General features: G+C 41.3%; 4 protein-coding genes across 6 annotated transcripts; 2 read left to right on the top strand and 2 right to left on the bottom strand.

Annotated features, from left to right (window-relative positions):
- Positions 1 to 12,414: 12,414 nt before the first annotated feature.
- Positions 12,415 to 18,188, bottom strand: LOC131236782 (uncharacterized). Its single transcript, XM_058234219.1, has 2 exons — positions 17,569 to 18,188; positions 12,415 to 12,996 (listed from the first exon to the last, which is right to left on the bottom strand). The coding sequence occupies exons 1-2, from the start codon at positions 18,028 to 18,030 to the stop codon at positions 12,637 to 12,639; spliced, it is 822 nt and encodes a 273-aa protein (XP_058090202.1). The 5' UTR covers positions 18,031 to 18,188; the 3' UTR covers positions 12,415 to 12,636.
- Positions 18,189 to 24,071: 5,883 nt separating this feature from the next.
- LOC131236765 (protein FLUORESCENT IN BLUE LIGHT, chloroplastic) lies at positions 24,072 to 34,736 on the top strand. Of its 3 annotated transcripts, XM_058234192.1 has the most exons (5): positions 24,072 to 24,230; positions 27,175 to 27,460; positions 28,325 to 28,487; positions 32,193 to 32,510; positions 34,324 to 34,736. In XM_058234192.1, the coding sequence occupies exons 1-5, from the start codon at positions 24,181 to 24,183 to the stop codon at positions 34,524 to 34,526; spliced, it is 1,020 nt and encodes a 339-aa protein (XP_058090175.1). In that variant the 5' UTR covers positions 24,072 to 24,180; the 3' UTR covers positions 34,527 to 34,736. The 3 variants fall into 3 exon arrangements, with proteins under 3 accessions (XP_058090175.1, XP_058090184.1, XP_058090191.1); XM_058234201.1 differs by lacking the exon at positions 27,175 to 27,460 and having other exon boundaries at positions 24,090 to 24,230; XM_058234208.1 differs by lacking the exon at positions 24,072 to 24,230 and having other exon boundaries at positions 27,183 to 27,468.
- A 6,028-nt stretch (positions 34,737 to 40,764) lies between these two features.
- LOC131221037 (probable disease resistance protein At4g27220) lies at positions 40,765 to 50,648 on the top strand. Its single transcript, XM_058216154.1, has 3 exons — positions 40,765 to 41,451; positions 45,174 to 47,656; positions 50,203 to 50,648. The coding sequence occupies exons 2-3, from the start codon at positions 45,196 to 45,198 to the stop codon at positions 50,646 to 50,648; spliced, it is 2,907 nt and encodes a 968-aa protein (XP_058072137.1). The 5' UTR covers positions 40,765 to 41,451; positions 45,174 to 45,195.
- A 15,387-nt stretch (positions 50,649 to 66,035) lies between these two features.
- On the bottom strand, positions 66,036 to 70,722 carry LOC131236759 (sugar transport protein MST3-like). Its single transcript, XM_058234178.1, has 4 exons — positions 70,493 to 70,722; positions 70,082 to 70,404; positions 67,163 to 67,798; positions 66,036 to 66,845 (listed from the first exon to the last, which is right to left on the bottom strand). The coding sequence occupies exons 1-4, from the start codon at positions 70,623 to 70,625 to the stop codon at positions 66,372 to 66,374; spliced, it is 1,566 nt and encodes a 521-aa protein (XP_058090161.1). The 5' UTR covers positions 70,626 to 70,722; the 3' UTR covers positions 66,036 to 66,371.
- Between the last annotated feature and the right edge of the window lie 1,367 nt (positions 70,723 to 72,089).

Raw genomic sequence — 72,089 nt, 5'->3', positions numbered from 1 at the left:
GTGATTTGCCATTATTTTAAACTTTAGGGTCCACTTGTTGGTGGGACCCCTTTTGGATGTATGTGATTTAATCAAGAGGGCCCATAGTGGCGGGGTTCCTCTATCTCACCGTATATCTCTCTCTATCTCTCTCTTTCTCTCTTTCTTTGTAATGGTGTGGATCGCACCAATATGTGTTACATCTACCCCGTCCATCTACATCAGACGGTGTGGCCCACTCTATTGCAGGTGATGATCCACACCATCCATTGCTTGGATGAACCAATGCTTTATATATATATATATATATATATGTATGTATATACATATATGTTATATTTTATATAATATATATATAATATAATATGTATCATATATATTATATGCATATATGATGGTGGGCCACTTCTACGTGGGACCCACCATAGCAATGTGTTTGGGTGTGTCGTCCAGCATCCAGGGGACGCTGGACGTTAGCAAGAGAAGTGTGTGATGGGTGTGCATTTAAAAAAAAAAAAAAAAGGAGAGTAGGGAGAGGTGGGCCACTCATGCAGGCCCCACCTTGATGCTTTCATGCAATCCAAGCCGACCACCCTATTTCTCAGATCATTTTAGGCGTTGAGCCAAAAAATGATCTCAATCTGAACTTATGGTGGGTCATAGCATAGCAAACGAGTTTCCTACCTTTGATTTACTCCCTAATGCTCCTGTATATCTGAAACAGCCCAATATTGGACTCTATGGGTTTGTATCGAGCCACAGGGACTAATGGCTGGTGTGGATCGTACTGAAGCGGGCCCCACCTAGGAAAAACCGTAGAAAAACCGATTTTCAAAAAAAAAAAAAAAAGAAAGCAAGCAGCAGCAGCTGCCGCTGCCACTGACAACAGACGCAGGGACGGACGGGGGACCGGGCTGGGGTTCACGGCCCCAGCTGTGGGCCTCACCTTGATGCTTTCAACCATCAACACCGTGCATTTTCTGGGTCCCCACGGACCGGCCGTCCACTCCAAAAATCAGCCGCAGACGGAACTCAGGCGGGCCACACCATCTAAAATCATGTAAAGACATGTCTAATCATACAAAAACCCTTGGTGGGGCCTACCTGAAATTTGGATGCGACTGAAACTTGGTCTGTACCCTCAGCCAAGTGGGACACACAAAATGAGTGGGCTGGATTGTGGACCACATCACGGTGGGCTCCCTATCCATGTGTAAAATAAAATAAAATAAAATAAAAATAAAAATAAAAATAACGGTGGGCTCCCTGACCGTGTACTGGGGATGCAAGAATAACGGTGGGCCCCACCCACGGTCCGTGTGACCTTATGAACAGTTTGGGTGGAAAATAAACATTCCAGTGGGCCCAGTCCAGTGGGCCCTACCTTGGTTCAAGTAGCTTTATGAACAATTTGGTGGAAAATAAACATTATGTTGGGCCTTAAGTTGGGTGGAAAATAAACATTATATTGGGCCTTAGGCTGGGTGAAAAATAAGCATCATGGTGGGCCCCACTTATGTAAGTATTGTAAACCACACCCTCCATTGGTGTGGGCTCCATCAGGATGCATGTGTTTCATTCGACTATCCAACCATTTTTGAAATATTTTAAGGCCCATTGTGGAGGCCCATCTTCATGCACTGGTGATCCTTGTTGAGGCCCACCTTGACTTGTATAAGGCCCATATTATGAGGCCCATTGTAATGTACGCAAGGCCCATGTGACTAGGCCCATGTTGATGCATGTGTAGCCCGTCATTGAGGCCCACCTTGATATGTATATATGAGACCTATGTATGGGGCCCATTTGATGTGCTGGAGGCCCATAGGTCAAGGCCCAATAGGACATACATAAGGCCCACTGATAGGCCCATGCTTGCAGTGCAATTCCGCCATGGTATATGTGTTGATTTTGTAATGGGCCACGCCTAAGGAGCAATGCTGGTTTGACGTCCACATTGAATGGATAATGTTGGTTAAATGTCAGCATTATAACTCTCCCTAAGGCCCACTGATAGGCCCAAACTTGTGGTAAGTAGGCCGTCTAGGCCCATCTCCATTATACCTAGAACTCATCTCTTATTACATGTTTAGTATAGATGCATGATTCATGATCATTCGCACCATATGTATGACTGATGTGAGGAATGACCGATCATAGCATATACCTTTGGATAGACTGTTTATGGGCTCCCTGATAGGCGGAGTTGCCTCATATAAGTGCATGGTATATACAGGGCTGTTGCATGACTGATAGTATGATTCATGCACTTGCATTTGTGCGATTGTAGTTACTGTATGCCCTAGCGACATCAGGGTCATAGCCTCCACAGATACATCGTGGATGGCAGGATTGGAGACCGAAAATATTTGATTCTAGCATACGGGCACCATAGATGTCCCTGGGTGAAAATCCCTAAACCCGATGGTACCAGAGGATGACTCCAACGTCGAGACCGAGTGGATATACGAGCGCATGAGGGCCGAATACCAGGGGGCCGCGTCTCCCACTGTGTCGTGGTCGGTTGGAAAAGAGTGTGGCCTTACTCGCCCGAGGGTAGGGGGCAATACTAGGCTGAGTTTGACCAGCTCGCGAATGGGTCCGCTATCGACGTGCCGGATAGGTATTGGCAGACTATTGGTCAGGCGGATAGTGAGGTTTCTTACGCTCACTTGGACTGTGCGGCTAGGAGAGCGACAGTGCCATTTGGAGTGTATTGAACCCCGGTGATTATCCAGAATGAGAACTGTACTGATACATGATGAGGATTGGCATGCTTGAGTTGCATCTCGCATCGCATGGCTTTGTTATGGCCGATAGCATTCATATCTTGCACCGCATAGCCTTGGTACGGCTGATTGCATTCATGTGCTCATCACCATGATTCCGCATCACTCTGACCTTGCATTTTGAGCACGTTTATATTGCGCACACACTTACACTACCCTCTAAGCTTTCCATAAGCTTATGCACGATTGATGCGTGCAGGTGACGCCATGACGCAGTCGCAGCCATAGTCTCACTGTAGTTGGAGCGTGCAGCCGAGCTTCTGGAGTTTTGTTTCTTTTATTACATTGTATTTTCCCCTTTCAGCCGCATTGTACTAAAAAGTTTTTGATCATAGTGGATTTTGTGGTGGTGTTCTTGTGCTTATTGTTTGTGGGTTATGCTTTTGTTATGCTCATTATGAATCAGACTAATGATTTGAAACCCTCCTTGTAGTATCCCAGGATCGGAACCTGGTGAATGGGTGCCGGGATCCGAGAATGGGGTTCTACGGAGGCTGTCGGCGCCGGATTTGGCGATCGGGAATTTTATGAGCCCGGTTTCCGAGTTCGGGGCGTGACAGTGATGTATGACTAATTGCATCCAATTCATTTAATAGGTTCGCCTTGTCATGATGATGGCCTCCAATAAAATTCAACCACATCCACTATATATACAAATGAGCTACGCTTGTAATTTTCTATTTATCATTGGTTAAAAATTATTTCCTATGTTGTGATCCACTCTAATAAGCAGATGGGGTTGATATTTGAACTAGGCAATCCTTATGGATGGGCCAACGTATTAGACGGGTTGGATGTCACTTGATCATAACTGGTTCGAAGCTATCCACTGGGTGGACCATAACCTATGGTCCAATCGGTTGGACTTGAGAGTTACTTTGTTTATTTTATCCTCGGTGGCATGAAAATGTAACGATTATAATTTTTTTTTTGTTTTTTTAGTGTGTTAAAGTTTTATTTACTAGCATTAATTTCTAGTAAAATAAACACCTGAAATGATAATTATAACTTATTTAGCATTTCATAATATATTAGAAAACCAAACAATCATCAAAGAGAAGGCGTGGGACGAAAATAGTTAATGACCAAACTTTCGTGAAACTAAAATGAACAAAAATAATGGACAAGATGTTCTAATTATGTGATTTTTGAAACATAAGCCATCCATGATAATCCTCTAGATGGACGGTCTTGATGAATACATCCACGAACTCTACTATGGAGAGATGGTTCTACCATATTCGAGCTCCTTAGCTCTGGTGTATCATCGCCCACATTTTACATGCCCTGGTATGGCCAGTCGATCGTCTTGCACCACACCGACCCACTGTGCTACTTCAGCATGCCAAAAACGTAACCTCGTCTCTCTGTTATAAGAACCGTTGAGTTGGTGGGGTCAGGGATGGATGGACCAAAGTTCAAAAATAAAAAATGTCATGGATGCCTATTAAGGTTGCTTATTTGCCCTTGAGATTCCATTGTACACGTGGAGTGGGGCTACCCGTCCAATGGGCTTTGGCATGGATGGCTCCTAGTTCAAAAATCACGTCAATGGGTAATGGAGGGAAACGGATTGGCTACTCCCCCTGCCACCAGCCAATGGCTGATGGTCGGTGCTCTGTGGGCCCCACAATGACGTATGTGTTTCATCCGTTCCGTCCATATAGTTTTCTAGATCATTTTATGGTATGAGACCAAAAATGAGGTATATCACAATCCCAAGTAGACCACATTACAGGAAACAGTGTTGAATGAACCTCGACCATTAAAAACATTTTGAGGACTATAAAAGTTTTGGATCAAGCTGATCTTTGTTTTATTCCCTTCATCTGAGTCTGTATGACCTAATCAACAGATTGGATGTCAAATAAAAAGTACACTGGGCCTTAGGAGGATTTTAATGGTGGATATCCAATCACTATTGTTTTCATGTGGTGTGGTCCACCTAAGATTTATATACCTCTATTTTTTTGGTATAAAGCCTTAAAATTATCTGAAAAATGGATGAAACACATACATCGTGGAGGGGCCACGGAGCACCGACCATCAGCCACGGGGCTGGTGGCAGAGGGAGTAGCCAATCCATTTCCGTAATGGAGACAGGGTTGAATGTTAGCCGTTGAACAGTTTTGTTCTTTACTGTCCATTTGAAAGCCAGAAATTGGAAGTGTAAGATCACTCAACCCATGTGATTTTCTACGTATCGTCTGTCCATATAGGATTACTAGGCTGACAATCCCGATCCAGCATATCCGGCGATCCAACCATTCAAATGCTTCCAACCTATCAATCCTGATACGGACGGTTGAGAAGCACTCCCAAATGCCAATAGATAAAAAAAGACCTCGATATATTATTCGATAAAATGAGCTTTTTATCTCCCATCGATGTCATACCTATCCCGATAAAATGCTGATAACGACGTTCTCGGCTATTTCTCCTATCCTGATAAAATGCGGACAACGACGTTCTCGACTATTTTCGATCCGGACAAAACCGCATGATCCTCGACAAACGCGCTCGCACGAAAACCGGAAACCACGAGAATCAAACAGGCGGTTTTCTAAAACCGCTCTCTTTCTCTCACTCCTATTTCCTATAAGAACCGCACATCCCTCCTATACCAAAAACCTCCATCCACTCCCAAGCTGAAATCTGACGACATCTAAGCAAAATCGGAGAATTTCGCCGGAAAACAAGAAAATGAGTTACCTGGGCAGGATTTGGATGGCTACAAGCGTAGCCGTCGTACAGGGCCACACAGACCAGGGATTCAAATGGAATTCCGGCCTGAAATCGCTGCAACTGGGCCAAAAGCGCCTCTCAGCTGCCGGATTCCGGCCGTTCTCGAACGTCTCGGGCTCGGATTTCGGGGCCTTCGTCGGTGGCGGGAGCGGCGACGAGAAGCGGAAACAGACTGACGACTCGCTGCAAAAAGCCATGTACTTGAGCTGCTGGGGTCAGAGCTGAGGTCGCCGGAAGGTGGGAAGATTTGAGAATCTGTTGGGGAAATGTCAATTTCCGGCGATCGGAAGCAGTCGTTTGAGGAGCTGGATACTGTTTTCGAGGAGGATGAGAATTCCCGCAAAATCAGATGCTGGAATCTTACACGTGGGAGGGAGACGATCGTAATCGAATTATTTGGAAGGAGGTTGTAAATTGTAAATAATAGATGTTTTCTTTTTTTGGGTATAACCCTTGTTAATATTTTTTCTGCAATATAAAGATAAAAAGATCAGTGATGAGAATCTCCGGCTTGTTTCTTCGAATTGCTTTTATTTATTTTATCAATATTGAGAATCCCAAAATATACTGGTTTGGCCATCTTAACCATACGATCACAACCGTAGAATTCGAGACAGTGGTCAATTGTTGGTTAGGATTGTCGGATCAGTTCGATTGCCAGTTTCAACCCCTAGTGAGGAATTGAATTGGTGATGAATATTTAATGGCTCATATTCAAATCAAAGATGCGAAGGTGGAATCATCAGTGAAGTATAATGATTATAGAGACCTAGCGTCTAGTTGGTAGCAATAAACGGGTGGAAACTGGCCGCTGTTGCTAATTGCAGTAAGAGGAGGGTAACATCGGCTCCCTGGACATGAGCCTCACATATACAAAACTAGTGGGCCCTTTGGACAAGAAGCAATCAAGCCCCACCGGAGAGTTGGGTCAGGTACATATTTTCGTGTTTTCGGTTATCTTAGTAGGAATGACACGTACGGTGGCTCCGTTTGGATACCCCCAACAGAGGCAGTATTGAGTAAATTAACGCTTTACATGAACCGTAATCCAGGCGTTTGTCTATGTAGGCTCCCGGCAGGAGCCTGGGGGTTCCAATCACAGGGCCTGCAACACCACTTCACGTGAATTTGAGGGATGGGCTAGCGGACTTGAATTGCAAGCTAATACTGTCCCTAGCAATTCGCTATTGAATGGTGCTCACTATCTTGTATGTTTTTTATCCACTAAGTCAATTTTTGCGAACTTATTTTTAAGTATGAATATAGATACTTGGGAAAAGGTACTATGCGCTCGAGCTCATGATAACCTCCCATGAGGTCGTGCTGTGTGGGCCCCACCGTGATGCGTGTCGAAAATCTACCCCATCATTCAGACGCACCATTCCATCGTGGGCCCAGGTCTCAACAATCAAGTCATTTCGTGACTTCTGTGGACCACACCACATACAGAAGTTGAGATGGACCGTATACCATTAAAACATTCATAATCATCTTTTGGGCCCACCGAGATGTGGTTTGCAAATCCAGCCCATCCATTATGTTTGTCCCACTTGGATGAGGGTTCAGACCAAGTTTCAGCAGCATTCAAAACTCAGGTGGGCCCCACCAAGTGCTTTTATATGTTTTTGGCATGTCTTCACATGATTTTAGATGGTATGGCCCACCTGAGTTCCATATATGGCTGATTTTTGGGATATCCCATAATTTAAAGGGGAACCATCAAATGCATGGTGTTGATGGTCGACACGCATCATGGTGGGGCCCACACAGCTCGACCTCATAGGACGTTATCATGAGCTCGAGCGCATAGTACCTTTTCCCTAGATACTTAAATCTCAAGTTGGACCAAAGTACAATAAGTAATAATAATTGAATGCCACATCATTGGAAACTTTGAAGTTGGTGTGACCAAATTAACATGTTAGATAGCAAATAAATATTACAGTCGATTTTAAGAAGGTTTTAATAGCTTCTTTTTTTTTTTTGGTGGTATGGTCCACTTCAGATTTGGATTTGCTTCGTGCCCTTAAAATGAGTTTGGCAAAACAGATATTGGTATGGTACACATGAATTACAGCGGGCTACATAGTCTCAGTGGTTCCCGAATCCACAGAACTCGCAACGTGAACGCTGTCTTTGCCATTTGTATGAGATATCAGTACGTTTGGATCTCCAAGCGGAGGCAAACGAGTACATTAATGCTCCGTAGACCGTAATCCACGCGGCTGTCTACGTAGGCTCATTCATAGCAAATGCCTCGGGTGTTTCACGCACATGGCCTTCACCACCCCTTCACGTGAATGTGAGCGATGGGCGAGTAGAGGCGACAGAGGCCACACTTAGTTTAATGTGCAGAGGCAATAGTGGTTCACGTGCTTGTGGTCGCGCACCAACCGACTTTCATTTGATACTCCTGCAGGCATGCCGCTTGAGACGCAGGCAGTCAGAACTTGTCCACGAGGTATACATTTATTCAAACCGACTTCATATTGGAAAACATTGTCTGTTTTACAATCCCAAAATCAGCTTGGTTGAATATGTGAGGACACCCACACTCATTGGTCTCGAAAATAAGGATAATCTATTCATTAGGTGGACCGCACCTTTGCAAAGTCAAATCGTGGGTCGTCCATGGATTTCAATGGTGTAGCCCACCCGATGAACAGACAAGACTGATTTTCGTGTTAAGGGGTCTTCATGGTAGGACACCATTTGTATGGCTCAGATGTTCTACACAAGTGAGATGATCATGCGGCATATGTTCTACGGCTGAAAGTTGGGCAGGACGGTTCGGGTCTAGTCGGATTGGTGCTCAACACTAACCCAACGCAAGGTTCCTATACCTCAACCCAACCCAACCCAACCCAACCCAACCACGGGTTAGAAATTCTCAACCCAAGTGGGCTCGGTGGGGTTGGCAAGGTTGGTCGGGTAGATATATGCTAATATTTTCATTATTATATTAGTCTATTATATTTTCAATGCACATTTTATTTTTTATACTTATAAGTTTATTAATTATGTATGTAGTTATTTATTGTAAAGAAGTTCATTTTTCTAAACAAATAAGCTAAAATATAAGACAACTACTCCTTTAACAGTCATACAGCATATCAAGCAATCTATTTGGGAGAGAGAAATCTGGTGTATCTTGTTAGCTTGAGTAATCAAAAATGACGTGGACTAATGAAACCTACGACATTGGGATTTCTTGTATCTTCAACACAAACAATCTGCACTCATAATTATAATTAATTTATAAGAAACTTATATATTGATCGGGGCTGGGTTGGGTCGGCCAACCCGAGATATCAACCCAAGCCCAACCCAAGTTTTATTGGGTTGGTGTTTGTATGGCCCAAGCCCGAGACCAAACCCAATACATCCTGCCCAATCCCAGCCCAATCCCAACCCAATGTCGGGTCAGTTGGGTTGAACCCGCCCAACTTTCAGCCCTAACATGTTCCCTTTACTGTTGGGTTATGCGTCTTTCGGCAGGAAATATCAGCCTACATGTTTCAAGGGTAGACCCAGCCCAAGCCAACATAATGGGCTGAGCCCAATTTTGCCCATCTCCACTCCTACATTGAATCACTAGATTCTCATCATGTGATTAAACATCGATGACAGCAAGAATCAGCTGTAAACCCTCTTACTTCAAAGGTGCATGCCTTTAGCAAAATCTGGCTAACTTACACTGAGTGGGCCATGGTTAGATCTGGTGCATGGCCCACTCTTATGATTGCTCCACAGCATATTCAGTCGCTGGATGTTTTGCACCACCTATCATGCTGCTGTAGTTGACCACCAACAACCCATCCAAATGGGCCCTTGTCTGGTGAAACTAGGGCTGGATAACAGAAAAGGTTTGTGCCTGGAGATATTTTGAGGGCTATGATTGGCCCAATGGATAAACAGATCAGGCTAAGTCATGGGCAAGCTTGGGCTTTAAATGGGAGGCTGATGACTCGATGGGCCACCCAAATCCTGTTTTAGGCCCAAATAAACCCCGTCCATTTCTATCTGCTCCACCAAATATTTATATATTTATACTACATTGAAAGAGAGAGTTTCACATTTTGATAAAATTCCATCTGCGTCCTGTTAGCATATTTTGCCTTGGCTACTGTCATGCATGTCATGAGAGGCTATGTGCAAGTCATCTAATCCATTCATTGAATTTTCAGCAGTTTAATAACATCTTGCCAAAGAAAGAAAGAAAGTTTTAGGAACAAGTATAATAACCCTTTAGGGGTTGTTTGTTACTCCCATTCCAACTGTAAATGACTTGTTGTGTTTGAACGAGAGTAACGACACTCATTTAAATCCAAATATCCTATTTGGATGGGATTAGAGGTGAGAAATTAGAATCCATTGGAATTTTTCAATACATTCATAAGAAGGTATATGAGATTACCATGTGATATTTGGTAGAAGATTATAATAAGCCCACTGACATATATACTCTAGCTAAAAATGCAAAAATTTTAACTCTCACATGGGTTACAAACGTGAGGATTGCCAACAAGCAACTTGCCAATTTTTTTTAACCCTCCATTTAGATGGCTAACGTTTTGATAGTCTGAATCATTTAATTGGTATAATTTTAGTGATGTAGCCAATAATTAAATTGTTTTATAGTATAATAAATATGCCATGTGTAGGGCAGACATGTGCACAATGACACCTTTATGCACTCACGTGATTCTCAATGGGAGACCAAAAAAACATTTCACTCCATTTACTCTCATCTTAAAGCTTTTAAACTAGCTCCATATACTCACTATTCATTTACTCCCGTCCATAAGGCTCTTACCCCATTTACTCACATCCAATATATCCCTACACATAAAGTTGTACACAGCCGAGTTAGCTCAGTCAACTTGCTCGACTCACTTCGGCTCAAAATTGAATTTAGAATGAGTCAAGCTCGTTTTTAGAGCTTTAAAAAAATTTCAAGACAAGTTCGAGCTTGACTCCGCTCAAGTCAAACCTCAACTCGGATTCACTTGAAGCGAATCAGCTTGGCAACTTGGTTTTCTTGAGAGCTGGCCGAGTGTTTGATGAAATGACTCAATGAAGTGTTGTTTCGGATGCATACATTCCCTGTCGGATCGACTAGGGACAAAGAAGGAATGAATATGAAACAAATAGCTACAAAATAAAAATAAAAATTCACATTATAAAATTGTCCTCAAATCATGATTTTAATGTTGCCCGCCGAGTGTTCGATGAAATAACTGTAAATTGTTATTACTATTTTGCATTCTGTGAAAAATTGAAGATGCACTTTATGTGTTTGAGAAAATGTAGCATGAGCTCGAATTAGCTCAAGCTATTGACCGAACCGAACCGAGTTGGCTAGTCAAGCTCAAGGACCGAACCAAGCTGAGTTCAAGTTGGGGTTAGCTACTCATCAAATGGAGCCAAGCTGTGCCAAGCTCGATTCGGTTCCACGCATGTACAACTCTATCTACACATGGCTGAGCTGCATGACCCATGTGGTAAGAGACTTGTGTACATATGATCATCCACTAAATGGGCCCCGCTTTGTGGATGCCATAGGTCACGAAGGTGGGAATGCACATGTGACAAACAATAGAATCTAAGCAAACTCATGTTATAATCCATCCATTTGTCACAAGAAAGAGTGGACCATCTGAGGAGTTGATCTGACTAATTTATTTTGATGCCTAGGAAGACAATGGTACCTGTGGGACAAACGGTTTGGATCTCTTGCTTGCGCCTAGTGCTGTGCTGGCATTGGACATTTACATGTGTTGCTCTAGGTACACATGCGGACCGGAATCCTCCCTACACCTGTTTCACGCCACGCCAAGTTGGGCCCATTATGTTGTCCGTGTAACATCACTCCATCCATCGGGTGTGTTCATCAATGCTATGCTATGGGACCAAAAATCAGCCTTCACCAATGCTATATTATGAGATAAAAAAAATCATTTGCATAGAGAACTCTAACCATAGATTTGCATGTGAGTTCACTCCTGCATCAACATACTCCCACACTCGAGCCCGGTGTGAAATTGCCCTCGCATTAATCACCCCCCAGTATTAATTACCCCCTATGAGGAGTGACAATTAACAACTTGCTCTAAAAGTTCGAATTGATAAAGCATGGAGAATTAATCCCTTTATCTCATAACTCAGGTTTCAAATCTATAGGTTGGGTCCTCGGCTGAACCCTCCTTGTGAGCCCTAAGTTTATGGGTTGCACTCCCTCATGGGTCCCAATTCTATGGGCTCTGCCTCACACGAGTCACCCGCCTCACACAGGCTCAAATACACAGGTTATATGTGTCACCCACTTCATGTGTGCCTCTGCATCCCACAGGCCACCTCACTCGAGCCCGATGTGAAAATGCTCCCTAATTAGGTTCTCATCTGATGGAAACTTTTGTCACACTTCAAACTTGGAAACCGGGCTCACAAAATTTTCAATCGCCAAATCCGGTACTGACAGCTTCCGTAATACCCCATTCTCGGCTCTCAGCGCCCATACACCAGATTCCTATACTGGGATCCTAAAAAGAGGATTTTCAGTGTGAATTTTTTTTTTTTTTGTAAAGGAAGATAACCACAAGTGTACCCAAAAAAAAGTTTCAATGGTGGACGTTCAATCCCCCGCTGCTTCTTGTAGTGTGGACCACCTGAGTTCCGTGTACGGCTGATTTTTGGGGCAACCCATTCTTTAAAGGGGACCCATCAAATGAACGGTGTAGATGTTCGAAATATATCAAGGTGGGGCTCACCTTCCTACCAGGAAGGTGAGGATTTTGCATATATATAGAAGATCACAGGTACCAGAGAGCTTGGGTGTTTCAGTGGACTCAACATCCACACACATGCTTCCCATGAACTGTGGTAGATGTTCTTCCTAGTATAAAGAAAAGTACAATGTTCTCTGTCCCTTGCATATTGAAACCATCAAATTACAAGCCATAATCAGAATCCCAAATGATGAAAAAGAGACGCAAGAACACAAAATCCCAATCTTGCCCTCACTCCCTATTAATAAAGAAGAAAAAGAAAAATCTCAAAAACTCGAAAATAAAGAAACATAAATCGCCACAACCCAATCACATCTCTGTACAATCACACGACTTCAGAGATTATCCGGCAACGGGAACTGTTGCGATCCGAACGTGTGAAGCGATTTGTTCTGAACAAAGACGACTACCCCACACTTGCTGCTGTTGAAGCCTTCCCACAGAGAGAATTTAGCAGTACCCGTTACGTTCTTTTTCGCAGACAAGTCCTTGACGGTACAGATCTTCTCGAGCCTACGGACCACGTAGTCATTTGCCAGTACACGGCCTTTGTTCTCGCCCTTGGTGCAGTCGGTGACAAGCCCATTCTCGTAGAGTGCGACCATAACGTTGGCGCCATTGCTATCGATCTTTGTACGCAGGGATCCTGTTATAGAGACTTGGAGAGTGTCTGGTGCAGGCAGTTGGAATGTCGCCTGTTCGGGGAAGTGAAGGGTAGAATCGTCAAATTGGTTAATTAACTGCTTTAACGGCCAATGCTTAATTGACGGATATAGCCTTCTGACGAGAAGGCTTCTCAAGGTTTCGGTTGTTTGGGAGAATTTTACAATGGGCAAATGTTACCAATGTCCTTGATTAGCTAGAGATGGGGAGTGGGCCCACATGATTCTACTAATTTAAGCCAGTTAATATGCTGAGGTGGCTAATGCCCAAAAAATTCAGAGTGCTGGGTAATCCTAACTACAGTTGCACATCAAGTTGAGTCAAGTTGAGTCGGATAGAGTGCTGGGTAATCCTAACTAGAGTTGGGCATTGAGCTGACTCGACTCGATCCGGTTTTGAAATAGGCATGACCCAAACTTGATCTGGTTTGATACTGAGTCCAGCATGCCGAACTCAATCCAAGTCCAGTCTGGCCTCTTCCGAACCGAGTCCGATCCGGTTAGAAGTACCGAGTTGGGTCGAGTTGGCACCGAGTCAGATTGAAAGATGAGGGAGGGAGAGATTGAGAGTGTGGAGAGGAGAGAGAGGAAGAGGAGGAGGAGGGTGAAGGTGGTGGGTGGTTGCCGGGCTTGGAAGATGAGAAGGATGAGGGAGGGAGATAGAGAGGTCGGTCTTGGAAGATGAGGAGGATGAGGGAGGGAGGAAGAGATTTTGGGATTGGGTCGGGATAGGGAGCGGCGGGTAGGGTTAGAGAGTCGGGTTTTGGATCGAGTCATGTCTAACTAGATCGAGTTTCAGGTTGAGTCGGGGGTAACTTGAACTTGACTCGATTTGAGTTCGGATTAAGCGAAGCTTACTTCGTTTAGACCGACTCACCCATTCGATTTGGGTCGAGTCGGATAGGAACGAGTCGGATGAGTCAAGTTAGCCTGATCGAGTGCCCACCTCTAATCCTAACCCTTTGAAAGAATGACCCACATTAAGTGAAAAATGGTCCATTTATAGATGGTTATGAGAGACCAATCAATGAGAGCTTCTTTCGCACCGGTCAATCAATAGATGTGCAGACAGATCCCTGGTTCGGGTCACCATACATGTGTCACGTGTATGGTTACAACATGGAGGTGCAAAAATACCGTTCTTCCTGCCCCTCCATAACCTATTTAGAAATGCAATGATCACATGTGCTTCCATGGGTCCCACCGTAGCATTTGTGTGAAATCCAAACCAACCATGAGTCAGATGAGATGCCTTTCCTCCAGTAATAAGAACAACTCGGAATAATCCAAAACTCAGGTGGGCCACGATACAGAAAACAATGTCAAATCACCAATAAAAACTATATTTTTGCATAGTGTGGCCCACCAGAGTTATGGAATGACATGAGATTTCCGCTGTCACTTCGTTCTGTTACGGTAAGCCTGATGAATGGATTGGATGGAAGACGTTGGGCTCTGCAAACAATCTATGGTACGCGTCCCCCTCATAGCTCCCCATTGTAATACGTGGTGTGCCTCTCCAAAAACTTTTATTACGCTGGTTCCAGTGTTCTGGGTCTAATATCAAGGTGCACGTGTCATGGACAGGTTGGATGGAACATACACACAACGTTGGGATCCACACAGCTTGACCGTACGATATATATTCTCACGTATGTGACCATTCTCCGCTAACAAAGATTCTTCTATATTCAAATAATGCGACAATGACAAACACTCGTTATCTATATTATAAAGTAAAGCTTTAAAAATAACAATGCTAACTGCAGCATTATAGTAGAAGAATATGATTCGGTGCATGATCTATCTATATAAAAAAATGCACGTTCCTTGCATTATAGTAGAAGAATATGATTCGGTGCATGATCTGCAAACTATCTTCAGATCGAGGCCCCACCATGAGAATTTACCAAAAGCAAAGTCAGACCCATCTACTCGTCAGTTAGACCACACCACAGATGGTAATATCTAGCCATTGAAAAATAGGAAAATATAAGTGTTGTCCATTCAATGAGTGGATGTGGTTGATTTTTGCATAAGGTGATCTTCACGATGGGCCAACTTATTAGATAGATTGGATGTCGATGCACATGAAAGGTTGGAAGTTATTCACTTTATGAAGTCCCAATGGTCCAGATGCACATCTCAAAGAATAGGCAGATGCGATCATTAAGTGGGCCACAAGTGTTATATGACATGGACCATTGGATGATTTCTCTCAACCGCTATTATTTTTTCCATTGATTTTTTTGTCGTGTATGTGCAATCCATCAGTGATCATAACAGCCTATTACTACCAAATGACAGCTCGGGAGTTTGGTCACATGATGACAGCTAGATCTCATACGTGTTCTTCGCTGCCACCGGTGAGCAACGCAAAAGATTATTAACACATCGTCTCTAGCATCGCCACCGTACATGTGGAGATTTCCTAGGATGATCCGAACCATTCACTTGGTACGCTACTATTGCACTACATACATGGCCACAGCCCAAAAGAGTCACCACAGAAATGGCCGTCGCACTAACGGCATGAAAATGGATGGCCAATATTCAATGGGCACGATGCGCTTTGGACTCTGTCCACGGTGCGTGGCGCGCCAGATCAAAGGTTAAGATTTGTCACGTTCCATTCGGCCTAGCATGATGAGTTCACCTCATTGGGTCGGAAGAGGTACCCAATGTGGCCCATGGTACCCAATGTGGCCCATGTGATGTAACGTTCGGGTCTTACACGTGTGGATGGGTGGGACTATACACGCGTGTGCATCTTGTTAAGGTAGACGGTGAACGTCCAATTGAATAGTTAGGTAAAGGTTAGGTAAGGTACAGACAAGCAACACAAACTTGCCACCGACTTACACCTTATTCGTGACAGCTTTCAAGTTCCGACTCCCCTGCCCCACCCTAAATATAATATTAGTCCGGATCCTCTCCTTCTCATAAGGAGCGTCACGGGGACCAATCAGATTGCAACATGTAAAAAAAACTGTCATTGTGATGTAGAACATAAAACAAATACGTTACTAGCATGGTTGGGCCAAAAGAAGTGGATCATAGATTAATCGTAACTTTTGATCCAGTGGGTGCATAACCTATTAATCTTTGTTGAAACGGTCTATCCGAGGTGAAATCTGTCTGTTTCATTAAAAAAAAAAAACATGTACTCAAAAGTGAATTTTAGAATAAAATATTATTTTTAGTAATTTTGATTTTTTAATATTTTTTTATTTTTAGAGTTTTAAATTTTCTTGCTTTTTAAAAATAACTTCTAATTATATCATGATTTTACTATTTTTGATAATTACGAATTTTGATTTATTTTTTCTTTATTAATGGAATAAGGAGTCATTAGATAATTACCAATCAATTAAAATTTAAATTTATTAGAATTTATTTCTATTTTCTTAATCTTCTCGGTGAAGAGTCGAGATAAGCTCCATGAATTTAGAGTAGTTATTATTGGGGGAGATGGTGATCCAAGTCATCAGCATCATCTTGGCAAGCAAAGTATCGGATTCAAAATACTATAGTTTTGTTAACCGTCATCGCATTCACACGGTTGCAACGGCTCCAATCCTTTTAAGTAGCATATGATGTTACCGATTGTTAATATGACATGAATCATTCATTCATTCATACTGTAACAGAATTATGTTAACTGTATGATCATAACTCTAGTTATGTTAACTGCATGATCATAACTTTTTGAGTTGGGCTAATTTCTTATAAACATATATTTATTACTAGCCATATTTCACATGGTTAGAATGCGCAAATCAAATTGTTATTTTGGAATAAGGTGAAATTTAAAATGAGATTTATTTAATAAATGTTTCAAGATTATAATTAGACACATTTTGTTCCTTTCGTCAATCTTGACCGGCCATTTTTATAGTTTGGATCCACATCACCTATCTGGTAGGCAGCTTGGAAAAATTATGCTGATTGGATGATCCAAACCGTCCACTGAGTGGTTTGCAGAAATTGATGGACAAGACTATTTCATCAAACATAAGTCCAGTCATGGATGTTCGGGACCATCTGATTGCTGTAGTTTCTGTATAGAAATGAATGAAGATTAGATTAGATCTAATGTATGGACGAGATAGGTGATGTGACTGATGCCTAGTCCAAATGCAACTACGTGCATGGCAAGTTTTCCATAACACATGGCCCACCAGATCATTTCTCCACAATGAAAATTCATATGTAAAGTCAGATCTAGACCAACCATTTTGTTAGCCAATGTTTTGATGGTGAGGATCCAACCGATGTGATTCTTGGCATAATCCAGAGCAGCTCGATCTTGAAATTGTTAGAACACAATCTGGCTGGACCATCCTAACCATCCCGTTATCAGCCTTTCATTACACCATCTGGCTACCGATGGTTAGGATTATCTAATCTAGTTTATTATTGAGAAATGTATATACTCCAAGGTGGGCCACATAGGATGGTCATTCGAGATTGATTATTCCACCGTTCTTTTTCGCTGTGGCCTAGCGACTATAGAGACCGTTTAATGGAATACTACCTTACGTGAAATGTCCAAACCAGAACACATGCAACGAAGACGAGGGTATTTTGATGATATCGACGTACCTGCAGGGACGGCGCGGGGAGCCGATTAGCAGATCCAACGGCTGAGAGTAGCGTATCCTCGTCCGTGCCGACGCACTGGTGCTGACCCTGGACCACCACCTGGGGCGTGTACAGAGTATCGAGCATCAGGGTCTCCACATAGGCCTTCTGACGGACGGTCCAGATGCTGGATCCGAACGGGTCCTTCCAGCCAAGATGGTCCCAATAGTCCACGTGAAAGGCCAAGACAATGACGGGGAAGTCCAGCTGGAAGTCGCCCCTCCCGATCCGCGACAGCAGCAGCTCCGCCTCCGGTGACGTGGCGCATCCCTGCGACGAGAAGAGCTCCACCAGCACGGCTCCGGCCCTCCTCTGCTCCTCCGCTGCCTGGTCGGCTGTCGCGTTTTCAGCGAACGGATTGTCGCCGGAGGTGGATGAGGAGAAGCAGCCATGGCCGAAGCAGGCGAAGAGACGCGCGGCCATTGCCGGAGGGACGGTGAGGTGGGTCAGATGCGTCAGATGATGTGAAGGGAAGAGGAGGGAGAGGGAGCGAGAAAGGAATGATTTTGCGTAGAGGGAGGAAAAGAGGGCAGCTTTTAGAGGTTGGGTGGTGGAGAGGGAAACGTGGCGAGGTGGACGGGTTAGCGGCAGAGAATGCTTCTCTTTCGCCGTTGGTTTTGTATTTTACCCGTACACGTGGCGGGATCGGGAGAAAAGGGCGGTAGAGGATTCCAAATACGAGAGAGAGAACAATGTTCTGGTCCACTACGGACGCGGATTGCGTCCTACCCCCGCCCGTCTCTTCCCACGAACGGGCAGTTATGTTGGCTGGCCCACTGTGATGTATCGGTTTATCCACGCCGTCAATCCCTCCTCTCGGATCATTTTATGTTATTTTTACAAAAATAAGGCAAATCTAACGTTCATGTGGACCACACCATAGATGACTATTGCATTTAAATGCGACGGCATTTAATACTTTGTGCATTTAAGGCAACCAAGCTTATTATTTGGTGTGGTCCACTTGAACGTTGGATCTGCTCTATTTTTGTTCACATACCATAAAATAATCCTAGAGGATGGATGGACGGCGTGGATAAACCCATACATCAAAGCAGGCCCTCCCACAGAACTGCCCGATCGGGGCTAGAGACGGGCGCGGGTAGGACGCAATCCGCGTCCGTACACTACGAGTATCAGTACTAGTGCGCATAATTGGCTTACACGTGGAGGAGAACACGTCAATCCAACCGTATAAACAGTGTTTTCCAATGTAGATGGGTTGTATTCTGAAACCCTTTCAATTTCATCATACAAAAATAGAATTTTATTTTTATTGAATTTTGACCATTAGATGTGATTCATTGGAAAATATGTGGTGTAGATAATTTGCTGTGTATATGTTTTGGACTTATCAAAGTTGCCGACACCATTTGGACGGTTTAGATTAAGATTTCGCATTGTTATGGATCCTAGATCTCCCGGCGTATCAAATAACTTGTGGACAGCAGTAAAATCTGTATCTGAGAAAACGATATATACACTGGCGGAGAATGGCAATATACGCGCATGTACAGAGGCCGTGCATTCTCTAATCCTGACTGTTCAAATACTATCCCATATCTGAGTAGGTCATAAATTGAAAAGGTTAAACTGAATGGATTATTATTATTGCTCTTATAATTAAAAGATAAACGGTTAAAATGAAAAGCAAGTCCATGGACGAAATTCGAGAAATTAATGTCTGGTAATTAGACTTCGGATTCATCCAATTAATCTGATCTATATATATTTCCATTCTATTGTGATTTCCGAAATTTAACGGTTTGGATTGACACATATGCATCGCACGTAGGCATCGATGGTATTCATGGTTACCAACGCTCGTGATCTGTCTCTCAGTGGATACACAAAGAGTCCCATCTGTAGTTTCGTTACTGGCACGGACCGGTGGACGACACGTTGCGTGGTGGGAGGGGCTTGGTTGCCTGTCAAAAACGGACAACAGGCGTAGGTTTGTAGGTTCGAAATCTATTGGCGCGCGTGCATTTTTTTCCACCGCCACTCGCTGGTCACACGTGGAAACTTATTGCACGTGGGTAACATCAAACCAGTTCTAAGAAGGATCTTTCCTTATAAATATGCATTTATCCAGGATTGTTTGTTCATCAGCTGAACCGTATTTGGAAGATAAATAGTGGATATTCAAGTGATATCAATGGATGATCCGTATGCAACTCACTTCTGGTCTCCACATGAAAACATTGGCCTACTTTTGCATTTAAACAGGTGTGGACACCTTGATGAGCGGCTTGGATCTAGTTTACCTGCTCTGAACTGGTACTTATATGCGAGGAGTACAAAGAATGTTTAGTCGCTCGAGTGGCGTGTTTTTTCTACGAAGGACGGGCATAAACCGACGTAAATAAAAAACAGCTTCGGACGCAAAACCATTAGGGTAACAGGAATTCTCTGTTGACCTGATAACAGAGGATCCCGACTCATTATAAAATGATCTAAACCAATAAATGAACAACATGACTAAATTTGTGATGTGGCCATTGCTTGGACCAGTACAAAAGGTCCCGTCAAGCACAAGTCTAAGGTCCCTGATTGTAGCTTTTTATCAGTTTTGCATCCCTTGTTTTTGCTATGTCACTAATGTTTTCCTTTCATTTGTCTTTTTTTTTTTTTTTTTGTTGCATTTTTTAAAGTAGAGGAGTCACGTATATACCATATGACCCGTTAGGCTACCAATTTGCTTATGCTATTATCAATTGCATCTCCAAAATTATTTTGATAAAACACTTCAAACCTTGGTCATGTAAATCAACTATTAAAAGCTATTAATTAGCCGCTCAATTGTAACCCTATGCTTGTGGCTCATTCAAGACTTGGAATTTAATGATTTTTTTGTCAAAGAATATATTTCAACTAGCTTATTATAATTAATGTGTTAAACATCATATTTATATACTAATTAGGGATATTAAATTTGATTTAATAATTAAATTCAAATCCCTATAAACACACTATATAATTTAAGTTCATGGTTATTTTTAGCCTAAAGAGACTTCTATCTTAGGATGCCAAACAGGGTAGGAGAAATCCAAGGTATTTCAAAATGAGAGGATTTTCATCCAGGTATTTTGAAATCAGGATGCCAAGTGAGGCCTGATTATCCAACCAAGTCATCATCAACCTCATGCTGATCTTTTGTACGGATAGAATATTTTGCATGTGTTGCAAGCATTGTATATTTTCTTTTCTCTTTCCAGGCAAGCATATAATCTTGCAACTCACAGCAATTTTTGTTAAATCTAATTACCTCCACAAGTATGTGGGGGCAAAACTGTTGATACGGTGGGGCACTGCACGGATGAACCATAGGCCAAAAGTTTCATTTATTTGAATTCAATCACCAGTGACTATTTAATTGTATATCCACTTCATCCATTTGTTTTTCTAGCTTATTTTAGAATTCGGTCTCAAACATGAATTAGATAGAAAATTCAGGTGAGCCACATCACAAGAAACGGTGATCATTGGATGCTCTCATTAAAAACTTTCTAATGCCCATGGTAATGTTTACTGAACATCCAACCTATTAAAAAAGTCACAAAGAAATGAAAAATGTCAAATCAATCCAAAAAACTTTTGTGATTCACATAGGGTTTTTAATAGTCGACTTGAAATTTTTATGTGGCTCAGTTTTGAAACCATGGCCTAAAATAAGTCAGAAAAATTGATGAACGGCGTGCATATATAATGCGGACATTGAGGTGAGCTCACACTGCCAAGGTCTCACTCACATGGCTTGGCCCCATTTGCACCCAAGTCACGATCCACACACCTCGCACAAAATGGGTCACTGCCACCTGCAAGTGCTTCTAGCTTGCACATCTATATCGCTGAAGGGGGAAGCGGATTGCCAGTGACCCAGTTCTTTGGGCTGCGTGGGGCCAATAGGGATGTCTTTGATGAATCTACTTTGTTCTTATATTTTGAAAGACCATGATAGAATATGTTTGTAAAAATCAGGCAGATCCAAAAGTCATGTGTGCCATGCCACACAAAATGGTGGGATCGAATGCCTGTTTTGCATCCGGATTATACTTGCTCCTATAGTTTACCTTAGGGCCTTTTTGGATTCGTGTTTGCAGGTGTATTGTATAGTATTAAAGTGTGTGATGTGACATGTATGGTGTTTGATTCCAAGTAGGCAACCGAGGAATTCTATGCACACGAATACAACGTATTGCAAAAAATTCAATCGATTGTAACGTACTGTCGGACGGCTACGCTGTCATCTGTATAGTTTCTTCAATGTCTTATATTCGTGTGGGAGGGACTTTCAGAACGTTTCTACACCATCTCCTCCATAGTTCATCTCCGAGAGTTTGCAAGTTGCCATCCAACTGAGAAGGGGCATGTTGTGATTAATCCTAGCCATTTATCACGTTCTGATCTTTTTTGCCATTCCAATAGCAACTAAACCCAAAAAACAAAAAACAAAGCTAGGGCAATGTAGGCCCATTTCAGCCAGCTAAAAGAGGAAGACTCGGATTGTTTCCAATGGCCCAAAAACCCAGCCTTAACCAGCTCTGTCTCAAAGCAAACAACCCCAAAAAGTGTCTTTGCACGGCAGGAGCCAGCCGCAAGAATCTTCTTCGACAGGGGACAATCCTAGCTCACCTGTCCTTTCTTCTCTTGGCTTCGACACCATCGCCAACTACGCATCCACTGCAAATCCTCCATTCGTAAATCCCACCACTGCCATGATTCTAACAGCCCTCTTCTTAAAACCTGGTGACCACCACTCCTGTATTCAATGGCTGTCAGCTGAATCGACTTCGAAAAACCCATCAGATTGCCATGGAGACCATCGCTGTCAGTAATAATGGTAGCCCATATATCTGCCGCCAGACCGGAACTGAGAAGAAAGAGAGGAGAGTTGTAGGTTTATTCCTCACCATCCATGTCAGCCATGGCTGTAGCTAATTCCAGCATTGGTTATTTATTTACTAATTTATTTTTTTAATTCAATAACGGTTATCATTATTCAATCAGAACGTGATGGACGGCTAGAATTAATCACAACAACAACACTTGAAATAGAATGTATGAGAGCTTACAAATCGCGATACTACTACACATACTACCAATATTTATATGTATATATAATATGTGACCCTTATTCAAGAATCCGTATACATGCTAAGACAATACATCTTATCCCAACATTGGTTATTGACATATTTTTATGGATGTATTTTGAAAACCAACCAACGTATATATGAAAAGTATATGAATAATATGCAAATACAATACAATACACCCTAAACGCAAATCCAAACAAGCCCGTGGGGGCAGTGATTCTATGAACCATTTGAAGGGCATATAAACATATAATAATCCTATGAACGGTTTGAATGGCATATAAGCATCATGGCCAGCTCTAGGAAAGTTTTAAACAAGGATGTTGTTGATACCGTTTTGTTGGTTTGGCCCACCCGAATTTTGGATATCCTTAATTTTTAGATCTGTCCTGTCATGGTCTTTTAAAACAGATGGACCGATTGGATTTGTCACGGGCATCCGTGTGGACCTCACACAGCCTGGGCATTGAGATATCTCCCTGCCCGGGGTCAAAGGCGATCTGCTCCCACCGAAGGGTGCTGCCCATCCGTCATTTCCTGGCCGTCCTTCCTGGGCTCCACGTCGTGGGGAAGTCGACTCATCAGGATGGCCATATCTACGTGTGCGTTAAACATGTCCATTCTTATTTTCTTGAAGCCGTCCATTGATTTCGTACCCGCGTGGCCCACCTGATAAATGGACTATCCTGAATTCAGGTGCGCACCATCCCTACGGCCCGGAGCTCACTTATGCACCGGTCCGTTGTCCCACACACATACCAGACTGCGTGTAGAGGTGCATGAAGCCCTGCCAAAACTCACACTCTATAGGACGCGGATTGCTTACTGTCGCAGTAGCCACGGTGCTCTGTGGGCCCCAGGATGATGTATGTGTTTTATCTATGCCGTCCATCTATTTTTTCCAGAGAATTTTAGGACATGAGACCAAAAATGAGGCAAATTCAAATCTCAAGTGGACCACACTACAAACAAAAAGTGGTGATTGAACGCCTAACATTAAAAACTTACTAGGGCCGGATGTAATGTTTATTTTCCATCCAACCTGTTGATTAGATGACACATAGCTGGATGAAGGGAAAAAAGAAATATCAGATCCATCCAAAACTTTCGTGGCTCCCATGAAGTTTTTAATCGCGAGCATTCAATTACCACTCTTTCCTGTAGTGTGGTCCACATGAGAGTTTTATATTCTCGTTTTTTGGGCTTGTACAATAAAATGATCCGGCGAATTGGTTGGACGGAGTGGATAAAATACATACTTCATGGTGGGGACGAAAGAAAACCGTCCAGTCGCTACTGGCTACTGACAGCGTCAGTAGGCAATCCGCGTCCGACGCTATATCCATACCATACGTGCCAACCGTCCATTGGCCGTCTTTCGAAGCAGACGCATCTTCCTTCCCATCCAGTGCCTGGATAACCCATCTTCAGAACCAAAACACCACCGCCAAGTTTAGCTGATCATCTGCCATCCATGGCATGTGCTATCGCTTCCTCCGCTATTTCCAACCTTCCTCTAAAAAGGTTAGAAGAGTTTTCTACTACTCTGGAAAGTCATTCACCATATTATTCCACTTGAATTTCTTGCCATTGTTTTGCATTTCATTTTCATAATCTCCATCCCCTCTTTACTGTTTTGGATTTAACATTCATAATCTAGACCCCCTTTCAAAAAAAAAAAAAAAGAGGAAAAAAAAAGAAGAGAGAGAGAGAGAGAGAGAGAGAGAGAGAGAGAGAGAGAGAGAGAGAGCACTAGCACTAACCCCCTTTGAGTTCCATGTCTGGAAATTAAAATAGTAGAGCTTCTACACTACTTTGATCTCCATAATCGAGATATGGTGTGGGCATAGCAATCGAAGGGGGTGTAGATATCATTTCCCATTTCGTGTTCCAATTTCATTCATGCCATAATGCAAAATGGGAAGCGATATCCACACCCCCTCCATTGATTTGCGCACACCCATATATCTGCATCCATTCCTTCAGGAAATTTTCCACAAAAATGATTGGAAATTCCCAGAGATGTTCATTTCCCCTACTTCTATGGTGTGTAGGAGTGTGTAGCATTTTAATTTCCAAAAATGAAACAAATCGAAATGGGTGGGTTGGGTTAGATAGTGGTGGCTCCTTATCAAAGTGCTTGATTGTTTAACAATGTCTTGAAACCAGGACCTGATTGAACGGCTGGGATAGGTTTGTACAGTAACCGGTTACCTTTCAAGGCCTGATCTCTATAGTATCCATTTATGGATTCTGCCTGGGTTACAAGGATCTTTGGTCCAACCATAGAACCATTCTATTTCTACCAGGATGGTTTGGACCCGAACTGTCAACCTTTATCTGTTTTTTTTTTTTTTTTTTTTTTCCATTCTGATTTTAAAAATATTTTAGTCAGTCAATTATGGCATCATGATGACATCATGGTTGATCTGGTTGGACCGTTGGAATGGCTTGGACAGGCCTCCACATGGATGGTTTTGCATCAGGTCTGGGTCTTAGAAAGTATAATTCAATTAGATATAAATGATTTTACCCATTTTCTTGTTCTCGGGTATTTCTCCATTTTTATTGTAATAACGTGCAAAAAAAAAAAAAAAAAAAAAAAAAAATCCCAAATTTTAGTATAAGCATGAAATGTGAAGCTTGGTTGGGTGAATCCAATTCACAGGCACATGTTTCTGAGATCTAGTACTAAGGCTTTCAATGGATACCTGGTGGCCCCGGCCATGTTGGAATGGGTTTGGAGCTATTTTTAGACTAGGTCGTAGAAACATTGGGTTAGTTTGGGTCAGGTCTCGGGTGCCCGGCTATCTATATGCATGTGATAAGACTCTGGCCATGTACTCGGCTCCATCCATATACTGTGATAAGAAGATGTACTAATCAGTCCAACCTTTTAATAAGCTCCATCCAGATTTTATCATGATCGTCATCTACCATTGCTTGTTGGCTGGGTAGCCAATGTGATAAGATGAAACTTAAGATGGGACGATGGTAATGTGTGGGTATCCACACTTGCCAGGTGGGAGCCCCCAAACTTGACAGGTTTTTAAGGTGGTGTTAACATTATTACGCATTATCTGTATGTGTCGTTTAAGGCGGGTTTTAAGGCGATGGTCATGTGGAGTTTTTTTAAAAGGTGGTTTGAGATGAGGGAGATTGGTTTTGATAGGATACGGTGCTTCGTACCACAGAACTGTATGGGGTTGGTTTTCACTCTTGATTTCATCTTTTATGATGATCAGAACTGTTCATATTCTCATTACTCATAGAAGTTTTAACCTTGTAATCATGCTTTGTTGATAATCCTAACCTTCGACTCTTGGATTTTAATGTCAGCAATTCAAACCTTACATTTCAATGTTCCAAATTCATCTTTATACACAATCATCCATTCAACAAATGTTTTGTAGGATGGTCTCTGTGGCATAGAATCCACAGTATGAATGGTTCAGATCATCTTGTAATCTTGGGGTGAAAATTCACCCCCGTTTGGTAGCTGTGGTAATGTGGGAACCATATCCTATAAAAACCCCAAGGGAGATGGGTTTGGCCATGCTTGTCAGTGCAGTTCATGGAATCCCAAGATTGCTCCAAGCCATTTACGTTGCAGAGATGATGATCATGTATGGTGATTGTGACCGTTTATTCACTGGTTGCCACATGAGTAAGCACCATCATTTAAAAAAAATGATGATTTTCCTATAATAGACGTCAAATGTACGGTCCGCTAAATCAACATTACAGAACACACTATACACTTGCACAATGTGGATTTCTTATTTTCTCTCACATTCAATAACAGTTGGCCATCCACGTCTCTTCGGCCTCCTGTCAACACTCAACTCATACCTGAGTTCCAAAGACCTGATGGGTATTTGAAACCTGGCAGGTTCTGGGTCCAGAATTCAAAATATACCCAGACCTGGTGGGACCCAACCCAACAGGACCTGGAGCCCGAACTGACCTGTTTGGGTACACTTGGATGGGACCTGAACCAGACCTGCTTATAGCCCTATCCGGTGCACTCATCAGGTAGGACCTGTCATGTACATGCCCTTGCAGGTCTAAGATGATCCACTTTCCAGATGGGCTAGAAGTGTGCATTGAGTGTGGATACTGGTCATTTTTTTTTTCAAGCTGTCCATTTCTTATTGTACATGACCAGCTCAAGATAGACCTGACTTTTGGCCAGGAAACATACAAGTAAGACATGCCTGAAGAACGGTTTGGATCTCACACAAGCGTGTCATGTTGGCGTGTTGCTCCAATGGCATTCTAGAAACCAGCAAAACGTGCAAAATATAACAAAATTTGGGATGGGGTCCCACATCTAACACTTAAGTTTGTGTACATCAAAATTTTGTGCAACTAGCATTGAATGACATTCATAGATGAATCATCAAATATTTCTTTATCTTTTTTTCCATGGTAATTTCCATAATTTAGTATTATTGTGAAATCGCAGAGAAATAGCTAGAAAATCCTTGCCAATGATCATCATGAGTGGGCTGCAACTTAAATCAGAAATGAAATTTCTCCCATTCAGAGGGGAAATGGTTGCTATGTTCTTTGCCAATGCATCCATACGAACCCAAGTTCCATTTGAGACCGATAAAAACCATTTGATTAGCCACTCCAGGCATTCAGTGCCTGATGATTTCCACATGGCTAATTGGGCTGAAGCATGTGCGACCGATCAAAGGCCACCAGATCATGACGATTTCATCATGGAATGCTTTTTGGCTCATCAGGTATGATGGTGAGTCTCCTCATATGTTCATTCTTTTTGCATTAATCATACATTTAAATGATTAGATTCTTTCACCATTTAATTGCATAGTTGTTTTTTAAAACTGAAAAGCATCTGAGGATCCCGAAAATTAATCCGTTTAGCCACTGAGATCTGATTGTAGGATTCCCTACTAATTTTCAAACTTCACATCATATATCTAGAAGCAATGTTGGTCTTGGAAAGCATCCACTTCACAATATCAATGTTAGGCAGGTAATACCACATTATCAGGTGTAAATGTGATGCTGATGAAACGGAAGTTGCATGGAAAATAAGTGCCATTTTACTCTGCTTGTACTACTCCCTTCTAATTTTGAAACTCTATATAATGATCCAGAAACAACGTTGGGTCTTGGAAAACAAACAATTCACAATATCAATATTAGCATAAACACACACTTGTGGTCACTGTAATGGGCAGGTAATACCACATTGTCAGGTGTAAAATGTGATGTTGATGAAATGGAAGTTGCATGGAAAACAAGTGCCATTTTACCCTTGAAATGCATGCATTTATTCAGATTCACATTTTTTAAAATTTTAATCTAGGGCCTTTTTGGTAGACAACTAAAATGAGTTAATATCATTTTAGTTATAGTGATGTTTTAGAGACCAGATCATGATTATTGGTTATCAAAGTTACTGTTAATCCTTACCAAAAAGAAACATGATCTCTAATGCATATTTATGATTAACTAAAATGTTATGAACTCATTTTTTAGGCATCTACCACACAGGCCCATAAGTTTTTGATTACTTAAACAATGTTGTCGTCAGCGGTCATCAACTTTTTGCTGTTTGATTGAGATTATGACTTGTGCAGAAAGTGGCTTCAATTGGCTTCCCAGTGGCAGTTCTCGTGACAAATGCATTGATGTTCTCCTTGCCTTTTGAAGCTTTGGCAGAAACATGTGAGGCTGATAGTATCTCCACTTTCAACATGCCTTTGTTACTCGGAATTGCCCTTATAGGGGCAGCAGTTGGAGGTAAGATAATGTTACAACATTCCCTACTAATATATGTTTTATGTCAAAGTTTGAACTTCACCTGGCTTTTTTTGACCCTACCTGACTGAATCTTCCCTTTGCCTCTGTGGCATGTGACTCCGTAAAACCAAATCTTGGTGGTTTTTTGGACCCATGGGTCAAAACCCGTGATGATTCTATGATGGGCCATTTTTCACCACGAGTGTCACAAAAATGAATAACTGAATTTTGGGATGAATGGGTTTGATGCACCTAAGTCTTAATGGTTGCCCACTGCCATAATATGTGAACTAGAACTCTTGGGCAAAGGCTAGATTTATGGGGGCCTACGCATTGCACAAAGGATCATAAAAATGGAGAGACGCCCAACCATGTGTTGATAAAATCCTAGCTGTAAATAAAGTGTGAATACTCTGGCATTCAAGGGACTCCCTCAGCTAGGCAAAGGTCTTCACCCTTCTATTTATTGTCTGATCTACTTTTATTTATTTATTTATTTATTATTTATTATTTTTACACACGCGCACACACACACACACCCCACACACTCACGCCTTAGTGGGATTTCACCGCTTTTGGATACTCGAACCCTTGACCGGGTGTTGAAACTCCTGAGAGTCTACCACTGGGTATTGTCTGATCTACTATTGGGACCCCAAATATTTTATTTATTTATTGGGACCCCCAGCTGTTTGAAGGGATGAGATGAAGCTACCTTCATTCATAAAACATTTATTTGGAGAATATCATGTTCTTTTTAGTTTTTAGGCATGGGGGCTGCAGGTAATTTTAAATTTATAACCTTTTTTTTTTGAAAGATAATAGTTTATTTAGCCAAAGGCAGCAGTAAAGAAAACAAACACAGAACAATGCAAAAGAAAAGAAACCACAAAAAGAAAACCTAAAAACTAAAGATACAACACCCCAACCCCACGGCTGAGAACCCAAACATAGTTAAGGAGCCCAATCCTTGAACAAACACAAGACATGATTGAATGCCTCAGCTGAGAAAGCTGTTGAATTGTAGAAGTAGCAATTGTTCCTTTCAGAGGAAATGGCCCAAAGGACAACTAAAGGATGATAGGCCGACTTTCCCTACCTAGAGAGCCCTCATCTCCCCTATCCCAAGAGAGGATCAAATCTTCGATAGAGGTTCGCATAACCCATGAGACATTAGCCAATTTGAACACCTTGTACCAAATGGCTGTAGAAAAGGAACAATGGAGGAAAAGATGGTGAACACTCTCGGCATCTTGGAAGTTGAGAAGGCACGCATTGGGCAAGATCATTCCCCTTTTCCTCAAATTATCGACGGCAATCATAACCTACGCGCATATTTTTCTCATCATTGCACAAATGCAGTTTTAATGAAAAAATAATACTTGTCTTTAAAAGCATGGTACTTATCTTTTAGAGAATTTTAAATATTGGCAATATTGTTGACATTTTCGGTATCACTAAGTCAACAATATCGAATTCTTGAGTAATGAAAGTTCTAAATATCATCAATAATTTTGATATCATTAGTGATATTTGGCGATACCAATGATACTAGTGATATTTTGCTCTCTGGACAATATAGAAGTTCCTTTATATTGTCCACAATCATCAATACCCAGGATACATCTATAAAACTCTAGAAATTCATGAGCAAATAAAAAAAAATCCCGAAAATTGAAAATTTATTTTATTTTATTTTATTTATTATTATTATTTTTTTTGTGTGTGTGTGTGGGAATTTTTTCCCTTAGGTGATTGTAGACAGCCCACCTAGGCTAACAACTTGACGGGGCATGGATGACTCTTAAGAGCTCACTACCAAGCTTAGCCATTACCTTAGCCTTACATAAGCCTTTGCCCCTCCTACTTCTCTAGGCTCCCATTGAGTGTATGCTCTGTGATTTGTCGGAATCCTGGATTCTATTATATTAGAAACTTGTGGTAGCCTAGTCCTTTGACACTTTATAATCGCATCCTCACACCTCCTCTTACCCCCTTGCTTTTCTAGGTACTCTCTGGATGTATGCTCTGTGATTTACCAGAATCTTGGATCCTGTCACGTCAGAAATCTGAGTTTACCTAATTGTATTTTTAGTACTTGGCATTTTAGTGTAAATTCATCAAAATCCCTAAAATCAGCTAATCATACGAAGTAGAGAACGCACAGACATTGCACGTCTGTGCGGGCAGAGAAGGTTCTTAACACCTACCCTCTTTGTAACTGAGGTCCCTTATTCAGAATCTCAGGCCGTAGATCAAGAGTCATTTCAAAGCAAGAAAGTCTTCAGATTCTCTAGCTTTCATAGATTTTGCAGGGTTTAGCTGACTGCCGGGTTTTAAGCTAATTGGCTACTGGCGACTCCAAGTCAACTACATCATCAGTACAAGTCAGCCCACATGCGCAAAATAAAGGCAAAAATGCGTGGGCACTATTTCTAGTGTTCATAGTGGTATGGACCACTCCTTTTGGTTTTTGTTGAATTAAAGCTTGGATTTGAGGCAGAAATCTTGACTCAAAGCAGAGATGGGTTGGAACTCAAAGGCAATTACAAAATCCATAGAAACTTCAAATACACACGCACATACATGTACAAAAATACACACACACACCTCACAATTCATGCCGTGCGTGTGTGTGTGTGTGTGTGTGTGTGTGTGTGTGTGTGTGTGTGTGTGTTTTCAAATGTTAGCATGAATTGCAATGTCTATGCATGATCTTCATGCATTGACATGGATTTGTGGCGAATAAATTAACATTTGATAGAGAGCATAGGGGAAATCCTAATTTCCTCCACTTTTACCACTTAAATTAGAATGAATGTTTTATTACTTGCATTGGATGGTTTTTGAATGATATGAGCTCATTTTGGGATATAATTGCAGTACATTGCTTTTTTTTTTTTCCCGGCAACACATGGTTTAGGCCCCTATAAAATGGGAACTTATTATGTAGTATGTACAGTTGTTTTTTGCAATCTAACTATTTGATTTATGGCTCATAAGCAACGAAAGGTTGTAACCAATTAGCCCCATTCAAAGGGTTAGGATCATCTAATTGGCGTGATTCTTGCACCATGGCTTGGTCCTAGTTGTATGAATGAATGAAGGGTTCAGATTGACAACAGGTCACCTAATGTGCCATTGAACAGTTTTGGGGACTTTGCTAGTGTTTCCATGAAGGTTGGTGCGTGTGTGCGTGTGTGGCAAATGCGATGTGTGTGCTTGCACATCAGACATTTAAGCGGAGGTTAAAGACTTAAAGTGAGGCTCTTGAAGAATGACACAAATTGCCTTTCCCCAATAAAGAACAACACATTTGCCTGCCATACTTGTTAAGGCATGTGGTTCTATCAAAAAGGGAGATGCCAACAAGCCAGGTCAGTCCATTTATTTTCTGGGCTTGAAATTATTGCAGGCCTGAAATTTAGTCCCAAGACTGGCCCCAGCAAAAGGAACCATGTTGGGTATTAAACCATAGCCTGAGTGTGGTCCATTTATCATCCTTATATTCAGAGCTAGAGTCTGTTCCAACAGGCAGTGTAAGCCCGGTTTGATCTGACCAAGCCTGTAAGTCTTTGGGCCTCTCCAGTGCATCGACAGTTTCACCAGAAAATCATGGATGCTTGCAAATTGTTGGCCTTTTATCTTCATTCAAATGTCAATTTTGTTAGGCTGTGCTTAAATTCAAGTTGCTCGATTTTGTAGGATTGCTTGCACGGCAGAGGAAAGGAGAACTGAGGCGACTGAATGATCAGCTACGTCAGATCAATGCAGCACTTAGAAGACAGGCAAAGATAGAGTCGTATGCTCCAAATCTGAGCTATGCACCGGTTGGTAGAATACCGGAAAAGGAAGTCATCATTGATTCGAGGAAGCAGCAGCTGATTTCAAATTTGAAGACTGGGAAGAATTTCCTGAGGAATCAAGAACCCGAGAAGGCCTTTGCGGAGTTCAAGGCAGCTCTTGAGCTATCTCAGAGTCTGGGAGATCCCATTGAGGAGAAGAAGGCTGCTCGAGGCTTAGGTTCAGTTTCTTATCCATGCCCTTTAACTAAAATCGATCCAATTTTTTAAAATAAGTGGGTTTTGATAATCTTACAAATGAATAGAAGGGATAGCATTGATTCCACACATTTCCCCAAGTAGGCGGAGTACTTTTCGTATTTTTAAAAGGGAAAAGTTGAAAATCTAGTGATGTATCTCATTCACCACATGCATGTGTTCCTGCACACCTATCTAGACCATCTAAATTATGGGCTGTCATCTAGATGGTGCATGGCCCTGCAGAACTCTTAAGTGGACAATTTTAACTCTCTAATTTGGGACCATTAAAAGGATGGTTAAAACAAAGATTGTCAATAGTCCAAATTTAATGGCCAAAGTTAAGCTGTCAATGGGTTGGACCTGGGCATAGGAAGTGCAAAAATTTAGGCCCAGGTGGGACTGTCCTTGGGTTGCCATTCAAAATTGTGGGGACAAAGTCATTGCATTTCCATGAAAATGACAAAAATTAATGGGGTTGGGTTGGTCTGCCTGGTTTTCAGTCTTTGCTTGCCATGGATAAGTTCTTGCCTATATTCCTAGCCTGATGAGCTGAATCCGGTCTAATCGTTCAGGCTAGAGTACTAATTAGGCTGGGCTTGGTGTCAATGTCAATGGCTTGTCTAGTTGTACTGCCCTAGTTTGGCTTCAGAACAAGGATGCAATGGTCTTTCATTGGTAAGGGGAATATCAGAATCGGACTTCATCGATGTGATACTCTCTCTTATTCTTCCTTTTCTTTTCTTCCTCCTTTTTCCTAGCCAAAAATTTATAAAAATATCAGAAAAAGGGAATAAAAAAAAGAAGGGAAGCACAAGGATCTATTACTTATGTTTTTGACATGTTTTCAACCATGTTTGGGACGATTCTTGTCTTTGGCCTCTACAGTAGGTGTTAAAGCATTTAGAAATTAAAATATCTTTGGTTCATCGTGAACTTTTATTGGTATTTTAACCATATTTTAGCCAAACATCATACGGATCACCACAAATTAGATTAACGTATATTGTGTTTTTTTTTTTTTTTGAAAGGTCAATAAACACTCTTACAGCTACACGCACCACATGGGTTCTCGAACTCATACTTTAATTTGGGGTCTCTACTCATGGCTCAGTGGTAGACACTGTGTTTCAACTCTGAGGTCATGGGTTTGAGAATCCAATATGATGAACAATATTCTATCACAAGTAATTAGATGCATGTTATCCCAATTTAATAAAGACCATGAGCGCCACCCTGCATATTTCACAGTGGCTGCGCCCAAAGCATATAACATATGCTATTTTACTTTGTACAAAATCACAACTTATCTGTTAGCATCCACAATTTACCATTTCCCCCTTTTCTGATTTTCCCCAAATTGTTCACTCAGTGCTCAAATCCAGTATTTTGATCTCCATAATAGGCCTCTATTTAGTCAACAATGTCTTTACAATCCTTCTTAAGGTTGAAATGAAGAAGAAGCTGAAAAGGGAAGATTGGTAAAAAATTTGAAAATTCACTTTTTTTTATACCCACATTAGCCATGTAACGACACATTGGGGGGTGTATTGTGGCCAATATACATGACTGTCCACCTGATACACCATTTGCACCCACATCGCATATTGGGTTAGGCTGATAGGTTCTGAATATGTATCGTATTTTAAAACCATGATCTTGGCCAAATAATCACCCATGCCTATCATGTAGATGTATTTATATATGAGTAACATTTATATAAGATTTTCATATTGGGGTCCTCTCTCTCTCTCTCTCACTCTGTGAGGATGTTTTCATTTCACTTCTTCATTCAGGAGCATCTCTCCAGAGGCAAGGCAAGTACCGAGAGGCAGTAAAATACCACTCTATGGTTTTGGCGATATCTGAGCGAGAGGGAGAGGATTCTGGCAACACTGAAGCATATGGAGCGATAGCAGACTGTTATACCGAGCTTGGAGATCTCGAGCGGGCTGGCAAATTCTATGACAAATACATTGCAAGGTTACAAAGCGACTGATTTACTGTTCTCAGCATAATGAATTATGCTTTAAAGTTTTTTTTTTCTCTAATTTATCGTGTGGGCCACAATGAGCAATCCAAATGAGCCCTGAAGTCTTTTCTACTTTTGGTAACCGTTTGATGTCAAAACATTCTAGTAGAGATCTAACATTTTAATAGGCGGATTAGACAAAATTTCAAATGAAGTTCCTTGCTCAGTTAATGTTCTCATGCAAGTGTTTCATTGCCTCCTCCTTCTTATTATTATTATTATTATCATTATTATTATTATTATTGTTTTTGTTTTCCTGAACACACCAGACAAGAAATGTCTCCGTGACACAGTTATGCACAATCCTGGACGTTCATAAGGTGGTACCCCATGGTTGAATGTACCCTGAGCCCAAGAATCAACATGTGGCCCTTTTATCAGGCATCCACGGCTGTCTAAAGAAATGGATGACTTGGAAAATGACAACCAATGGTATACTTTTAAGATTGTGTTTTACTTTGCTAATGAGTGGGCCACCCTATTCATTTGAGGTTTCATAACACTTAGCTTAATATGACTACCGTAGCTAATATCACTGAGATCTTGAAAATCTGGTGCAATATTAATCAAATGACACGTTAATATTGTGAGATTTTCAAAGCCACTTTTAATTTTCTTCCATTTTATCATGAAATTATTGTCATATTAACACAAAAATATCCAAAATTTAAATAATCATTACACACAAATGTGCATGCGCGCACGTGTATGGGTCATAGCAAAGTGAGAGGGAATTCCCTCCCTTGATTTGCCTCTCACTTTGCTACGGCTCACCAAATTTTTCGATCAGGCTAACTTTCGAGCCTTGAGGGTTTCATGAGGCAACTTGTCTAGTGGACCGTTCGGATTTTGTGCCCACATCACATGTTTAAAAGTGCTCATGAGTTCTCATATGAGCATCTCTCTCTCTCTCTCTCTCTCTCTCTCTCTCTCTCTCTCTCTCTCTCTATATATATATATATATATATATATATATATATATATAAGCATGTGTGTGCATATAAGCATGCGCCTATATATATAGAATTTAAAATAATTTCTTGCTTTAACTTTTAAAATTTTATTTTCAATGAGATTTTTCCCATGATATCCCAAGAAAAACCAAAAAATCTGAGCTGAGAAATTGCCAAGGTTGAAATTTGTGACTGTTGAGTATGACCACTCCAGTTAGAACTGGCACTAGGATCGTTTTTAAATCTTCATGATCTGTGTAGTTTTATATCGTGGACCATATTCGAAGGTAGGCGGTGGAAGTGAACGGTCTGTCTGGGTTCAAAGGCCATAAAGCCAAGCGTGCAGTGAAACTAAAACAGGTTCGTTTGTGGCATGAAAGACCCTCTGGCCTCTACCGTAAAGATTGCCAAAGGCCCAAAATTGCTTTTTGACAGCAAAAGCGGTTCCTCTCCTCCATATGTGGGGGTTGAGGCGAGTTCCCGAGCCAATCCATTTAATAATAAGAACTGATAATATGCAGGCGCCTGCACCACTCCTTGTGTTACAGGACACTTTTAGCCATTGGATGCATTATAGGAGGTCGAGCTGTGTGGGCCCCACCGCCATATATATATATATATATATATATATATATCCACCCAGTATATGGGTCAGCCCCAAGTAGGAATAAGTTGGGGGTTTAAGTTGAGCTTGTCTAATTTTAGTCCGTATTGATGGTCATCAAATGTACGGTTAATGTGAAAAATCGGCAGGCTCTGGTTTCAATAGACAAAATGGCCATCAATCAAAGGTTAGGATCATCCAAACTATTTTAATTGCGGCTACCCCTCATCTACGGTGGGCCAAGCATTTAGATGTTTGGTATAAATGGAGGTAAATAGGCCACGTGTACTGCGCCATATATTGATCCAAACCGTTGATCTGATGTGTGCACTGCCCCGTTAACGGTGGAGCAACAGAAATCTCCCCCAGTAGAACATCCTAAACTTATATTTGGTGGGAAAAAAGATAAAAACAACGTGCATGTTGAATGGAGAGCAGGCCGGATATGGCTCAATCAAATCCTGCCACGTTGGATTACTAGGATCATCAGGCAACCCGCCTTCTATAACATCTAACCCTGCTATGAGTGATGATGGTTAGGCTGGTTTGTAGAGGGTTCTTTCATTCGGCTGGGATCCGCCTAATGAACAGGTTGGATGAATTATACATTTATACAATCTATGCTGTGGCCCACCTGAATTGTTCATAGGATGATTGTTTATCCCACAAGGTGGGGCCCCACGTCAGACTACAAAACCGGAGTATATCGAGGGAAGCCCTGGGCGAAGATCTGGCAATAACTGGAAACTGGAATGTGAATTCGTCTCTCAGTTGATTTGCTTGCTCGATCTGGTTTGATCCAAAACCGTCCATCTGGTGGGCACTACCGAGATTGGCCAAGACCTAATGCAGACCATGTGATTGCTCGGCATTCAATCAGAAGGGTGCCAAACAGAACCAACTAGCATCCACACTCAACGGAAGAAAAGAAAAAAAAAGCCCATCAGATGGACGGCTATGATGATACAAAAAATGCTTCCGAGACATCACTCACGGGTAGGGATGGCGACAGGCCGAGTTTGGGCCTGACTAGGCGTAGCCGTGGCCTGACAACTTGAGGTCGAAGACCCGTGCATGGAGTGGGCCTAAGACAGTCCAAGCCCAATTCAAAAATTGTTTGGGCCTGGGCCTAACATGTCCTCCACTCGTATTTTCCCATTCTATCCGTTGATCAAGTGGCCACTAATGACAGAAATAGGCACTTAAGAGGGAGGAACAAAATGAACGGCCCACATTTAAGATGCATGGGTTGCCTTATAAAGGACTAGAATGGCATATATGCAAGACAACACGTGTACGTGTGAATTCATTCGGGTGGGCTGGGCTAAAATGACTTGGGCCCAATCCGGCTTGAAAATTTAGGGGCGAAGAATGCCAGCCCAAGCCCAGAAAATGGTGTCATCGGAATGTTGGGTTGCCCGGCTTATTACTCAAGATGCAAGGAATTCGAATTTTGCAGGAGAAAGATCCCGAGTAGGCGATGGAAGCTTTTAGGGACAATGGTGATCGACGGCTCAGAGTAGGAGGAAAGGTTGTGAGCGCTTGGTCACGACGGATGAGGTAACAGATATGTGATTGCTTGAGAGATGACAAGATTTCAGTGTTCTCGGTATGGGGATGGCAGGGAGTTGGGAAGTCAAGGATCATGAGACAGGTGGTTGCAAGAGTAATGGAGGAATCCGGAGAATCTAGCTGTCTGTTTGATGTGATCATACGAGTAAGAGGGCCAGGGCTGGAGAGTCTTGCAGAGAAGATGCGGGCAACAATCGGAGAAGAATTGGAGCATTTGCATGAGCATTTGAATCGATTAGACAGACTTGATGAGACAACTCCAAGACCGCAAGCAGCATACAGTTCTTGGAAAACAATGTTGGCTTTGAGAGAAGTGTATCAGGTAGAAGAGAAGATACAATGTTTGAAGACGTTGGATGCAAATCGGAGAAGGAATCAGTTGATGGAGATCCAGATGGGAATCCAAGAAGCATTGGAGATCCACTCGACATCTCAGGTGCCTGCTACCTTATCCGACTCTCGCTCAAGGGTTGTCGCTCTCTACTCACTCTGGTCAGCCCTGAGAAAGATTCAGAAATTGAGGAACTAGATCTTTCAGGCACGAAAATGGAAGATCTACCGCGCAAAAATTTCAATCTGATTAGCATGCTGCGCCTGACCTTCTGGGAATGGAGCATCTCAAGACAATCGACTGGAGAAAGATAGATGGGCTTCCAGAAGAATTAAATTGGGATCGATGTGGGTTGAACTTGCTGCATCAACAACTCCAAGACACCAGCAGGCGTTGCATCTCGGTCAGTGATGCTAGTGTTTTCAAGTAGCTCAAAACTGTGGAAATCCTGCTTTCTAAAATTTCATTTCTTGGTCTGTCCCTGCAAGGGTGGGCGCAAGGATATATATGCTAGTTTTAAAAGAAACCGATTTCTCTACCAGCGTATTTATGATCAATTTGAGCAGTCTTTGAGCTATGAAAGGCATGTGGAGGTCCGTGGTGGTAGGAATTCCCTGAACGGTATTAGCAGGGTTCTCTCAGTGACAGAATTCTTTCATTTGTATGGCAATGCATTCATTAACGCACTGTCTAATCTCGGCATGAAGATGGTTTCTCTAATTTATATGGATTTTTCTTTTATTAAAATTATAGGTGCAGTGACTAAAAGAAAGGCATAAGCTACTGACCTCATCCCAAACCATGGCTAAGGCTTCAACTTGGGCCAGGCTCAACCCAATCCCACTTGCCTAACCTGATTCTTCCAAGGTGGGGATATTTAATTCTCTATCAATGCCCTCAGTCAACTTTGAATTGGGTTAGTTGGTCTGAGATCGGGGTCCCGGCACATGCCAACCTAACCCAGTTTGCCAATCTTAATCAGTAAGCTATGGAATCGAGCTTTGGATAGGCCCAGTAACCAAATACATGGCCCACATTAGTTAAATAAGGCCATTGAGGCCATCCCAAATCAACTATTTTGCCTGGAACTCAGGCACAAATGCAGAGACCACATGGGGCCTAGGAATGCAAACCCAAAACTTTGAAAATGCAAAGCCTGCATGTGGGGCTGGCATCAGTTCAATATATGGGCCAGCCTACTTCGAATTGAAGGTTTTCGAGTAAGTATCAGTTAGGTGTCGTGGGATTTGGTCTGAAGCGATGGGATTCATCCAATACAGCATGTCACTTGCTTTTTCTGCTTACATTTTCATGGACTATTTTGTGGACGGAAATCTCCAATTTGTGTGATGATTGGTTTGATATTCAACCCATCTTACCACTCAGGGCTGATTTGGGAAGAGAATTTGATCACTTACAGCTATATGTGGGTCTTTCCCACCAATGTGTCACTTCCATAAGGCATCTCAGACCCTGCAAACGGTGGGCCCCACCTCAAAGATAGCCCAATTATACATTGGTCCTTACTGTTACGTCAACGGTCTATATGGACAAACAATCGAGGTGGATTAGTCAACAAGACGTGACTAAGATATTTGATCTCCAAAGTAAGAACTCATTTGATCAGGATCCATCAACTTAGTCAAACCAAGTCAACTCAGTTAGCTCAATCAATCCAGTCAACTAAAATCAAGTCCAACTTTAAGCCCAAATCTAAGCCTAGTTCAAGCCCATACCCAGGCCGATTAGTGCTTATGACTACAATAATGAAATTACAAGAGAACCAGAGGTAATACAATACCCCAGGAGGCCCACCTGAAAAAATGGAAGCCATCCACATGGTGATAGAGCATCTCTCCACCGGCAAGGAAAGTACCGACCACTAAAATGCAACTCTGTGGTTGTGGTGGTACCTGAACGAGAGGGAAAGAATTCTCTGCCAACACTGAAGTATATAGAGCGATAGTGGACTGTTATGCTGAGCTTGGAGATCTCGAGCGGGCTGGAAAATTCTTTCAAATTCTACAACAAATTCTCGAGCAGATGGTTATACCAACCCATCTCCTGTTCTCAGCATAATGAAATATTGTGCTATAACAGATCTTTTTGGTTTTCTAATTTATTGAGTGGGCCACAATGATCTATCCAAACTAGCCCTTAATCTTCTCTACTTTTGGTAATCGTTTGATTTCAAAATATTCTAATAAAGATCTCACATTTTAGTCAGAAGATTAGAAAAAATTTCAAATGAAGTTCTCTGCTCAGCTAATGTTGTCATATAGTGTTTCAATGTTCTTTTTTGTGTTTTTTCTCCAAAAGTACCAGACATGTCTCCGTTGCACAGTTATGCACAATCCTAGACATTCATAAGGTGGCCCCATGGATGAACGTTCCTTAAGCCCAAGTATCAAGTTCGTCCATTTATCAGGTTGCCAAGAATGTCGCAAGAAATGGATGGCTTGGAAAATGACAACCAATGGTATACCTTTAACATTGCGCTGTACTTAGCTAATGGGTGTGCCAGTCTATGCATTTGGGGTTTCATAACACTAAAATGAATATGACCACTGTAACAAATATGACTGAGATCTTGAAATTAAACCTCGTGCAATTTAGTCAAATGACACGTTAATATCATGAGAATTTCAAAATCTGGCAGTTTTTTTTTTTCCATAATAACACAACATATGTAAAATTTAAATAACCCTTCCACACACATATGTATGTTTGTAAAATTTTAAAATGATTTCTTAGTTTAACTTTTATTTTTTTGTCATTTTCAGTGAGATTTTTCCTATGAGATCCTAAGAAAAGCTTTAATTTTTAATTTTTTGAAATCTACTGGGAGGCTCCCGAACTAAGAAATTGCTGAGAATGGAATTTGTTAGGAATTAGGATGGTTTTAAAATCTTCATGAATCTATGTAATTTTGCATCATGGACCATTCTAAGGTAGGCTGAGGAGATGAACTGTCTGAGTTCGCAGACTATAAACACACGTCTGCAGTGACAGCTGATGACAATGAACTAAACTGGTTCATTGTGCCATAAAAAATACTGTGGCCTCTTATCCTGTAAAGAGTGCCAAAATTGCTTTTGATTAGGAAAGAGGTTCCTCTCTTCCATAGCACGTTCCTTTCCCCCTCAAGAAGCAAGCATCTACTTTAATTTCCCTTTTCCTTTCCCTTTGATGAAAGCAAGATTCTACTTCTCCATCACACTTGTCCATGTGTCTGTACACTAGATCTAAGTCATTCATTTTGTGGGCCTGATGGTGGATGGAGAGGATAATTATCGGGGCAAATGCGTAGAAAGAAAATGAAAAGCTAGAAGAACATATGCAGTACTAGTACTATGGAGCTTTCTACTTACAATAGCCTTGTTAAAGTTATTAGAGTTGCAGCTGGAAAGACACTGAGGAGCTAAATTTCAGGTATGTGGGATTATTTGCACTGGGTTGACCCATTTAAGAATCAGAACTGATTACCTACAAGCGCCCACACCACTCCTAGAGCTGTCAATAAGCGGGGCTCATACCAATAAAATCAAGATTTTGAATAAGGCCGGCTCATCAGGCCAGGACTGAACAGTTCAAAATCCAAGGTGAAATCAACCTCAGACTGAGTCTGTTGACAGCTAACCACTCCTCGTGGTATAAGACATTGTTAGCCATTGGATGCATTAAATATTCATATGTTTATTTTTTCCCTATCATATCTATTTTAACACGTCCAATGACTGAAAACGCTGTGTACCACAGGGTGTGGGGCAGGGCCCCGGCAGGTGATCACTTGTGTTGGACATGTGGGTCTGGGCTTCAGTCCCGGACCCAAACCACTAGCGTATGAGTAATGTCTGCGTCGGTTCTGTTCTTGATATATCAAATCTTCTAGAGACAGACCGTATGATATCATCGACAGTTGCCTGATGCCATTGAGAAAATTCAAAAATCTCATGTTGGATGCTAGCTACGTTTAGGTGTTAATACAAGGGCATTTTCATACCGGGTTTAGGTGGGGTAGCCCGTGGGATGCAGGGACACACTTGGAGTGGGTGACGCGTGTGAGGCGGTACCCATGTGATTTGGGGCCCATGAGGGGGTTCGGCCGAGGTCTTAACCCATACGATGTGAGTCCTGTGCTATAAGATTAAGGGATTAATTCGCCATGCTCTATCAGTTCAAGTTTTTAGAAGTGGTTGATCCGACCACCCCAAAACATGGGCGCCACATCAGAACTACAAACTGGGAATATATATATATAGCCAAGTCTTGGGTCGAGGATCCGGCAATGACTCCAAAACTGGAATATCAATTCGTCTTTCTCAGTTGAGTTGCTTGCTTGATCCTGTTTGATCCAAACCGTCCATCTGGTGGGCACAAACAAGATGTGACACGACCGAATGTGGACCATTTGATTGGTGGGGATTTAGTAAAAAAAGGTGGCAAATCAGAACTAACCAACCATCCTCACTCAACTGGCAAAAGAATCCCATCAGATGGATGGCTCCGATGATACGACAATGCATCGAAGAGGTTATTCACGGTCAGGGGTGGCAATGGGCTGATTTTGGGCCAGGGCAGGCCAGGCATCAGGTCCGCCTGACACTTGGGGTTCGTTTGGATGAGACAACTCACTTTTTCTACTAATGGCAAGAATTAAATTACTTATCTAGTATAAGTAAGCTTAGTTAACAATTAATAATCAGTTATTTATTGAGAATATATATATATATATATATATATATATGCCCTTTTGCCCACCAATTGGCACAGAACTCATGTAAACTTTTTTGAGAGCTCATCGTATGTAATGTGACTTCAAAATCTGAACGGTCTGTGATGTGTGTCAAACATCAACAACAACATACATTTGATGAGTCCCCTTTAGCATATGAGATATCCGAAAAATCAGCCATATTTATATAGATCTTAGGTGGACCATACCATCTAAAACCATATGACGACATGCCTAAAATATATAAAAGTACTTGGTGGGGCCCACCTGAGTTTTAGATGCGGCTGAAACTTGGTCTAACCCCTCATCCAAGTGGGACACACACAATCGATGGGCTGGATTTGTGAAGCACATCTCAGTGGCCAATAAATGATTTTGAATGTTTTGATGGGAGGGTAGCCCCTCTCAATTGTTGTATGTGGTGTCGCCCACCCAAGTCATACACTGACTTGATTTTTAAGCCCGTGGCCCACCATGAAATGGTGCATTTGAATGATGGGGTAGATGTTCAACACACATCAGGATGGGGCCCACACAGCTCGACCTCATGGGAATTTCCCCCCAGGTCGACCTGGTGGTACCATTTCCCACACACACACCCGGGAAGATGTTTGGGAACTTCCCATGGGGTCTAGCTGTGTGGGCCCCATCATGATGTGTGTTGAACATCTACACCATGCATTTGACGGGTCCCTTTTGGTTATTGGATATCCCAAAAATTGGCCAGAACTTAGGTGGGCCATACCATATAAAATTCCACGAAGACATGCCTAAAATTTATAAAAGTACTTGGTGAGCCCCACCTGAGTTTTGAATGCAGCTGAAACTTGGTCTGACCCCTCATCCAAGTGGGACACGCAATGGATGGCTGGATTTTGGAACCACATCTCGATGGGCCCAATAAATTATTATGAATGTTTTATTGGGAGGGTAACCCCTCCCAACTGTTGTATGTGGTGTGGCCCACCCAAGTCATGGATTGACTTGATTTTTAAGCCCGTAGCCCAACATGGAATGGTGTATCTGGTTGATGGGGGTAGATGTTTGATACACATCACAGTGGGGTCCACACAGCTCAACACATTAGATTTATTGTTTCATATCTCGAGATTTCGTGTAACTGATATAGAGGCTGCAATTCCCGCATTTGCACCTAGGTTTTGAGTTGTGATTTCAGCTTGTGAATACCAGTTTCACCTGACTCGAGTCGACCCGGCTCAGTACATGTGGCCGGGTCGGACTCAGTCCAAATTAGTCCAAGCCAGACTCAAATTTGGATCGGGTTAGACATGCTTGACTTGGTACTGAGTTCGGGCCAAGTATATTTCAAAATCGGATCAAGCCGGGTCAGCCCTAACTCAGTCTGACTCGACTCGATGCCCAACTCTACCTATGATGTAGGTAACAAACTTATCTACTTATTGGAAGATAAGTATGTTGATTACCAAACATATTTATCAGCTTAATAAGTAGAAACGAAGATAGGTTACTCAGGGTTCACCTTCAGGCTCTTAAGGTCCAAGGCCCGAGCACAGCAGGCCAAGCCCGCCAAAAATTCTAAAATTGGTTGGGCCTGGGCTCAACAGGCCCCGCCCAAATTTATTTTAAAAAAATCTGTTTCCCATTCAAAATTTCCTACTCTATTGGTTGATCGAGTGGGCCGCACATGACAAAGAAATAGACAGATGAGTGTATTAGGTGCAGTACTTATATCAGGGTTCACCTTCACGTATATATTCTATATCTTCCAGATCATTTTAGGGCATGAGCCCAAAAATGAAGCAGTTCTAATTCTCAGTTAGACCATACCATAGAAACAGTGGAAATTGACCATTAATGGGCCACAGAGGTTTTGGATCGGGCTAAATTTATTTATGTTTTATTTTTTACCTTTCATCCAAATTTATGCTATTGATAATTTATGCAACTTATCAATAGGTCGGATGGCAAATAAACATTATGAAAACATTACTATTGGTCTTAATGAGTTTTTAATACAGGGCGTTCAATCACCACTGTTTTCTATATAATGTTATACCTGAGATTTGGATCCTCTTCATTTTTTGGGATCATGCGCTAAAATATTCTTAAAAAAGCATGGATATAAAATAAATACGTCAAGGTGGGCCACACGATCTTGGGTGAGGCTGGGGCAACACCTAATCAGCTCCCGCATTCAAGAGCCACGGCATGGTTTGCCTAATCAAAGATTAGAACGGCATATAAATAGGACTTGCAGATGTACATTCGAAGTTAGTCAGGACGGTTAAACTAATATGATTTTAGCTCAAGCCTGGCTCGAAAATTAACCAGGTCAAGCTTTCGGGGCCCAAGTCCAGTCCATGGGCTCATTGGGCTGGGTGGGTTGCCTAGCCCATTGCTACCCTTGCTCACGAGCCAAGGAATTCGAATTTTGCAGGAGAGAGATCCCGAAGGAGGCGATGGCAGGCTTTAGGGACGATGATGATCGACGGCTCAGAAGAGGAGGAAAGGCTGTAAGTGCTTGGTCACAACACATGAAGCAACAGATATGGGATTGCTTGAGAGATGATGAGATTTCAGTGTTCTCAGTCTGGGGATGGAATGGAGTGGGGAAGTCGAGAATCATGAGACAAGTGGTTGCAGAAGCGATGGAGGAATTCGAAGAATCTAGCCGTTTGTTTGACATCATCAAACGAGTAAGATTTCCAGGGTTTGAGAGTCTTGCAGAAAAGATGCAGGCGGTGGATATTCAACCTTGGCACGTATTTACAAATATGACATGGGATGCTTCGTTTGAAAATTCTTTTAAGACTTGGTATGCAAGGGAAAGAAGGAATCGGTTGATGGAGGTGCAGATGGGAATCCACGAGGCATTGGATATCCCAAAGTCCATGAACTTCTACACAGCTGCTAACAGAATCTCAGAAAAGTTAAGCAGCAGGAAGTTCCTCTTCATCTTTGAAGATGTTTGGGAAATTATTTACGTGGAAGAGATGGGAGTTCCAGTCCCTGAACGCACCAGCGGCAGCAAAGTCGTGATCACGACTCGATCCCAGGAAGTTTCTTCCAGAATGGGAGCCCAAGTAAACATCATGCCTGAGGAGTTTTCTGAAGAAGATGCCTGGGATTTTTTACAGGAAGAGGCGACTGACGTGGCTACCAGCATTGGTTTCTCAACCGGAGACATGGTCTTGAAATGCTTCTCTTATGTATCTTTGTTCTGTCAAAACGAAGGCGTCATCAACGGAGATACTTTGATAGAAGAGTATTGGAGATCGGAGGGATTTATTGATGAATCCTTCAACGAAGAGGAAAATAAAGAAGCGACTTTCAAGAGAATGGGGAATGTTATGCTCAAAGAGCTTGTGAAGAGATGCATGCTACAAGTGTCCTTGGCGTCATCAAACAAGAAAGACATGTTTTCCATTCTAAGGAGCCAACGATTCAATGATAAGGAATACCATGAGTACATATTTCAAGGTGTGTCAGCGTTATATACGGAATGGGTACAGGAGCAAATTACGATGGAGGGATCTTCAGGAGGACACTATCACGTGTACATGGATTCTCATGTGAGGCAAGTGATTGATTCTCGAACATCTCTGGTGAAATACACCTTGGATGTGGAAGAATCATGCCAATGGATCTCATTATCCCACAATCAGCTAAAAACACTACAATTCCCATCTCCAAATTGCCCTCTTCTCACGACCTTGTTGCTCAATAACAATGATCGGTTGCAACAAATCCCAGATGATTTTTTCAAGAACATGACCAGACTCCGAGTCCTTGACCTTTCTTCCACAAGCATCTCTTCCCTACCCTCGTCCATGTCCTGTCTTTGTGAATTACGGTTATTGAAGCTTCGAAGCTGCCGCATGCTAGAGACACTTCCCACGTTCTTAAAGGATCTGCAGAAGCTTGAGATCCTCGATCTCCATCAAACTCCACTGATGAAGATGGAGGAGGCATCCTTCGACAACATGCAAAGCCTCCGACGTCTCAACATCTCAGGTGTTCACAACCTCAGGCGGCTCTCGCTTAAGGGTTGTCGCTCTCTACTGACTCTGGTTGGCCTGGATGAACTTTTAACATTGGAGGACCTTGATTTTTCAGTCAGTGATGCTAGTGTTTTCGAGTCTTTGGACCAAAGCTCCAAGCTGTGGACATCCTTCTTTCTAAAATTCCATTTCTTGGTCTGTCCCTGCGAGGGAGGGCGCAAGGATATATACGCTCGTTTTAAAAGAAACCGATTTCTCTACCAGCGTGTTTATGCTCGATTTGAGCAGTCTTTGAGCTATCAAAAACGTCTGGAGGTTTGTGGCGGCAAGAATTCCCTGAACGGTATTAGCGGAGTTCTCTCGGTGACAGAATTCTTCCATTTGTATGGCAATATGTTCATTAAGAAGCTGTCCGATCTCAGCATGGAGATGGGCAACCTTAAAGAATGCTGGATTGAGAAATGCCATCAGTTGGAGTGTCTGATCATCGGAGGAACGGTGGGCGTTACTGCAGTGGGCTGTTTAGAAAATCTAAGGGTCTCTGATCTTGCCATGTTAAGAACAGTGTGCTGGGGGAAGTTGGGAAGTGCGAGCTTCTCACGCCTAAAGCACATGCATTTGGAGTGTTGTCCGAAGCTCATTTACTTCTTCTCTTCGAGAATTCGGTTACATAATCTTGAATTGCTAGAAATAAAATTCTGTTGTAGAGTAGAGAAGGTATTTGAAGAAGAAAGCTTAGCGGGGCAAAATGCATTTCCACGGCTAGTCGAGTTCCGTCTTTGGGAGCTACGCAAACTGAAAAGCATTTGCGGCGGGCACTTGCCGATGCTGAAGAAGTTGAAGATTCGAGGATGCCCAATGCTGGAGAAGCTTCCTCTCTATAACACAAATGCTTTTGTGGAAGAAGTCGATATCCAAGGTGAGCTGAAATGGTGGGAAAGCATAAAATGGGAGGACAACATCAAGTCACGCGGCATCCGTTTCAAAGAATGGCGTCCCTCAACTAAATGATTCTTCTCTTGATTGAACTACCTCTGTTTACTATGTTATTATTCTCTGCTTCAACTATTGTATTTCTGTTGTGTTTGTGTTACTATGTTACCATGGGACTTTGAAGATTTAGTGAATTATGAGTTTCAGGAAAAGATTGGATATAAGCAGCGGATTCGTCGGCAAATCATGCTCAGGATCTTCCTCCTTTAACCAAGTTAGCTTTATTTTCGGTTAGACTGGTAGAGTCTACCAGTCTTTTGTGTCAAGTGATTTTTGTTTTGGGGGCCTTGCGATTTTGTATGAATATGTTGGAACTTTCGGGAGTGATTTATGTTCCCCTAATCTAAAATTATAGGTGGTAATGCCCTAACAGATTGATGGAATTTTATTTTATTTTATTTTATTTTTTAAAAAAAAAAACATGAAAGGCGAAAGCTAATGATCTCACCCCAACCCATGGACAAGGCTGCAACTTGGGCTGGGCTCGATCCAATCCCGATTGGCCTAACCTGATTCTTCCATGGTGGGGATCTTTAATTCTTTATCAATGTTCTTAATCATGTTTATTCAAATCTAGAGAAACAGGTATTGTCGATTAAAAGTTTGGGTTAGGTTATGTGAAAATGCATTAGCTGAGTTGTGGTTGGTTTTCCAGTAAGAAGCCAACCCAACTCGATTTGCAATCTTAACCAGTGAGCTATGGAATCGATCTTTGGATAGCCCACCAGCCAAATACTCTTCCCATCAATGTTAACTAAGCCCATTGAGGACATTCCCAGTTAGCTACTTTGCCTAAAACTCAGGCACAAATCCAGACCACATGGACCTGGGTCATTCAAACCCAAACTTTGAAAATGTAAAGCTTGAATGCCTGGCTGGCCAATCAGTTCAAAATTTAGCCGAATTGAAGGCTTATGGGCCTCCATGAGTAGGCCATTGGGACTGAAGCGATGGGATTCACCCAATCTAGCATGTCACTTGCATTTTCACTTACATTCCGGGCTATTTTGTGGATGGAGAATCCTTTTAAGCCCAGTCGAAATCTTCTCCCATTTGTATGATGATTGGTTCAGTAATAAGAGAATTTGATCACCTACAGCTGCATGTGGCCCCATCTTGATGTAGAGCGGGTTGCAGACACTTTCATGGCAAAGATGGACCAGTGAAGGCCAGATTGGAAGCGGAAACGATCCAAACCTTCAGAACCTTAAAACAACCGTATCTCACAAACCAGGATGAGTTTTTGGACATATCATACATGATTTTGAGGGTAGGAGGACATACTTAAGCCAACCAACCCACTATATCAGGTTGACCACGCCAGATCTACATTTAGTTTCGTTAGTTCGGAGGATAACGTGGTTGGGCCAAATTGGACACTACTAGTTTTGGCCAAAACCACAAACTATAAATAATAACTTCACCATTTATAGTAAGTCATGTTTTTAGGATGTTTGAGTTGAGTCCAAGTCTTAAAACTCCGTCCAAATTTTACTTCTTCTTTTTTTTATCATCAATCAAGTTATTTCAAATTTATTAAAAATTATTCTGCACCACATCCTTTCAGCCAATGTGTCACTTCCATAGAGCATCTCAAAACCTGCAAACGGTGGAGCCCAACTCGAAGATAGCCCAGCAGAGGAATATGGCTGGTCCACTCATCAGGCATGCCACACAGTTTCAACCTAAAGAACATGTTTGGCCCACCCTTTTTAACGTTCTGATGTCCTACCCATGTGGTGGTGAATGATGGTATTTGACAAAATCACCACACCTCTCTGTAACTTTTTTCTAGTCGCATGTTCAAGAATTCCTCCACAACCCTATGAGAACATCCATGTTATTGCATGTTTCAATTACGAAGCGGGAAACTCGAACAAAGGTGAAATATTTTTAAATTAAAATCAAATATTTTCTTTTTTCCTTTTCAACACAAGTAGTAACAGTCTTGAACCTGACCCAGGACCCATTACCCTGTGGTCCGACACGACTCACTTAAAATTTATCAGTTTCAAGCTCGACCCAATCCATTCCTTTTAATTGTTTATCAATTTCAAGCTCGACCGAATCCAATCCTTTTAATTGTTTATCAATTTCAAGCTCGACCCAGTCCAATCCTTTTAACTGAAATCGGGTTGGCTCCTCCCAATACAGCCAAACCCAGGAAAACCCAACTCTGATTTAAGAATGGAAATATCAGGCTAAAGCTATTCTAGCTCGGCCCAATTAACAAATAAAAATACATAAACCATACATATCTATCTATTCTCCTTTTAGCTTCGTCCGCGTTTTGGTTTCCAGGCCATCAAAAATTTGTAAGCCTAATATAAGCAGAGCGTGGCCCATATAATTAAAATTGTTGCATTTTCAAGCTTGAGCCCAACCCATTACCTATTCAATGGCCCTATTTTGTGGAGACAACAGGCCCAGTGACTCATCTAAGGGTCTCTGGTCTTGCAAAGTTAAGAACAGTGTGCCGAGGGGAGTTAGGAAGAGGGAGCTTCGCATGCCTAAAGCACATACATTTGGAATGTTGTCCGAAGGTCATCAACTTCTTCTCTTCAAACATTAGGTTGCAGAATCTCGAATTACTCGAAATAAAATTCTGTTGGAGACTGGAGAAGGTCTTTGAAGAAGACAGCGTCATGGGGCAAAACGCATTTCCGCGGCTAGTCGAGTTCCATCTTTGGGAGCTACGCAAACTGAAAAGCATTTGTGGTGGGCACTTGCCAATGCTGAAGAAGTTGAAGATTCGAGGATGCCCAATGCTGGAGAAACTTCCTCTCTGTGACACAAATGCTTCTGCAGCAGAAGTTGAGATCCAAGGTGAGCAGAAATGGTGGGAAAGCTTAAAATGGGAGGGCAGCATCAAGCCACGCAACATCCGCTTCAAAGAATGGCGTCCGTCTACTAATTGATTCTTCTCTGCTTAAAGTACCTGTGTTTATTTACTATGTTATTTTTCTCTCCTTCAACTATTTATAATTCTGTGCGCTTGTTTTACATATGTTACCATGGAACTTGGGAGATTTATTGAGTTATGAGTTTCAGTATAAGTGATTGGATATATGGTTTTTCTTCACGGCAAGGTAAACAAGTAGCTGATTCGTTGGCAAATCATGCTTCCATTTTCCAATTTTCTCAGGATCTACCTCATTCGACCAAGTTGGCTTTATTTTCCCTTAGACTGGGTATACCAGTCTTTCGTGTTAGATGATTTTTGTTTTGGGGGACCTTGCTATTTATGTTCGCCAAATCAATAAAATTATAGGTGATAATGCCCCAATAGTCCAATAAAAATAATAAAAAGGAAAAAGCTCATGACCTCGGCAGATCGGCCCAACCCATGGCAAAGGCTGCAACCCTGATTCTTCAATGGTGGGGATCTTTAATCCTTTATCAATGCTCTTAATCATGTTTACTCAAATCCAGAGAAATGGGCATTAACGAATAAAAATTTGAGTTGGGTAATGTGAAAATGCATTAGCTGAGTTGTGGTTGGTCTCCCAGTCACAAACCAACCCAACCCAGTGAGCTATGGAATTGAGTTTTAGATAGCGCACTAGCCAAATACTCAGCCCATCAATGTTAATTAAGCCCATTGAGGCCATTCCCAGTTAGCTACTTTGCCTAAAACTCAGGCACAAATCTGGACCACATGGGCCTGTGATAAGCAAACCCAAACTTGAAGGAAAAAAAACAAAAGCCTGCATATCCGGCTGGCCAATCAGTTGAAATTTTGGCTGAATTGAAGGCTTATCAGAAAGTATCAGTTAGGTATCCATGGGCCTCAACACGGACTATTTTATGGATGGAGAATACTGCTAAGCCCCGTTGAAATCTTCTCCCATTTTAATGATGATTAGTTCAGTACTCAAGCCAAGTCACCGCTCGGGTGATTTGAGAAGAGAATTTGATCACTTACAGCCGCATGTGGCCTCATTTTCCAACCAATGTGTAACTACCATATGGCATCTCAAACCCTGTAAATGGTGGGCCCCACCTCAAAGATAATGCAGCAGAGGAATATGGATAGTCCACTCATCAGGCATCCCACACGGTTTCAACCTAAAGAACGGGTTTTGTCCACCCTTTTTACATTCGGATGTCCTACCCATTTGACGCACTGGTGGTGGTGAATGATGCTATTTGACAAAATCATCACACCACTCTCTAAATTTATTTTTTCCAGTTGCATGTTCAAGAATTCCTCCGCTGCCCTCCGAACATTGCTTGTTTCAAGTACAAAGTGGGAAACTAAAACAAAGGCAAAATATTTTTAAAATTCTAAACAATAATTTCTTGTTCTTTTTCAACAACACAAGTGCAACAATACATGGTAATGTATTGCTCCTTTTTTTTCCGTTTGGTTTATAGCTATTGGATCTAGGGTCATGTTTCAAGGTTCCAATTATATAATAGTCCCCTCATTAGGGGTAGGAATTGGCGTAGAGTAAGCCTATTTACTGAGTTGATAATCAGTTTTGCTTGAACCTGACCTGGGACCCATTACCCGGGTTACTTAAAATTTATACATTTCAAGCTCAACTCAATTCTTTTAATTGAAATCAGGTTGGCTTGCCCCCAATGCAACCTAACATAGCAAAACGAAAATCTGATTTAAGAATGGAATATGGGGAACCATATATGTCTAGCTCAGCCCAATTAAGGGAATACACATATATACATGCACCATACCTATTCATCTATTCTTGAATTATCTTCTCCTGCATGTTGGTCCAGGTTGAGTGAGCTACCTTTCCTAGGCTATTGAAAATTTCTAGGTCAAGTATAGTATAATCATGATGCAGGGAAGGATGTGAGGTCGAGCACTGTCTTCCTCGAGGGGATAATTGTTCCGAATCCACGGAACTTCTCTGGACTCCTCACAGAGACTTCTCAAATCCACGAGAAGAAAACAAGCAAAATAAAAACAAATTTTATAAAATTCATAATTTGATTGATGAATAAAAAAGCGAGATTACACCCCTTTAAATAGGGATACTTTTCGGAATTAAACTACAACTAAAACTCCTAGAATTCACGACTTACTATAAATAGTAAACTTACTATTTATAGACGGTTGTGATTCCTACCAGTGCGCATGGTTTTCGTCCAAAAATCCTAATGGGCTGAATCATGACACTCCCCTAATTATTCTAAGCACTTTTCATGTTGGACGCAACTCCTAAAGCCCAACGGATGAGGAGTTATAGTCAAACTAAAACTTACTATAAATAGTAAAAACGAAAATAAAACAAGAAATCGATGGTATTTCACAAATTCGGCATGGGAAACTTAGTATAGAGGGTTGGGTGGCTAAAGTAGCTCGTACTACTCCAAAATTATATATGGTACGTCCGATAGCTCATTCCAGTTTGCAAGATACGTCCGTTTTAAGTTCTAATGGTCTAGATCACTTCTGTCGACGACCGGACCCTTTTTTATTCATCTTAGCCATGAAACTGTCTGTGACCCGCTCTCCATCAAACCATGACCCATCTAATTGAATTTGTCCCATTTTCAAGCTTGAGCCCAACCCACTACCTATTTAATTTTGCCCAAACCTAACTTAAAAGTGGGCCAGCCCGGTTGACTCATGGGCTAACAAAGCCCATTGTGACTCTAACACCCTTACAGTAGATGAGAGATGCCGAAAGAAAATTCACAAAAATACTTTCTAACTTGTTTGATCATTTCACAATTTCCCTTCAAATATGAACACACTTTTTGTATCTTGCTTATGGGCCTCCATGAGTAGGCCATTGGGACTGAAGCGATGGGATTCACCCAATCTAGCATATCACTTGCATTCCGGACTATTTTGTGGATGGAGAATCCTTCTAAGCCCAGTCGAAATCTTCTCCCATTTGTATGATGATTGGTTCAGTGATAAGAGATTTTGATCACCTACAGCTGCATGTGGCCCCATCTTGATGTAGAGCAGGTCACAGACACTTTCATGGCAAAGATAGACCTGTGAAGGCCAGATTGGAAGCGGAATCGATCCAGACCATCAGAACCTTAAAACAGCCATATCTCACAAACTAGGATAAGTTTTTGGACATTTCATATATGATTTTGGGGGTAGGAGGACCTACTTAAGCCAACCACCCCACTGTATCAAGTTGACCACCCCAGATTTACATTTAGTTTCATAAGTTCTGAGAATAACGTAGTTGGGCCAATTGGACACTACTATTTTTGGCCAAAACCACAAACTCTAAATAATAACTTTACCATCTATAGTAAGTCATGTTTTTAGGATGTTTGAGTTGGAGTCTTAGTCTTAAAACTCCGTCCAAAATTTACTTTTGTATCATCAATCAAGTTATTTCAAATTTATTAGAAATTATTCTGCGCCTCATCTTTTCTGCCAATGTGTCACTTCCATAGAGTATCTCAAAACCTGGAAACGGTGGAGCCCACCTCGAAGATAGCCCAGCAGAGGAATATGGCTGGTCCACTCATCAGGCATGCCACACAGTTTCAACCTAAAGAACATGTTTGGCCACCCTTTTTAACGTTCTGACGTCCTACCCATGTGGTGGTGAATGATGGTATTTGACAAAATCATCACACCTCTCTGTAATTTTTTTCGTCGCATGTTCAAGAATTCCTCCACTACCCTCCGAGAACATCCATGTTATTGCATGTTTCTATTACGAAGCGGGAAAGTCGAACAAAGGTGAAATATTTTTAAATTAAAATCAAATATTTTCTTTTTACCTTTTCAACACAAGTGGTAACAATCTTGAACCTGACCCAGGACCCATTACCCTGTGGTCCGACATGACTCACTTAAAATTTAATAATTTCAAGCTCGACCCAATCCAATCCTTATAATTGAAATCGGGTTGGCTCGCCCCAATACAGCGTAACCCAGGAAAACTCAACTCTGATTTAAGAATGGAAATATCAGGCTAAAGCTATGTCTAGCTCAGCCCAATTAACAAATAAAAATACATGCACCATACATATCTATCCATTCTCCTTTTATCTTCTTCTGCGTTTTGGTTTCCAGACCATCAAAAATTTGTAAGCCTAATATAAGTAGAGCGTGACCCATTTAATTAAAATTGTTGCATTTTCAAGCTTGAGCCCAACCCACTACCTATTCAATGGCCCTATTGTGTGGAGACAACAGGCCCAGTGACTCATGGGCTAACCCAGACCATTGCAACCCTTACAATGGATGAGAGATGCTGAAACAAAATTCACAGAATACTTCAGCCTCTTTGATCATTTCACAATTTTCCTTCGAATATGAACACTCCTTTTGTGTGTGTCGCGTTGATAGGATCTTTCAATTTTGAAGAATTTATTTGTTGTTGGCCCATAGATGGAAAGGCGCGCGCACACACACACATATATATAAAAGAATGTTTTGAGTCTTTGGACTGGGATCAAAGGGCTATAGCCCCAACCTCAAAATATCATTACATTGGTACGTATTGTAGCAAACCTCACGTGTTAGAGGTCTTAAGCTCAATTCCTTGTTGCAAGTATCTTGTGATGAGCCTTAGACCTTATTTTGAATCAAGATCTAAGATTACCTAACATTTAGCTGCTTGCTTTTTTCCTTCCTCCACAGTTTCCACAATATGAAAATGCTTCACTGAACCTTAAGGTGAGTTTGGAAATGAGGAGGAACCGAAAAGAAATATAGTAAATGATCTGCTGATTATTTTCATTTACATTGTTGGAAAAGGGATTCCACATCAAAAGCTACTAATTGAATAGCAAATTAGATCTATTAGACAACAATCACTTAGTTACTTGTGTCATATAACCATAACTACCGATAATTAAAATAATTATTTGTCATCCAAATAGTCCAACTGTTTTTTTTTTTTTTTTTTAACAAATAACTACCATTTCCGCTTGGATTTTTGTGCACCCAAACATGCCCCAAAATTATTCAATGAAGTCCCCATTTTCGTTTCTAACATTATCAAATGAGTGTTGATGTTCACTAGTGACCATCCATGGTGGGGTCCACATGATTCATGCTGTGGAGTAGCATGATATTCCTGTTCCTAACGCCATCATCCATGGATGTCAATTTTTAGTAAGTGGCCTATCCATAGTGGGTCCCAGAAGATGAACGGTGTGGATCACCCGATGCATGGTTGTATGTGGATGACTAAAAGCCACCTCTTGTCCTAAAGGACCCATCCGCGGTGAAAACTAACAGTCCGTGGCCAGGACCAGCCGCTACGCAATCAGGTGCATGGGGGTTCCAAAGACAACCCTCAAGCGCACTTTAGCAAGTAGCAAGTGGCCGAATGTAGGTTTGACTGTTAATAACTGGAGGGCGATCCCACCTACTCCTCCCAGGCTTTTCATTTTCAATCACAAATAAAAGAAAACAGGAAAAAGAAAAATCACATACCTTTGATTTATCCAAAGCCAAAATTGTAGGGTCTTCAGCCTCAGCATAAGTTCATCAAGGGACCCATACCACACATATAGGCCCCATTGCAAGGCGATGCAGACCATTAATATGATGGGCCCTTCAATCTTTCATCTGTCCAATGTGGACCATCGAACTGATTTCTTCTTGACTGTCTACTTATAGCCGTTAATCAAATGTTGGGGATCTTCAAAGCAAGTAGGCTTCTGGGGAATCCCCCATCCACGGTGGGCCCATCAAATCAATGGTCCAGATCACCATCCAGGGACCACCCATGTACGGAATTTGGACACTTGGCAACTGGACATTTAATGAGGCTAGGACCCAATTTCCCTCTTAACCAAATCTCATACAGAGCTTTTAGGCCGGCAAAAGGAAATGGGAATTACTACCCTCACATGACTTACTTTTCTTCATTTCCAAAGCGTGATGAAATGACTCATTTCATATACAACTTTCCATGCGTATCATGATGCTCCTTATCCATGTGGTTGGTCTCCCAGTCACAAACCAACCCAACCCAGTGAGCTATGGAATTGAGTTTTAGATTGCCCACTAGCCAAATACTCAGCCCATCAATGTTAACTAAGCCCATTGAGGCCATTCCCAGTTAGCTACTTCGCCTAAAACTCAGGCACAAATCTGGACCATATGGTCCTGTGACAAGCAAACCCTAAAAATAAAATAAATAAATAAATAAATAAAAGAAGAAGAAGAAGAAGAAAGCTGCATGTCGACCAATCAGTTGAAATTTTGGCTGAATTGAAGGCTTATCAGAAAGTATCGGTTAGATATCCATGGGCCTCAACACGGACTGTTTTATGGATGGAGAATACTGATAAGCCCAGTTGAAATCTTCCCCCATTTTTATGAAGATTAGTTCGGCACTCAAACCAAGTCACCGCTCGGGTGATTTGAGAAGAGAATTTGATCACTTACAGCTGCATGTGGCCCCATCTTTCCAACCAATGTGTAGCTACCATATGGCATCTCAAACCCTGTAAATGGTGGGCCCCACCTCAAAGATAATGCAGCAAAGGAATATGGATGGTCCACTCATCAGGCATCCCACACGGTTTCAACCTAAAGAATGGGTTTTGTCTGCCCTTTTTACGTTCGGATGTCCTACCCATTTGACGCACTGGTGGTGGTGGTGAATGATGCTATTTGACAAAATCATCACACCACTCTCTAAATTTATTTTTTCCAGTTGCATGTTCAAGAATTCCTCGTTCCCTCTGAACATTGCATGTTTCAGGTACAAAGTGTTGGGGCCTTTATACAAAACCTTAAGATCTAGCTTCCCACAAACACCAGAATTATATATGGGATATTAAAGCAATGAAATAAATCAAATCAAAAACCACACGACATGAGATTTTTACATGAAAAATCCTCAAAAAGGGAAAAACCATGGGACCTCGTCCAGATCAACAATCCACTATGAAGTAGAACGTTACAACCGATCACAAGCACACACCGCCTGGATCAAACCTTCTTCACTCACGTAGGAGTGGATAAACAATAAAAGAATAAAGAAAAACGGAGAGATCTCACTGATTGCGAAGGCGTAGAAGCGCTAAGATGTCAAGTGCACAGTAGATCACCTTTACGAGCAGAACCTCCCTTGTACAAGCTTCATCTCTCTCTTTCTCCCTCTCTCTCTCTCTCTCACACCTTTGATAGCCCTAAACCCTTTAGCAAACCCTTACGAAGCTTTAGGAAACCCTCTTGAATTACCTAGAAAAGCCCTTGGAACCATATTTATAGTTTAGACAACTCTCTTTCGCACCTATTGCGAAATCGCCACAGATTTTCACAGTCCGCACAAGATCCGGACTCGAATCTGCGTAACCTCGACTGGTCAAGCCGAGTCCTCGACCGGTCGAACACTTCCCTCGACTGATCGAGCACCTCGAAGAAAATACATTAATTGATCGCTGGACTTTGAGTCAAGCTCTACTCGACTGGTCGAGTAGCCCACTCTACCGGTCGAGCAGCGCGGTGAAATACTCTGAATTTCAACCCACTGCACTATCTCTCCTCTGAACTGAGGAGGAAAACTCTATCACAAAGTAGGAAACTAAAACAAAGACAAAATATTTTTAAAATTATAAACAATAATTTCTTGTTCTTTGTCAACAACACAAGTGCAACAATGCATGGTAAGATATTGCTTCTTCTTTTTTTGGTTTGGTTTATGGCTATTGAATCTAGGGTCATGTTTCAAGGTTCCAATTATATAACATTCCCCTCATTAGGGGTAGAAATTGGCCTGGGGTAAGCCTACTTACTAAGTTGATAATAAGTTTTGCTTGAACCTGACTTAGGACCCTTTACCCAGGTTGCTTAAAATTTATACAATTCAAGCTCAACTCAATTCTTTTAACTGAAATCAGGTTGGCTTGCCCTAGTGCAATCTAACATAGCAAAACGAAAATCTAATTTGAGAATGGAATATGGGGAACCATATATGTCTAGCTCGGCCCAATTAAGGGAATACACATATATACATGCACCATACATATTTATCTATCTTGCATTATCTTCTCCTGCATTTTGGTCCAGGTCGAGTGAGCTACCTTTCCTAGACTATCGAAAATTTCTAGGTCAAGTATAGTATAATCATGATGCAGGGAAGGATGTGAGGTCGAGCACTGTCTTCTTCAAGTGGATAATTGTTCCCAATCCATGAAACTTCTCCAGACTCCTCACAGAGACTTCTCAAATTCACGAGAAAAAAACAAACAAAATAAAAACAAATTTTATAAAATTCATAATTTGATTGATGAATAAAAAAGTGAGATTACACCCCTTTAAATAGGGATACTTTTCAGAATTAAACTACAACTAAAACTCTTAGAAATCATGACTTACTATATTTATAGATGGTTGTGATTCCTACTAGTGCGCATGGTTTTCATCCAAAAATAGTAAGTGTCCTAATGGGCCAAATCATGACACTCCCCTAATTATTCTAAGCACTTTTCATGTCGGACGCAACTCCTAAAGCCCAACAGATGAAGAGTTATACTCAAATTAAAACTTACTATAAATAGTAAAAACGAAAACAAAACATGAAATTGATTGTCGATCTGATGGTATTTCACAAATTCGGCGTGGGAAAGCCAGTATAGAGGGTTGGGTGGCTAAAGTAGCTCATACTACTCCAAAATTATATATGGTACGTCTGATAGCTCATTCCGACTTGCAAGATACGTCCGTTTTAAGTTCCGATATGGTCTGGATCACTTCTGTCATCAACTGGACCTTTTTTGATTCATCTTGGCCATGAAACTATACATGACCCGCTCTACATCAAACCATGACCCATCTAATTGAATTTGTCACATTTTCAAGCTTGGGTCCAACCCACTACCTATTTAATTTTGCACAAACCTAACTTAATAGTGGGCCAGCCCAGTTGACTCATGGGCTAACAAAGCCCATATAAATTCACAAAATACTTCCGACTTATTTGATCATTTCACAATTTTCCTTCAACTATGAACACACTTTTTGGATCTTGCTGATAGAATCTTTTAATTTTGAAGATTTTCTTGGGTTGTCGCTCATGGATGGCATGGCACGTAATATAAGAAGGTTTTGAGTTTTTGGACTTTGGACCAGGATCAAAGGGCCACAGTCCCAACCTCAAAATAGCAGTACATTGGCATGAATTGTAGCAAACCTCATGGGTTAGAGGTCTTAATCTCAATCCCTTTTTGCAGGTAACTTAGGTTGGAACCTAAGACCTTATTTTGAATCAAAGATTACCTGACATTCAGTTCCATTCCATGCTCTTTTTCTTTCTTTCTTTTCCTTCCCTTCATTTTCCATAACACTAAAATGCTTCACCAAACCTTACGGTGAGCTTGATAAGAGGAGCCCAAGAGAAATATATGTTTAAAAAAAAAAAAAAAAAAACAATGATGATTCAATAATTATTTTCATGGACATTGTTGGAAAAGGAAATCCATGTCAAGAGCTCTCAATTGAATCCTAGGTGGAATCTTGATTTATCAGACAACAATCACAATGCCTAACTGTCATTTCTATGGAAAACAAATTCCATTTCCACATAAATTTGTGTGTAACACCCCCAAACTTGCTCAATGTGGTGGCAGTCACCATTTTAGTTTCTAACATTGTTGAAGGGAGTTGATGTTCATTAATGGCCATCCATAGTGGGGTCCACAGGATTCATGGTGCAGATTAGGATGGCATTCTTGTTCCTAACACCATCACCATGGATGTCAATTTTTAGCAAGTGGCCTATCCATAGTGGGACCAGGAAAATGAATGGTGTGGATTACCCGATGCATGGTTGTATGTGGACGACTAGAAGCTACCACGACCCATCTGTGGTGAGAACTAATGTTCCATGACCTGGACCAGCCGCTACGCAGGCAAGTACATGGAGGTCCTAAAGACCACCCACATGCGCACTTTAGCATGTAGCAAGTGGCGGAGGGTAGGTTTAACTGTTTGATAACTGCAGGGGGATCCCACCTACTCAGAGGCTTTTCATTTTCAATCACAAATAAAGGAAAACAGGATAAAGAAAAATCCCATACCTTTGATTTATCCAAAGAGAAATTGTAGGGTTGTCAGCCTCAGCGTAAGTTCATCTAGGCATATGGGGTCCATTGCTAGGCATTGCAGACCATTAATATGATGGCCCCTTCTGTTAAGTGTATGTGTATTCCCCCAAAAAAGTCACAGTTTGGAAGTTTCTAACCCTTCAATCTTTCACCAGTCGAGTGTGGACCATGTCACTGATTTCTTCTTGACTGTCTACTTAAAGCTGCTAATCAAATGTTGGGGGACCTTCGAAGCAGGTAGGCTTCCTGGGAATCCCCCATCCACGCTGGGTCCATCAAATCAATGGTCCAGATCACCATCCGATGATCACTTGTTGTGAAAATTATTAGATAATTGAAAAAAAAATAATTAAAGAATATTATTTCTTTTTAGTTAGTTGGCCATTAATGATTGAGAATTGTTTGAAATATATTTTTAACTGTTGATAATGAATTTAGTTTGCTTCAGATCGTTGGATCAAAAGATTTGATTATTAGATCATCACAACTTGTCCATTTTAGACCGTTGTGTCTTTTAAGGCTCTAAAGTGTGCCAACTAACGTCAGTATAGCCATCCTACCCACACCCTATCCAAACTATGCATTAGAATTGTAAACCTAGCATCTACAAAACTTGTTTTCTCATCTCCGATGTGGGATTAAACGGAAACCGTACTTTTTCATTTGAAAATTTTAAATTTATTTAGTAAGAAATAAAATTTTCAAATTTATTTGATTTTTCAAAAACTAAATTTCAACACCACCCGTGTACGGAATTTGGACACTTGGCAACTGGACATCTAATGAGGCTGGGACCCAATTTTCCTCTTATCCAAATCTCATACATAGCTTTTATGCCGGCAAAAGCAATGGGAATTAATACCTTCACATGACTTACTTTTCTTCACATCAAAAGCATGATGAAATGACTCATCTCGTATATAACTTTCCATGCGTATCATGATACTCCTTATCCATATATGCTCTCTCTGTCTCTCCCTCATCCAAGAGCATTTTCCCATAAAATACAATCTATAATCCAAACATGTGATATTCGATTCCACTTTTCCAATAAAGCAGAGAAAGAGATCTTCAGAAACAAGGATCATTTGTCTTCAATTATTAGAGTTTTGGTAGCCACACACTCACCTCTACATACGCCCACACGTGATAACTTGCCATTGTGATTGACTTCCAAACCATGTGTCATGTGGGCCCTTCTTTTCGATGGTCCGTCCTGATAATTAGGCCAATCACTAATCAGGCAAGATACAAGTGTATGTCAGATGCAGACATTGAATTTTTTTTTCTACATGCTTGGCATGCATGATCAGCCAATCAGGACATGTACACAGTGGGCCTCATCTGATGTATGGCATGGATGCGAGACACGTGTTTCATATTGCCATGTACTTTGGCGTGTGATGTGAGCTTAGGAAAGCTCTTCTATTATTATTTAGTAAAAAGCGATTTGCGCGAAATGATGAGGCAATTTTTGCAGGCATAAAAGTGCTAGTGATTGTTCCTGGAAACATCCTCATGGAAAACGACCCCAAAGCATTGTGTGGGGCGACCATGATATGTGCATGACATCTAATCCATCCATCATATGAGGCCCCTCATCTTATCCTCGGTGCCCAAAAATTAGGTTGGTTAAAAATCGGTGGGCCACACCACAGGAAACAGTTGGGATGGGAATGACAATCATTAAAAACCTTCTAAATTGACTACGACATATCTTATTTATTTATTCCATCCAATCCATTTAGAAGATCCACCCCACCAGGATGAATGAACAAGAAAAAAAAGAGGCCATTCCAAAGCTCAGATGGGCCACACAACGTGATTTTAGAGATTTCAGGCATGGCCCAATTGAGTTTTGGATCGACCTGATTTTTGGGTGCCGAGAACATGATCGATCCACAATGATGAACGGATTGGATGTCACAAAAACTCCGTGATTTCACAGATCAGGTTAGCTTTCCTGCCTCCTGAAAAGCCACTTGTAAATTGCACGCGTTTAGATGGAAATGCCGGCTTCCCCCAATAGCATTTGCATGGTAACAATGTAGATATATTTAAGGAATTAATATTCCATTATCTATCTAAATCACATATTAAATTTAGTACCATAACACATCTGCATTGAATTTCATGTAGTTTACGGCACTTGCATAATCAAAATTTTAGAAAAAAATAAAATAAAATAATTAAATTGTCCTTTTCTCCTTTAAAATGTTAAAAGCCGTAATAATGAGGCCATGTTGATGTATATGACATTCAACCTGTCTAACAAATGCAATCCACCGTGATAATAAGATGAACCAAAAATTTGAAAGATCACATCATAAGGTGGGCCATTCCACCCAACCATAAGATGGGCCACACTATAAAAAAAAAAAAACTTACAACACCCAAAATTTTCATAGCTCAGTTGATGATTTAATGCAAAACTTTTGGATCATCCATTTGGTGGGATACATATTTTGGATGTGCAGAACGTCATATACATGCGGACTATACTAATTTTTTAAAGAAAAAATAATAATAATGAGTCATCCACAATAACGACTTTTGCCATGGGGAAGAATTGAACGGCATCATTTAATTTTAGTTTTTGTATTTATTATTCCTATCTTATTCTTAAATTTATAATTCGTAAGATATTGAGTCAAGTCTCCGAGTCACCTTAACTCAGCTTAACATCCAATCGTTTGTGCTTCCTTGTACCAAGCTATGGTTTTTATTATTAACGTTTATTATAGTGTTGGTAGATTTGTGTCCATATATTGCCAATATGGGATAAGCATTCCAGCTAACATCTCCAAATGAATTTTTGAGATTTGATGGAGATTTGAGGGCGATTTCTCCAGCTTGTGGAACGGAAAAATTCAAATATCGATGACTATACGTAACAACCAATGAAAAAACAAAGAAATACATTCATATACGACATTTGTTAGGAAATTCAACCTTGGCTGGCAATTCATAGCCTAACCGTGTTCTTTACGGCAATTCATCGAGCACATAGTAGGCACAAGCGTCCCGCTTGTTTAATATGTAAAGTGAACTTCCAATCTAGGGAATATTTGGTCAATTGACCATCTACCGTAAGTTGCATCATATCAACGTCTTGTGATCACTACTAAAACCATGTGCCCCACTTGTTTATAAGGAAAAAGTAGATTTTAGTGTTACTCGGTAGTCAACCTAGACTAATGAAAATCCACGGCTCAAAATCGATTCGCCGTCTGCGCTGTGCTTTTCAAAGGCCGAAAATTTGGTACTCTTGCAGAGTATGATAGATGATACACGGGCACTTAGAAATTGCATACATGGGCGTACAACTTATTCAAATTATGGGCACCACTTAAGTTAGCCTGACCATACGGCTATTGGATATATGGATATTTATTGTACGGATATAATTTAAAATATCCAGTGGCCATATTTCAAATTCGGACGAATCAGAGGACAGGGAATGATCAGCCGATTTGATCTTGAGACTAATTTATCCACGGTGGCTTCCCCGGTTTAGCCGGTTTCATGTATGCCACGTGTACAAATTTCGAGTGCTTGTGTATCAAGCGTCACACTCTGCCAGAGTAAGAAATGATTAGTTTTCCGTACATGAAATAAACATCCATCAAATGATCCTATACATCTGATAAATGGCCTTTTAACTAACCGCGGCAAACAGTAGTAGTTAAATGGTGTCAACATTCAATACGGGAAAATGAAGAATAGTGAAAATTGGCCATCCATTATTGGTATTTGTATATGGACGGCTCCGATTGATGCATCACTCTTGCACGTGTGCAGTTGAGAGATGGCTCTACCCTATTCCAGTTCATCCGGTTGATGCGTCACTCTTGCACGTGTGCAGTTGAGAGATGGCTTTATCTGGATCTATCGTCAGGACACTGTAACCAACAATAAAGATTTCAACGAATAATGAAAAGGTTGTGTCGGTCACGGACATTACACAGAGACATCCCAAACCCACATGTCGTACGTGTACCTACCGGCCTTGTTATTCATCAGGCCGGTGGATGGTCCACCGCTTAAAAGATAATAATGATCGGATGATCCTGACCCTCAAAATAGAAGGCTTTTGCCCTTACAACCTGGAGCAGGATTTTGGCCTGGGTTTTTTGGTAGAACCTCTTTGAGCTACTGGTCCACTTAGACCATCCAATGAACAATCCAGATTTCATCCGCACAGTGAATTTTAACATCCAGAACGCGGGAACCTCATATACATGCCACATGTGCCAGCATTTCACAATGGGTCTAAGATCCAATCCAACCATCAGAAAAGAAACATTATATTGATGCCCTAGCCTGATAATCAGGTTGATCTACTGGTCAGGTGGGCCCTAATATGCAATAAAAAAAAATTATATACACACACACACACAGCTCTATACAACTAGCCTACGTTTTGTTTTTTTTTTTTTTTTAACCATTAAACGTTGCACATGCTTTGCACAAGATTTACTTTTGGGAAAACATGTTGAATATTGGGTTAATCTGATAGATGGATTGGATGGACCAAAGTGTTCTGTTTTTTTTTTTTTTTTTTAAAGTTCATTTTAAAAAGTAAATAAACAATTAAAACTTTCCATAAATAGAATGTAGAGTCGGATGGTAAGAGAAGGGATTCGCCATGAAAATTATGACTTTCAATTTCAGAATTATAAAATTAGTGAGCTCACAACTATTAAAAACTTCAAATCATATTATTTTTGGCTAAAAATCATTTTACAATGGACTTGATGCGAGAAATCCGAGAGTCTAAAATCCATAAATTAAAAAATACAGGCTGTCAATTAAAACTGAAAATTCAGAATTTCACATCCAGGATTAGAAATTCAAGATTTCAATTCCATGCTCATAGGTGAGCACTTTTTAGATTAGTCCAGGCTGTAGCAGAAACTCCTCACTGAACAATCGGTCCTAAACGCCAAACCAGTTAAATTGGCCTTCTTTTCTAGGGCCAGGATTGATGGTCGGATGTATTGATTGAACAAGAGACAAGCGACGCATCTTAAACTCGCTTGTTCAACGGTTCATGCTATTATATTATCATTACTATCAAATGGAAGGTCACATCTTAAACTCGCTTGTTCAAATAGTCGATCATGCTATAATTAGGCCCATATACAAATCACATCCACATGCACCACACACGAGCCAAAAAGGAGACATCACAGCGCTACATTAGGTGGGGCACACGTCCAACACAACATTACAGAAGTAAAGCCCGTGAAATAGTATAGTGGGCCACATATATTTTTCTTATGTTGAAAACAGGCACATGTATTCCAAGCCATCCATCATTTCACAGCCCTAGAAAATGGATTGATTAACAACATCTTATGCAGCGACCCAACACAATATATAAAAGTCATTATCAACCAATAACCATACTTTCCCCTTCTTACTCCCAACTTCCAAAACAAGAAGTTCCTTCCCCATATAATATATACAGGAATTCTCCTATAAACCAGAGCCCAATTTGGAAAAAAAAAAAAAAAAAAAGAGCCAATGTTAAAGAGTTCTGTTCTTAAATCAAAAGAGTCACGAATCAGAGAAAGCAAGAAAATAAAGGGCCAGATTTCGTCTTTTTGTGTCCTCCATCAGACGGCTAACTTCTTAGGGTCTGCGTCCCTCATCTCAAGCCCTTGAGGGATGTCCTCATCGGCAATGAACCTGGACCAGAACCAATGTTTCTTCCAAACTAGGACCACCTCTTCAATGGGCTTGTTCTTGGTTTCGGGGAGGAACATGTAAATGAAGATGGTCATGACAAACACCCAAAAGCCGAAGAAGTAGAAGAGTCCGAATTTCATGTGGCAAAGCATGGTTAGGAAGATTTGGGCAATGAGAAACGTGAAGAACATGTTCACACAAACGTTGATACTCTGGCCCGCTGATCGGATTTCAAGGGGGAAGATCTCACTGGGTACCAGCCAGCCTAGTGGGCCCCATGACCACGCAAACCCAGCTACATAGAGACAAATGAAGAAGACCACCAAATTGGCATACCCCTTGGAGATATCAGCCACCCCTGAGACACCGAACTTAATGGCAATAAGTGTCCCAACAGCGATCTACAAAAGAGAACACAAGTGTTATTAGTCATTGTTTTAAAAGATATGGATTGACTTGAAACGTAACGGCCCATATCTAGCATGTATTGCTGAGGATTTTTTGAACATTGAAAAATTCACAATACTTGATAAAAATACATCGTATGGGCCAATATGAAACGTGTGATGTCGTGTATCATGTAATACAGTGAATCGTTACTAGAATTACCAACCTTGATGCTGATGGACTATTATGAGAGAAAGACCAAAGTAATCTAAGTACAAAATCAAGATTTTAACGACTTTTTCGGAAGAAAAGAAAGAGATGCTATCATTACCTGGCAAATGAGCATCTGAACTCCACCCTCAAGGAAGAGAACCCTTCTGCCAAGCTTATCTACTGAATAGATAGAAACAAATGTCGCAGCGACATTGACACCGCCAGTGATGACCGCAGAAATCAACGACGCATTATTGCCGAACCCAATCGTCTTGAAAAGAACAGGGGCGTAGAACATGATGACGTTGATACCCGTCAATTGCTGGAAGAAAGGAATTGCGATCGCCATTACCAATTGGGCGCGATACTTCCTCAACAGGATGTTGCGCCAGGGGTGCTGGACGTTCCTTGACTCAACACTGGCTGCCAGAAGGTCCTTGTACTCCTCGTCGATATCATCGGTACCACGAATGCGTCGGAGCATCGAGCGGGCCTTATCTGGGTTGTCTGGGAACCGATCGATGAGGGAATTGGGGGTGTCGGGAAGGACTAAAGAGCCAAGGGTGATGATTAAGGCAGGAATACCAGCACCACCCAAGCTGACCCGCCAACCCCAGCCTCCTTTGATCTTGTCCGTTCCATAATTAATAAGATTGGCCGCGAGGATGCCGATGGTGATCATTAGCTGGAAGCACATGTTGAGGGAACCACGGTAGCTGGCTGGAGCCATTTCGGAGAGGTAGACTGGAACAGACTGCAAATTCAATTAAAAGCATGAGCAATTTTACATTAATCTGATATGTCCGCAACAGAGTTTCACTGCTATTTAAGAGGAACAATTCTAATTTTACAAGTATGAGGAAATAATTCTAATTAAACAAGATTTTTTTAGAAAATAACGAGAAAAAAGCTGAAAAGACCAACTATGTTATTAACAAAAAGAGCTTCGCTAAGATGGTCGTGGATTTAACAGTTGTGCTATCATGTGAACGGCACACATTGGAAAAACCGTTGAACGGCACACATGTTAGAGATCCAAGCCATTCATGGCCAGGTAGGGTACACTGAACATGCAATGGAGAATGGTCAGGACCTTAGATTCGTGTGCAATCTACCAGGCCTGAATTGGAGATGTCATGAGGGCTCCGCAGTACCCATCGAAGGTAGATTTTTAAGAAAGAAAATAAAACATTAAAAAAGCGCCATAGGGTAGGTACGCTGCTAGACTACAATTGTGATAGAATGTGTTCCACCGGACTTCCAGCTACAATGTGGAGCCCCATTCCAACAATCTGATGGAACGTCTGATTAATCTGGGCCCTTCATTAGGTAGTGCAAGATGTCAAGTAAGCCATAAATTGACGCTTGGACTTCTTTCACTACCAGCCAATTTTCAGGTGTCCGCCGGATCAGTGCGCCACTATTATTTCTGTCCTTGGCATGTTCGCAGTGTGTACATTGACGAAGGGTCCAGATTAAAACGCAGGCGGGGCGTTCAATCAAGATCAAAATCCAAGATCGGTGGTAGACTCCCAGGATTTTCAACAAGAGGTCTGGGGTTTGCGTGCGTCGGTGGGTGTGGGGTGTGTGTGATGCGCGTGTAAAAAAAATTAAAAAAAAAAAACAGACCTATAGCCTATTAAAACTCTAAAAAATATAAAAATCCACATGAAGCTCCACAAGATCAACAGCCAAAGATCAAGACCTACAGCAATTACAATTTTCCAAAGATGAAAGATGCACGCAAAGGGATAAAACGCGGAAACAAAGCCGACGTGGCATGGAGTTCAGAAATCCGGACACAATTTCCCATGTATCCCTAAGCTCAGTGGGGACCACCGTGATGTCCGTGTTAAATCCCCACCGTGATATTTATACTGTCATCCAACTCTTTTATGATGTGATTTCCTCCAGAAAAAAGGGAGAACCCAGAGTCAAGACTGATCTTGAACTACTGTGGGCCCAAAGAAGATTTAAACGGTGCGCATTACCATCACCGGTTTCGTGCGGTGCGGCACGCTTGACTTTTGGAACTGCCTCATGTGGGGAACATCTTCTAAAATTAGCTGGCGCAAGAGACGAACGGAGTGGATGTTCAGACATCCCGGTGCGTCGCATCAACATTGGTTGCAGGGGATTACTGAGATTAGTGTTACAGGCAAGTCGCTTACTCGCAATCCGGGCAAACAGTCGATTTTCAGACAGCGTTAACGAGTTTATCCGAACCTAAAACACGACTCAGATTTCACACACGCGTACGACTAGCACACATGCTGCGATTTACATCCCCTCTTCAGAGTCACCTCATGGGAATTGCTTTAGCATTACTTTATTTCTAAATCAAGATTATGACAGGAAAAAAATTTACAATAAAGACAACCAAAACCATTGAAAAAACAAGCCAATTGAATGACTTTGGGGAAAATAGTAATATAATTCAAAAGCCGTTGCTTTCTAAGTAAACGGCTGTTCAAATCCGTCGTTTCTGATTCGAAAAGAAAATTCGTTTTTTTTTCGTTCTTCATTATTTAAATCTGAAATACAGCCAATTAAAAACGATTGTTTCATTTTCATTATACAGAGACATCAGAAGCGCAGTGAGGAAAAGCATACGCAGGAGGAAAAAGCTGCAGAAAAACACATCTCTGCCGTTCAAACACAGATCTAACACAAAAAGGCAAAAAGGAGAATCAAACACAAAAGCGACAACAAATAAAATAGCAGACGCATACAAAACTGAAAATTTAAAATAAAATAAAATAATAATAATAATAATAAAGCAAAAAATTCTGCGAACACTCCAGCTTTCATCCTGGGAACACCTTTCCATCTTCGCAACAAGCCAGGAAGAGAGAAGACTGCAGAGAACCGTGCACATGGAGATAAAAATCGCAATGTCCACCGTCTAAATCACGGATCTGATCAGATGATCTAACCATCCGGGCAATTAAAACCCATGTCCAATGGACGGTGTAGAATACAATTTCAACAGTATAGATTTTCAAAAGGAAAAAAGAAATAGATAGCGGGATTTTACCTGATTAGCAAAACCAACACCAATACCGAGTAGAATCCGACCGATGATCAGCATCGCAACATCCTTCGCAGCGCCATTGATGACCGCTCCGGCAAGAAAGACAGCACCACCCACCAGCATCGATATCTTTCTTCCGAGCTTCCTCGTCACCCACGACGCTACGATGGAAGCTATCAACGCCGCAAGATACAGAGACGAAGTGAAAAGCGTCAATTTAACGCTGTCAAATGTACAGTACTGGTTCTTCGATTTATCTTCCTTCATCTTCCGGTAAACCGACGGAAAAAACTTCCGTAGAAACGGCTCCATCGACGTCACTCCACCTGCAACCACCAGATTCATATAATAAACCTCCGGATCACTCAAATCATGCTATGAAATTCAGATCTAACGGTTCGAAATCGAACTTACCGGAAATACCAATATCATAGCCGAAGATCAGACCACCGGTGGCGGCAATGATACATGTGAAGATCACATATACCGTCAATTTGCCGGGATAAACCTTATTACCGTCGGAAGAAACGAAAGAACCGCCCGCCATTGATGATCCTTCGAAGCCTTTTACGCAAATTGGAGAGAGAGAGAGAGAGAGAGAGAGAGAGAGAGAGAGCGAGAATTTGCAGAGAGCGAATGAAGTTCGGAATCCTGTAAGACGGGTGTATTTATAAAGTAGAGTGAAGGGTACAATAGGAAATATGCTTAGCTGGCAGATAAATATCCAGGATTTGGAAAGAGATAAGGTAAGAGTAAGCGTAGAAAAATAGCAAGCCTCCGTTCGAGTTTGACGGAGAATACGGGCCCACAATACCAAAGTCACCGTACGTAGGTTTCAACCGTGGATTGTATCGTAAGTTATGATATGAACCGTTAATATTCTTCTTCTTTTTTTCCTTATGTTTCAGGTTATGTTACAGGTCCCACCTTTCTAAAAGGTTGGCTGATCTGACGGTGTGTGTGAAGATGAATTTTGGAAGACTGAAGTTTGCTAGAATCATATTCAAATTCAAGATTCAACGGTTAGGATTATCAATATAGAATGATTATGAGGGGATAGCAATTTTAAGACAGTAATAACAACATGAACAGTCCGTATCATTGTCTAAGATAGAATCCGTGTGAAAACCCCACCCCCGTACAAATGGAAGCGGATTGCGTAGTGAGTAATTCACTCTGCTTAGCGTACTGAGTAAACTCTTTGAGGTCCACCAAGGTTTATGTATATTATCTGCTCTGTCCATCCAATTTACCAGAGAAATTTAGGCTTGATCCCAAAAATGAGACATATCTAATGTTTAAATGGACAACATCACAGAAAACAGTTTAATTAAATGTCTAACGTTGATAAATTCTTAGGGGCCACAGAAGTTTTGGATCAAGATTATATTTATTTTTTCCCTTTATCCATGTCTATATGGTCTTATGAACAAGTTGGATGACAAATAAATATCACTGTGGGGCCTATAAGCTTTCAATGGTGGAAATCATTATCCTCACTGTTTCCATTGGTATCATCCACTTGATCTTTGGATGTGCCTCAATTTTGGGCTCAAACCCTTAAATTAGATGGAAAAACATATGGATGGCACGGGTGGGCTCAACTGAGTATTTGGTTAATTAATATTTATGCAACCTTAAGTTATAGACCATGATTATCTAAGTTTCAATTTGGTTAATTACACACGCCTCAATAATTTATTTTGATAGACATATAAGGTATTCATTATTTTCTTTTATTTATTAATTTAGTTGTCTAATAATTTATCGATTGTAATAAACATCGTTTCCCAATGTCAATAAAATTGGTAATATTTTGCCTTCTTTAATTTGAAAGTGTATTTTTATCCATTTAAAAAATATTTCAAACGGAAAGTGTTGGTGAAAGAATAAGTAAACTCACATCTATTGTTAAAAAAAAAAAAAAAAAACTAAACTCATTAAAGAGGATTAACATCTATTCTTTATATTAATCACATGAACCGAATGTAATATTGGTGGCTGAGAGGAT

The sequence above is a fragment of the Magnolia sinica genome, chromosome 1 (assembly GCF_029962835.1).
Source record: "Magnolia sinica isolate HGM2019 chromosome 1, MsV1, whole genome shotgun sequence".
In the NCBI taxonomy this organism is placed as follows: domain Eukaryota; kingdom Viridiplantae; phylum Streptophyta; class Magnoliopsida; order Magnoliales; family Magnoliaceae; genus Magnolia; species Magnolia sinica.
Note: the sequence above shows the minus strand (reverse complement) of the source record. Positions and strands in the feature narration are given on the sequence as shown.

Coding starts and splice junctions, on each gene's coding strand:
- LOC131236765 (XM_058234192.1), top strand. CDS start 24,181: ATGGCATGTGCTATCGCTTCCTCCGCTATTTCCAACCTTCCTCTAAAA. Junction 27,461..28,324: donor AATGCTTTTTGGCTCATCAG/GTATGATGGTGA, acceptor TGACTTGTGCAG/AAAGTGGCTTCAATTGGCTT. Junction 32,511..34,323: donor GAAGGCTGCTCGAGGCTTAG/GTTCAGTTTCTT, acceptor TTCTTCATTCAG/GAGCATCTCTCCAGAGGCAA.
- LOC131236782 (XM_058234219.1), bottom strand. CDS start 18,030: ATGGCCGCGCGTCTCTTCGCCTGCTTCGGCCATGGCTGCTTCTCCTCA. Junction 12,997..17,568: donor TCCCCGCGCCGTCCCTGCAG/GTACGTCGATAT, acceptor TTCCCCGAACAG/GCGACATTCCAACTGCCTGC.
- LOC131221037 (XM_058216154.1), top strand. CDS start 45,196: ATGGCAGGCTTTAGGGACGATGATGATCGACGGCTCAGAAGAGGAGGA. Junction 47,657..50,202: donor GGAAGAAGTCGATATCCAAG/GTGAGCTGAAAT, acceptor AGTTAAGAACAG/TGTGCCGAGGGGAGTTAGGA.
- LOC131236759 (XM_058234178.1), bottom strand. CDS start 70,625: ATGGCGGGCGGTTCTTTCGTTTCTTCCGACGGTAATAAGGTTTATCCC. Junction 67,799..70,081: donor GTGTTGGTTTTGCTAATCAG/GTAAAATCCCGC, acceptor TTGAATTTGCAG/TCTGTTCCAGTCTACCTCTC. Junction 66,846..67,162: donor TTCAGATGCTCATTTGCCAG/GTAATGATAGCA, acceptor TCTCTTTTGTAG/ATCGCTGTTGGGACACTTAT.